Below are 72,089 nucleotides of genomic sequence, written 5' to 3'. Positions count from 1 at the left end.
TATTATTGGTAACAGTAAATGTTTTGTGCCCATATTAACGAGCAATTTAGAAGTTCGCCTTACTTCTAAAGCATGGAACTTCCTACAGTCAAGTCCTTTTGCCACATAAATGTTTCATCCAACATGCATGGGTTATTAAGTTAATGACATACTGTAATTATTCCCATTAGACCTTCTTGGCTGATGGTTATCTACTGCGGAACGGTTTGATGTTTTAATGGAGCACCAGTTCTTGTTAGCTGAAAATGATTCCAGAGCTGCATATTCTGTTTGATTAATTCAATAGGAGAACATGGCTTTCCAACCCAAAGTTAAACGCGACCTTATGCTCACAGGTGTGCGTACTGAATACAAAGTATAAAATGCTCTGTTAGGGTAAAGAATCCCAAATGAAGAATAAAATACAAGTGCAATGTATTTTCACTTTTAATCGAAGTACCAATTATGATTAGGTAAAAAGTGTACATGAAGTGCTTTGCATTGCAATGCCGAATGAAAACCATATTGATTTTTGATTACATTAATATCACAGTAATACTAAGGACAGTTAATTCAAGGTAGATGCAAAGTTGTGGAAAAGGATGCCAAACAAAGATAAGCAAGTACCTAAACATATTGCCATATTCTAATGAGACGGATGTATTTGTGTACAAATTGGGTAAATGCATTTAAACTGGAGTATTTATCCTTTATTAGTTGAATTGGTTTATTTGTGTATTTTATTCAAAATACATTGTATATTTCGAATCACAAAATACCATTCAAACAACTTCAAAACTTAATTCATAATTTCAAATACACATTTCTTTAAACAAACTGTATCTACCTTTAAGACAATTTTTTTCTGAGCATTCTATGCTATGCCACAATCTATATTTAAGAAACTTTCTAGAACAAATGTAATGCTTTTTCGATTTATCACGCTTTCTCTAAATAGGTGCTGTCTATTTCGTATATCTAACATGGTAGTATTTTACAATGATGGTACATTCTCTGGCCCTATAGAATACTATTGAATACAGTCGATTGAACCACTATTGCCTACGGCACAAACCAAAGCTCGTTCTATTTCTCTAATAAGAAGGCTCCACAGTCTGAATTACAATAACAGTTTTCAGCCAATTTGAAAATGTAATGCGTCCAAACAATGCTTTTAATTTTTGCTTCATATACCGTCATATAATCTTGCCATCTTTTCTTTTTTTTTTTTAAAACCTTTATTGTTTCATAAAGCAAATACCATTGCGGTCAGCAAGAACACAGCTGGCCAGTTACACAGAGACGGGCAATGCAATTCAATAAATCAAAACACATACTTCCTGTCTCCTCAATGCCACATCAACACCCAGGATACTGTAACACCGTAAAGGTACCAGGATAAAGGAGTTTTTTTTTTTTTTTTTAAAGTAAAGCACAGAGATAGAACAGGATCCGATGTCATACAGTCTAGCAACACCAGAGGTAGGGGATATCTCAAATCAGGATACGCACATTCGGGACCACAGTCGGAGGGGCGCAAGCACTAACGTGCACTAAGCAGGATAGACAACGAATATCACATTACGCCCCTCTATGCAGCACACGCCCGCAGTACCTAACAAAGGGAACTATTATAACATCCCCGCACTGGCTGGAGACCTAAGAACACCCGGTAAACCACCTACTACTCGGAATCCCAAAGATATGAAAAAAAGGAAAAGAAAGAAAAAGCCAAGCAGAACAAGAGAAAAAGAGGCCCTAGAAACTGAAAAGGAGAAAGAAAAACGGAGAATACCCCCCACCCTGCACCCCTGCCTCCGGCTACGGCCCCCCCCTCAGCAGAGTGCCTGTCGCCCATTTTATGAAACCCGAGATTTAGAAGAGAGAGAAAGGAAACTACCACCCACCTAGACTAAAAGAGGAACCCAAGCGAGGGAAGGAAAGGAAAGAAATGGAAAAGCGGAGGGGAGCTCTCCAGCAGTCCCCCGGCCTCTCCCTCTGTAAATAACGTATATGGAACAGGACATAAAACACCTCTGCTAAAAGTAGTACAAAAGAACAGCGCACGAGGCACAGGAGCAGCCCAGCATGGAAACAAATAAGACAATATGCCACACATCCCACATAAGCCCGCAAGCAGGAAGTTTTGAAACGAGGAAACACTATTTATACTTGTCCTGCCCTGCGCATATCACGATGGCCCACCAAATTGTATCAAACCCAGACAGCAACCATTCTGTAGTGCTGCGATGCGATCCGACCGCATCCGAGCCCGTTTCCCGCCCGCGTGATAAACCCAACCTGACACAATAACATGATTACCACATCGCAATCTGCAAAGCAGAGCAGGGAAAGATCGTCATTGTGAAGACATGGCCGGAGCAGAACCAGAGAGACCAACAGCATAGCGTGGAAAGAAAGTCCATCGCTCGGTACCAAGCAGGAGCCCACGGATAGTTCTAAACCACGAATGTCACAAACTGGAGATGGCTCGAAAGTCCGTGTCCCGGATTCCAGGATATCAGTGCCGGCGCCATATTGTCGCGTCTGGGTAAAAGGTGAAGCATACCATCGTGCGCCCACGACCACCCGGGCTCACCAGTTCCGGCACAAAGACAACATCATCCAGTTTAGCACCCAGGGAACGGGCATCCTGTTCCAAGGTATCGCACAGGTCAGTCAGGGCAGCAAGGAGATCGCCCAGATGTAGTTCTGTTCCGTGCCCCCTTTTTCAAGCTCCCTGCCTCCATAGGATACAAATCAGGTCGGGACTCAGTTGCTCGGATGCAGCACTATGCTCCCCTCACCACGTTCCGAGGAAGCACTACCATAAATCGGGGCCGGGGCACACGTAGCAGGGCTTCAGGCGTAATGGTATCACCAGCAGGGCACCCAGACAGTAGAGACATAATCAAAACACAGCCGCCAAGGGAGTCTGCGCTATTAAACGCGGCCGGGCTCAAATTCGGGATTCTCCCACACTTAGCGGGACAGATCTCACCACGGACCCCGGCGGCCAACAAGCAAAAGTCCCAAAAAGGCACCAACGATTCAGGGGAACCATGAAGGGTCGATCTCTGACTCATGCCCCCAATCCGCTGAGCCAGCGATCCGAAAATCGGCCGGTCCGATGCGATCCGGAGCCAACCGGCCCCCCATTGCAGCTGGCGGCCGCTGTTGTTCAATTGATGGCCGGCCCTGCCATCCAGATGAGTCCCCGGCCTGCAAGCTACCTCGGGCCGCAAAACGCCGCTGTCCGTTTCTCCCCGTGTGGAGGCGACACAGACCTCGGGGACGCACCATCGGGTACCGGAGCTGCTCCTGCGCCCGTGCGTGCACCATCAAACCAGGATATCAGGCAGAAGGCACTCTCGGGAGGAGACGGTACACGGAGCCGGGGGACTGGGCGGCCATCTTCAACGCCGTCTAGGCTCCTCCTCCCATCTTTTCTTTGTTGATAATGTTGCAAGGTATAAAACCACACCACTCAAAGGATTTTTCTTCTGATCTGATAGACTTGGTTAACCCAGCTCTTCCTCTCACAAGTACTCCTGAAACATTTTCAAATTCACTCTCATTGAGTCATCTTCTCCTTCCCCCTCATTTGCTTTAGTACAGGGCACCTGAGAGGAGGAGGAGGAGCCTGTTTGCAGTTCACGGTCTGCAGACCGAGCAGAGCCGGAACCGGAGGAGCGAAGCCAGAGTGAAGCTGTGTCCGGAGTTGTCCAGAGTTGTGACCAGACCGGAGTTGCGACCGCAACCGGGTGGAGTGAGAAAAGTAAGCATAAGCGAGTTGGTACGGCAGCAGCTCATTCACTCCCCCGCTCCCCCCTCTTCTCACACCACAGCCAAGGCAAGCAGCATCTGTACTGGTCGAAAAGAGTGGAGTAGAGTCGCGAGAGCAGTCGAAGTCAGTAGCCAGGTTGCCAGGTCGAGCTGCTAATGTGAGTTGGTAACAGCAAGACACTTCCGCTCCCCTGCCCCCCCTCTCTCACTCTTGCTAGAATTCAGGCACGCTGACACGAAGGGAATTGGCATTGCATTGCTGGAAACTGTTGTGAAGGGCAAAGGGTGCGCAGGAGCGCTGGAACGCCATCACTGGGCCCCATACAGCAAGTGCAGCAAAACCATAAGGATTTAGGGCATAAATAAGGATCTAGGGCATAAATACCCAGGATAAGGGCCTTACGCACAGTATCTACTCCTTCAACACTTTCCACTATATCTTTTTCTCAGTATCTTGCTCATATTCCTGCCAGGAACCACTCACCGTTTCTGGGTTGCCTGAGCAGATACCACCACCGCCGCCACTGCTGCCATCCGTGGCACGGTGCCACCATCCGAGACACGGTACCGGCTCCCGTGAGGATGGGGGCGTGTAACACTGGACTACAGTTCCCAGCATCCTGAGGGACACGCACACTGGACTCTGATGCCTGCAAGTGCCAAGGAGGCGCATAAAATTATGTTAGTGTGCGCAGACGTGCCAGGGCCAAAGGCGGGCCTGTACGTGCCCATCAGATACCGTAAGAGTCCGGGCAGGGCCTCCTTATTGCCACTCTGTGCTTTAAAAATATATGTTAACTGTTTATGTTGGGGGCTAGTGCATGCGGGCCAAGGGTTTTTTTTTTATCAGTTGGACAAATTTGTTTGGCTATTGGCTATCCATCTGGCTATTCATCTGGTATAGACTGTCACTTATCGCTTTACTTAGATATATCGTCAATATGAACAAAAGAAAATCCCTCACAGGACAGGGAGTGGTGGGGACTCTTGATGCAATCTTGCTATGTGCTGAGTCAGCTCTCATCCATGAAATTGCCCTAACAAAGCAAAGACTGTCCCTGGAACCAACCCCCACCCCCCAAGGACAGCTTGACCCGACAGAGGCCTCTAACAGCATCAATCGCCAAGAGTATATTTCCCCGACCAGGATAGCGAGTAATCACATCACTGAAGAAAAAGATAGTGTCACACTGAGGGTTGCAAATGCCAAATCTAAAATAAACACTAGGGGTCAGAAGAGTAACACCAATCAGGGGATTAGCTCCCCAACTCAGTCCAGGAAATGAAAGGGGCAGGGCTCTAGCAAACTTATTCATCCAGCACCAAAGAGAGGGCACAAAAGTAAAACAACGAGGGAGGAGATGGAGGTGGTGTTGAGGGGCACTCCTCCGTAAATAGTCCTGTTAATATAGCGCCACCCACTAGCCCAACAATTTCTATACAGGTCACCGAAAGTAGAGAGTTCTTGACAAAAATCGGAGGGCTGGTTACAACCCTATTAGAACCCCTACTTAAAAAACTAAACCAAATTGAATCAAGTATTGAAAAACTCGAATGGATGCAGCAGCCTCTGTCAAGCCAGACAGGGCCGCTCATTAGTCTGCCCTAATCAACCAATCCTTTCCATTATTATTGCACCACAAAGAATACGCAAATTATTGGGGATAACAGGCCCTTGCTCACACAAATAGGACTCCCAAATCCTGGCTCTGCCATAGCACCACAAATAGGTCAAATGGTTACCTCGTCCATGAGTCAGATTCATGCAGGCATGCCCACTTCGCACCACAAGCCGCAGGCCTTAAGTACTATTCAGGTATGTTTAATAAAAATCCCAAATGAACCCTTTTCTGCTAGATTAAGTCATGAAAACACAAGGGAATCACCAATGAAAATTGCACAATATAAAGCATCTCATACACTAATAGGTACATCCGATACAAACACCCTACACCTTCCACCGGAAGCAACCCCTTATACGATAGTGCTAGCCAACATTCCCATGTTGTCTGATGGAACTAGGGAACACTGGTCTTCCCTCAAAAATAAAGCACTGTCCCTGTTAAGTTCGAGGTCTGGAATATCCTCCCCACTCTTCACAGAATTCAAAATGGTTAAACGGGTTGGCTGGATATGCAGATCCAAGAAGTTACTAGGGGGTGATTGTGTTGTGTTATCTTTTGGGTCGCCCAACCTTGTTTAAACAATACTCAATAGGGTGGGGAATTGGACAGTTGAGCAAACAGGGATCCACATTTTACCATTGGAGTTCTTCTACAAGCCACCTAACCATAAGCAGTCGCTATTTGGGATGGATGGTGGTGGGGAATTGAATCAACCTAGATATAATATCCCAGTGAGCAACCACTATGTGGCCCTTAGTAATATGGAGGACAATGATTGACTGGAAACATCTAATGATGAGTTACTTGAAAGAAGGGTAACATCAAGATGCTCATGGCAACCTGAACCAATTAGGCTGTGCATGGCCGAAAAAGACCAAGGATCTTCAGAGGCCCCAATTCTGCCAATCCTGAGGTTGCCCCCTCTGAGTACTACCGAGCTCAGCCATAAGGCCAATCGATCTGGTTTAACCAAGCCGCTGTTCGTGGACCAGGTACCCCTCCACGTTGGCATTCTTATGATCCACACCCAAGGAACAGCAGAGGCTAGGGGAGACAGCAGCGTTCAAAGGAATGAGATAATGGGAGAACTTCCTCTCAATAATAATGTAGAGCTACCATTGGAGACCTACAATGCCCAACAGCTGGTGAACTCACCTCCAATAATTGCAGAAGCAAACCAGCCCAAAGCTAGGAGCGGCCACTGGCCATCGGACAAGGAATCTGGAAACATTATCAATCCTACAAATCCTCCATCGAAGCTCAAAATATTATCCTGGAACGTTGCAGATCTACGCTCCAAAATAGACAACCCGGAGTGGGGTGCTTTCATTCAAGACTTTGACTTATGCATGTTCCAGGAACCTTGGGCTAGGGAGACTATCCATAGAACTGGCTATGCAACCTACAATATACCTGTTATATCTGGGGGGAAGGGCAGACCATCTGGGGGACTTTCTACTTGGGTTGCCACACATTTGGGTTGTACAGTGAAGCAGGTAGAGACTCATCTAGAGACACCCTCTGTGTTATTCTGACCTCTCCCACCAGGACCAGGTTAGTGCTTATTAACGTATACTCACGGCAGTAGGGTATGGGCAAGAGTCTCCCCCCCCCTTGACAAACTATTATCATTTACATCCACATTGATAATGACATTGTGATCCTGACTGGTAATTTTAATTGTCAGTACGAACTACTAAAGGACCTGGAGGCTGGAGTCCCAAATGAGGAGGACCTGCACTGGACTATTCCAGTGGTAAATGCTTCGTCAGTTTGGGTATGGACACCACTAGTCGTTCAGTTGAATACCCTTGCCTTGAATTATACGCTCAGGGCGTGTAATGGGAGTTTTAATTCCGACAGTTCGGCAAACTCCACCTATAATAGGTCGGGTTCCCCCTCGATCATAGACTACATTATGGTCAATACCAAATCTTGGCATCGGGTGGTTAATTTTAAGATTGTCTCCAGCCATAACAGTGATCATAATGCCCTGATCCTAGAATTGGACTCTCCGTAAACTTGGGAAATCCCTAAGGACCAATCATTGAAAACATTAGGGCCCATTCCAACTAGTTGCAGGAGGAGAGTAAAATGGGGCAGCTTATGTGAATCCCAAGATAGATTATCTTCACTCTACCAAATAATCACGCCACATCTGGAGGTTGCACTCCAATTGAGTGAGTCTGGAGATCCTGCTCGTCCACTGAGCAAAATTGCAGAAAACCATCAAGGCCTCGTGGCAGCCCTGGCGGACAGTTTTTCCCATGCAGTACAGGGAATGGAAGGTAGTGTTCACAGACATTCCTGGTACAATGGCAAATGCCGAAAGGCAAAGACAAGCTTGCTTACAGCTATTAAATTAATGATAAGCTGGCAATAAAGGAAAATAGGTTACTACACAAACACTCCATTTAGCAAGCCAAAGAGGAGTGGGAAGTAGAAAAGTGGGACAGCCTGAGAGATGCTCTAAGTAGGAGGGACATGAGGACCTTCTGGAAACTAATAAGCACAGACACAAAGGAGGATAAAAGTGCATTCAAATCTAATTTGGGTGCAGAGGTCTGGAGGGCCCACTTTCAGTCACTTTATTCCAGGGTAGATGGCACTTCTGAGCAAGCTGAAATTCACATCTCCCTCCCACATCCAGCTAGCCCAGAAACCGTGGCAATTTTCTGAGGTGCTCATCCTAGGATCATCCCCCTCTGCCTGGGACGACTCATGGTGGCCTTCGACTCTGGGCACAGCACCCATACCCACAGATCACGCACGCAACCTGGGCTTCATCCTAGATTCCTCACTCTCGATGACCAGACAAGTCAACGCCGTCTCATCCTCCTGCTTCAACGTACTTTGTATGCTCAAAAAAATCTTCCGTTGGATCCCCTCCGAGACAAGAAAGACTGTCACCCACGCACTAGTCACGAGTTGACTGGACTACGGAAACACCCTCTACGCCGGAATTGCAGCCAAATTACAGAAAAAACTCCAACGCATCCAAAACGCATCAGCGAGACTCATTTTGGACATCCCTCTCCAAAATCACATTACCGGCCACCTGAAAGACCTCCACTGGCTCCCCGTCAACAAGAGAATAACATTCCGTCTCCTCACCCACGCACACAAGGCCCTCTACAAAATAGGGCCCGAATGCCTCAACACTCGACTATCCTTCTACACACCCACCCGCCAACTAAGATCCTCCAATCAAGGCCTCGCCGCAGTTCCGCGTATCCAAAGATCCACAATGGGAGGTAGATCCTTCTCCTACTTGGCGGCCAAGACCTGGAACTCACTCCCCTCCCACCTCCACCATACACAGAACCACATCTCCTTCAGAAAAGAACTCAAAACCTGGCTATTCGATAAATAATAAAACCCACCCCCAAGCACCTTGAGACCCTCTGGGTGAGTAGTGCGCTATACAAATTCTCGAACTTGAACTTGAACTTAAAAGAGGTAACGGCTGCAATTACCTGAGTAATCCCTGCAAAGGCACCGGGGCTAGATACGATCCTTGGAGATCTTTATCGCAGTCAACCCAGCGTTTGGGCTCCTTAACTTTGGAGCATTTTTAACTCTATTCTACAGGGAATGGGGATCCCCACAACATGGCTAGTGGCGGAAATCATCCATATTTTCAAGAAGGTTTCACCTCTCCATCCTGCGAACTATCGGCCCATTAGCCTTATCAATGTTGCACAAAAAAACTTTGCTCGAGTGCTTCTGGACCGATTGCAGAACTGGATGGATGAGTTTTCCATTCCCAGCCCTTGTCAGGCTGGCTTTCGAACAAAAATGTCCACAATAGATCAAGTTTTCAGGTTGCAATTATTGCACTGAAAAACAGTGATAATGGTGGGCGGCAGCCTCTACATGACCTTTGTGGACTTAAAATCGGCCTCTGATCTAGTCCCTAGCAAAAAACTATGGGCTATTTTATCTGATTTAGGGGCGCCTCCGTATTTATGCGAGATCTTGAAAAGATTACATGTGAACAATTACGCTCAAATCAGATTTGGGAAGATTGGAAACCTTAGTGACCGCATCCCTATGAGAGAGGTGTGAGACAGGGGTGTGTTTTGGCCCCAACCCTCTTTTGTATTTTTATTAACGGCCTAGTGGGAGTATTGACAGCAGGAGGGGACATAGGCGCTCCAAAATTAGCGGGCCACAAGGTACCTACCTTGATGTTCGCAGATGATACCCTCCTGCTGTCAAGATGACGGATGGGTATTCAAAAGGTTTTGGATATTTTTCCTTTATTTTGTAAGAATAGGGGCTTGGAAATCAGCACCCAGAAAACAAAATATATGGTGTTCAACGCAGGTCATTCAAAACGACCCAATCCACAACTAGCTGGGGAATTTTCAGAGAAAGTCCCTGTATGTGACTATTTGGGATTATACCTCCATGAGAAAATGGAGTGGGGTGATCAAATTAGGAAGGTTTGTCTTAAGTTGACGCAAACGTCAGGGGGCCTAGTGAAACAGCAGAGGAAGTGTGTACACAAGATGCTGGGGCCGGTGTAAGAAATGTACAAGGTACAAGCCCTGTATGGAGCAGAATTATGGGGTCATAGGCCATCCGAACAGCTTGTCAGGATCGAAAACTCATTCCTTAGATAGCTGGTGGGGCTTTCCAATAGCACCCCTCTAACTCCACTTCAAGTGGATCTGGGTGTTAGCCCAATGGCCCTGGAGGTTGCGCTTAGACCTTTACTGGCATCGCCTATGGACTACCCCAGAATTATCTATGTATAAGGAGGAATTGAGGGAGGTGGCAAACCTCAGGGGAGCAAGTAAAATACCCGGGCTCTCCTACATAAAGAATTCCTTCTTAGCCATTGGAATGGGAGATCTATGGGACAACCCGGAAGAGAGCTATTTGGCAACATCAAGAAAACCTCTGTTAAAACATTTTAAGGATCACCCTCTCAATTTCTTACTGAGGGGCCCCAGGATAGGCACACTTATATAATCTTTTTTAGATGTTAAACTGCAATACATTTTAGAATCTAGCACTGATGATATACAGCCTTCCCTTTCTAAAAAAACTCTACATGCAGTGCAGGTATGGTTTACTCCCTTTATGTGCTGTCACCTATAAGTGGGGGGGTAGGTCTGCGAAAGATTGTCTGTCATGTAAAAACTGTATGGAGTCTGACTTGCATGTGCTGTTTTTCTGCCCCACCTACAAGGCAATAAAGGCTTGTTGGTTACAACAGCTCTGCAGGAACCTTGGAGCCACCAATTGCTTACAGGCATACAGGGTCCTAAAATATGATACTGGCATGCCAATAGTATAGTCAGTCTCCCGCTACCTGTTTACAATGTGGCGTGCTCGTCGTGCAGTCCTAAAGAAAGATCAAGCCTAAACTGCCTACTCCTTGCACTTACTATGATTTGGGACTCTGTATTCTTATCTGTTTTTCTTTTCAACACATATGATTTTGCACTTTATAATCAAGATACTTAGCGTCAATCAGGCTATTTAATATTTTTTAATGTTCTAATGTCTTCATAAATTTAGGTGTACATATAAAAAACTGTATATTGATAAATTACATTGAAATTTAAAATGTTTTTTATCTGTGCTTTTAAAGTATCTTTTGTCTTGACTTGAGTTTTTCAATATGAACAAGATGTACAGATCACCCAGTATGCACACAAGGGTTGGGCCATAGACACATATATACCAACCAAGGCACCTCTATGTGTCTCACCATAACAATTTTTGAAAATTACCTTTAAACCATTTTGGCTACCAAAGTAATTGGTAGCAGGCAGAAATGAAAAGATTTATTTAGCTAAGTGTTAATCCAAAAAGTCACAATTGAATGGAGAAGTTGTAATAATAATTCAGTTTCTTATATATGAATTTATTATGTTTTGCACAGGTAATGAAACACAGATTGAACCACAACACAAAAACAAAAATATTCCACCTCACAGGTAAAGACTAGACAAAGTTGTTAAAACATATTTTTAGGTGTTCAGTCCATGAGGAAATGTTGGCTTCATCCGTTTCAAGAGACCAACATTAGGACAGCAGTGCTAGCCATACAATTTTCTCTAACAAATGAAACATAAATTTGCAAAATCAATTGTTAAATACACCTCTCAATATCAAACCAACAATAAGAGACATTGCTTAAGGAATTGCTCTTATAGATAGAGGTCAACTAGGACACTCGAAATGTGCCTATAAACTCATATATTTCCAAATTAACATCATAATGTAGTGACATCCGTAAATTAAACACAGAGATATATTTATAAACACTTTCTCAGAAAATCTGTTTCAAGAGTCTATTGCACGGAACATTTCAACAAATGTTGCATGTCACACTGTAACAATTGATATTATACCTCTTTATTCATACTGCCAAACGTATTTGATTGAAAACAGTATTTCAGTTATATGTCTTATGGCAACTTATCTTCAAATAATATGGGAACCCCCAAAATACTTACCTACTTCAGTTGAATATTTTTGCAAAATATCAATCTATTAATGGACAGCAATTTATCTACAAGAAAAGAAAAATATATTGCAGTTTTAGAAAAAGTCAAGTTAATCCCAACTGTCCTTGGTTTAAGGAGTGGAAGGAAGACACAATTAAAAATATATAACACAGACAAAATAGAAATATAACACTTAAATATGGGTGTATCATTTTCCATTGAGGAGTATTCAGTATACATTCATAACACACAGACTGTTTATATGACTCCTATGTCTGGAAAAAATCGTTTGTTGATTAATAATTTTTTATATAAGAACTGAAAATGCATTTAAAATTGCTCCCTATTCAAGTAGAGTTATGTATATGTTTACGAAACTTTGTTTGGTGGATTAGAAAGTTCTTTAAATTCTCTATATCGATCTATAAACTAATGGTATTTAGTGAAAGGGATACATTGTTTGCCATAAAGGAGTATTGGATTAATCTTTTCATCCCAAATGCCTCTTTCTTCAATCATTATGTACCCTTCATATAGCATATGATAAAGTGGGTTGTTTGTTGAGTGGGGTGTTAACCCTGCTCAAATACCAGCCACAATCCATGTCAGGGTGAAACACTGAAGTCACTAATTGAATCAGAGCTTAACCCTCTGGTAGCTTGGTACAAAGGAGCTGGGCGTAACTTAGAGGCAATGGGTAAAGTGTTTATCCAGCACAAAAACAGTAATAAAGTGAAAATATAACACAAGAAAAATCTCACACCAATTTTGAAAAGTAGAGTATATTTAAAATACGATTTTACACCAAACCAACATAAATCCAATTAGTAGGATTGAAATTATGAATTTTCAAAATGTAAGGTAAAAACGAACCCCTACAAGATCTAAGCGCCAACTGCGGACATCTAGTCATGTGAATCTGGGTCAAAATTTTAAAATATGGCCAACTGTGATGGAGCACAAGTCATATACAAAAAGTGATTTGGAACTGGTCGGAGTTACCTTCAGACTATCAACGAAATTTCAGGAAGAAAATTCTTGAGAAGGTAACAGTTCAGTGGTACAAGGCTCCAGGGCTGTGTCCAGGGAGGAGGCATTATCATTGGGGAACCGCTTGACAAAGCCGCTGTGAAGATTTCCACATTCAACCTTAGTATCTTTCTTGGAAGTCAAAAACCTCCAGCTATATGAAGCTGTAAGCTGTAACTGGAGAGTGTTCCACGGTTGCCTTTGCTATTTTGTCCAGATAAAAAGTCGTAGGTGCACAAGTCGGGTTGTTTCTAGTGTTTGGCAGATGCTGAGCATCTGCCAAAAGGTAACACATGTTCTTCCAGCCCTATTTCGAGTGCATAGATATCAAAACCTATCTCCAACCAGTCAAGGTGGGACATTGTAGCTCCCATGTACTCCACGTTGAACGAATATTCTTTTTAATGGTTTTATCTGAGACTTGAATTTAAAAAATCATAGCTGGATAGGTGAAATATTTCTTATGTTGTTTTGAAGCCATGTCTCACTCTGATCACAGGTCAAACAGTAACAAAGACAAAGAAAACTATTTCTTAAATAACACACCTAAAATCAAGTCTTTTGCCTTTGGGCTAAAAAAGGTTTTTTTTTAATGAGAGACATAGAATTTGACCATATATGGGCTTACAATAGCACGGAGTTGCTGTGGGTTCAATGGCCGTGCACACTGCAATCATCACCAAAGGCCATTACAAGCAGTGGTTTGTCACTTCCGCTGGGTTTGGCACACTGCCTGGATTTTTATGTTACGTCTTTATGGTATTTATACATTTATGTTTTAAAGAGAAGCACAACTCAAACTTTTAATAGGAGAAATTTGGAGGATAACCTTATTGTTGATGTCATTGTGTTGGAAGTGTAAGATGTTTTGCTTCTCACACACTGAAACGAGATATTTAAACTCCCTAAAAACAACACATTTGGCTTCTCATAGGCAAGCAAAATAGTAGGCAACATGTCTTCCACAAGAGGTTGTAAAACGAGACAGGTGGATCTTTCTCTTCACAGCACCCTTGAGCTTCCTGAAACAGAAAGAAGTTTTGCACTTGGCTTTGAGGTGCTCGATCAATATCGACATGACAAAGCTGACCTTTCCACATATGCCTCTAAAGAGGGATTGGTCACAATACAAGAAATTGGCAAGCATGGCATTCAGTTTTAATGCTTGCTCTAGACTTGAAATAAATACAATATGCATTGTTGGATTTTTCGTCTGTCTCTTGCACTCATTCTGTCAGAATGTCATCTCCTTTATCCTCTAAATAAACAGTGTGAGATCTGTTTTTTAAATTTGTGGTGCACACAACATGGGAAATCGACCATTCACTAATTGAGGTTTACTTTGTTCTGTCATTAATCTTGGATGCAACATCGTAGTATACCATTTGATTATCACTGTTGCTATTAATTTGCTGTGATAAATAATTCTAGGCTTGCTATGAAGGGACTAATACTTTCCCAGCTAAACCAAACCACATGTACTTTCGTGTACAGAGTCGGGGAACACCCAAGAAGTGCCATAGTGAGAAAATCACTGAATGGACTCTATAATATATGTTTCTTTTTGCTTCTTTCTTATTGGTTAAGAGCCTATGAACTATTTACTTATGTAGTGAAAGAATGAACTCCTTTTCTTTGAAGACCAATTTAAAGATGAGGTTCCTACATAAACTTCTACATAACTGATGGAGAGATGGATTCAGTTGGAAGCACCAAAGTCCGATAGGGACAACACCGCCCTGTTCAAACCGTTGGAGGGCACAGAGGGCAAATTAGATAGTTTGTGCGTTGACAACGTCATGTTCTTCGGTTTTAGAAGGAACTTAGCGAAGGTGGTAGAGGTGTCTTCTGATCACTTCACAACTCTGCATCGGAACCATCACTGTCCAAGACATCTCTGATGCAGTACGTCGCATCACAGGCTGCAGCTTCTCGGTACTACCAATGTACAGTGCATACTTGATGAGAGATGTCTCTAAACTCCACAACCAGGATTAACTTTGTTCATCAGGCCTAAATTGCAACGTATGTGGTGAGTACTCCCTCGTGGTCAGCCTGAACTTGTGACTTTGATCTGGTCCACAACCAGATAAAAGTGGTTGGTGCTTTGTGCTTTAATGCACTAATGCACTATTTTCACTTAAATCATTAAAATTGCATAACTCCTTTAATACCGATTGGATTTCTATTGTTTTAGTCTGAAATGTATAAAAGTTTACTCTATTTTTGTACATTGGGGTAGGGGTTTTCTTGTGTTATGTTTTCACTTTATTACTGTTTGAAGTGCTGCAAAAATGTTTTTCAATTGCCTCTATGTTAACCCTGACTGCTTTTGTGCAAAGCAACCAGAGGGTTATGCCTGGGTTTATTTTGAGTTGCTTGTGGCTTCACCCTGACGGGAATGTTGGTTGCTCCTTAAGTAGTGTTTCACGCCCATCAACCAGGACCCTACTTTCCTACAGGAAGCCTGCAAACTCTGAACACAAAATCCTCCCTGAAATTATATCAGCAGGACAGAACTTCCTATTTGATCTTGTGGGTTTCTAAGTCCAGGCCCACAAACATTACCCACACAAAGACACCAAATTTATTATTTTTAAAAAAAAACATATATTTCCTATTTGAAAAGGTGGTCTCTGGTTGGCAGGTTTCACCCTGTCCAAGTAGGGACCCTTCCTTATAATCAGGAAAGAGGGATTGCACTTCTAAAATAACCTCTGCTCTCCCCCGTGATAGCTTTGCATGAGCAGTCAGGCTTATCTCAGAGGCAATGCGTAAAGGATTTGAATATAACACATTGTACTACAGTAGAATCACTACAAAGGGACACCACAGCATTTTTAGAAAAATAGGCAATACTTATTTGTGTAAAACAAGACCAAAATGATAAAAATCCAACATACAGTAATGAAGATATTAATTTTTGCAAGAATAAACTTAAAATACAGTTCCTTGAAGTCGATAGCTCCACCCATTGCTATCACTGCTTAATGTCCAAACAAACCCAACAGTTCAGGCCAATTGTGAGGTCACGGGCCAGCTACAGGGTAGGGGAGATGCGCAAACAGTATCTTGGAAATGCAGGGAATTGTGGACCTTGCAATAATCTCCAAAGACACGGTGTCACCTGCATCGGCATGCATGAGTTCCAGATGTTGGTGAGGAGTTGTCGGGTCCTTGAAGTCACACGTCTTGCAGATCAAACTCTGTGAGGCTTAAGTCAAGAGCGCTGGTGTCGGCAGGCGCTGGGGTGTGGTGCGAAGTGGAGCGGCGTGGTGTGGCTTGCATTGCTCTCAGGTCGCTGGGCAGGCAGCAACTTGGTGACAGCATCCAGTGGCGTTGGTGAGACCAGGGCTGCGGTGCGAAGGGGAAGGTGCTTGTTGCAGTGCTGACAGGTCAGGGTGCAAGCAGCAGCGGCAGAGTTACTGAAGAGCTGTCATCAGTTGATGATCTGGACTCGATGGTTCTTGTGTCAGTGGACCAAGGCTGCGGTGTGGGATGGGGTGGTGCTTTATGTAACCTATGAGCGGGGTACCAGGCCACTGTGCAGGCAGCGGCATCAAGGTCAGCTTGGAGTGGTGTCATCAATGAGACCAGGGCCGTGGTGTGAAGTGCGGCATGCAGTGCCCATAGTTCACTGTGCAAGCAGAGGCTTGGTGACGGTGTTGGACAGCTCCTGTGAGACCAGGGTTGTGGTATGAAGTGCTTTTTCTTCTGTGGCAGCTGAGCACACAGTTCTAGGTGCACGTACCCAGTGGATGGTGAAGTCTTTTGTGTTCCTGAGTCTTCCAACAGGAGGCAGGCTCTGCTTCAAGTCCCTAAAGAAACTTTAACAGCAGGATTCAAAAAAATTCAGTCCAGTCCATTCACAGCCCCAGACAGAAGCAGCAAGTACAGGCCAACCCAACAAAGCAACAAACAGCAATGGCGCAGTACTCCTCTTGGCAGCTGTTCCAGCTCTTCTTCTTGGCAGGGCCCCAATATTTATACTACTTTTCTCTTTGAGGTCTTTGGCAGAAAGTCCCTTTTGCTCAGTAAAAAACAGTTTTGTCTTCCCTGGTCCAGTTTCACTACAGGGAGGTGAAGTCAGCTTTATGCAGAGCAGCCACAGCCTATTCAGGTGTCGGTGACAACTCCTCCCACCACTCTATCCCACAATAAATCATCAGCATAAGCAGGGAACACCTCAGCTCCCTTTGTGTGGATGTCTGGAATGAATGCACAAAACAGAACCTGTCCGTCTAAAACCAGACATGCAATCCCCAAGCAGGCAAAGACACACAGGATGTTTGAGCAAAAAAATGCCCACTCTCTAAAAGTGGCATTTTCAACCACACCATTTTAAAAACACCTTTACTAAAAGATTTGCGAATACCTTCTGAGCTCAGGGAACCTAAACTCCATTTCTCTATCCTTTCCCAAATGAAAGTTACACTTGTATAATGTTAGAATGCGGCGCCAATGATCTGCTGTGGAAAAGACAGCCTTTCAGGAAATTCATAGTATTTCACTATCAGGACATGTAAAACAGAACAGCACGTGTCTTACCTTTCACATACACGGCACCCTGCCTACGGGCTACCGTGGGCCTACGTGAGGGGTGTCTTAAATGTAAGGAAAGGAAGGTTAGGGCCCAGTAAGTAGATGCACTTGCAAGGTCGACATGGGACATGGTAGTTAAAACTGCATACAGACACTGCAGTGGCAGGTCTGAGAACCTTTGAAAGGCTGCTTGGGTGGGTGGCCCACGAGTAGCATTTGATTTAGAGGCCCTGGGCACACAGAGTGCACTGCACTAGGGACTTACTTGTAAATCAAATATGCCAATCATGGAAAACCAATCATAGCACAATTTACAGTCGGAACACTTGCACTTTAGCACTGAACAGCTGTGAAAAATTGGCCAGAGACTTTAAACCAGCATAAGAAAGTCCAGCATACCATCAAAAATAGGAGACCAGAAAGCAAAAAGGCTGGGGAAACAAGTCAAAATATTCCAGGTGTAAAATTGTTCATTGCTTTTTATGCTTAGGGTTTTCCTGGGGTCATAGTGATGGTTAACGTGCATTTACAGTAATCTCAGACTTTTTAGGAATGCATTGAGTGTGTTGGCCCAGACAAGGAATTCAAGGTGCTTTTTTTTATTTCAAATTTTTTTTATTGAATTGAATAAGTTTCACATGTACATTGTATACAGTTGTCTTTCTTGGGCTTCTTTTACATGTATACTCGGCCCAGTGGTATCAACGAGAGAGAGAGAAAGAGGGAAGAAAAGAAAGGGGAAGAGAGGGGGGGGGATTATTGCGTCAGATACTCGTCTAGGGCTGCCCACATGTCCTCTTTAGCTGTGTGATTCGCCGCCTTGTGTTTGGCGGTGATGTTGTCTGCCCCTCGAAGGAATGTTACCCAGTTGAACCAACGCTTGAAGGTGGCTTTGCTGGAGTTCTTCCAGTACCCCAGAATGGTTTTTACTGCTGCCGCCAGGAGCATGTCGACTAAATCACGTATTTCTTTGGATTGGAGTTGTGGCTCTAGGAATCCGGTGACTATCCCTGCTAGCCCTCGTTGTATCTGGCACCCCGTGATTGAGTCTATAAGGTTGTATACTTTACTCCAGAACGCTTTGACTTTGGGGCATTCATATATCATGTGGGCTAGGTCCCCCCTTGCTTTGTGGCAGTTCCAGCACATGCTGCTGTCGCTTGCCCCAACTCTTTCTAGTTTCGCCGGTGTCCAGTGTAGTCTGTGTAGTATCCAGTATTTTGTTTGTGCTAACTGTGGTGTGATCTTGTTTTTGGACGCTGATGTCCATAGTCTGGCCTTCTCTTCTTCATTTAGCGGTCTATGGATGGTCTCTTCCCAGAAGGCCATTGTTTTGTATTCAAGGTGCTTTGAACGGATGTATGACGTTATAACGCATACTTTTACTCCGCAGACCATTACAACGCGACTTTTACACCGCATACCGTTACAACGCATAGCGCCTTGGGGCGCTGGATAGTGGTAAGTATAATTTACTATTCTAACTCCAGTCCCCGTGGACCCTAGGGAAGGTGTTGGATAGTAAATTATACTTATCCCCTATCCTAGAGCGCCCCCCAGCGCAATGCGTTGTAATGGTATGCGGAGTAATGGTCGCGTTGTAATGGGTCTGCGGAGTAAAAGATCCGTTGTAACGGGTGTATACCGTTTCGAACAGGAAGTCTCACCTTCAAACTTGAATGAAAAGCTTCCTGTTTTGAGCTTGCAGACATTCTAGTCCCAAGCTTGCAAATCCAATCCGTAAAAAACACATGTTTAAGGGGTTGTCTCCAGTGGCATTGAGAGTTAGGGGTGTATTTATACTGAACTTAGGCGTTTTTCCAATGCAAAGCGTCTACTTGGAGGGAAAAGGAAATTCACAAACCTTGTATTGCACTGAATACAATACCCCTATCTGCTATCATGAACAAAACTGATAAAGTAGAAGAGACTTAAATTCATGAAACAGATTGTGAAATTGCAATTTAGGGCCCCTGCTGTTAGGAGTAGCTTAAGTATATGTAGCCTGTTTATTACAATGCAGTGAAATGTTTTTTTCTATAGGCAAAGTTCCAAACCACTGTGGGAGTCGCATAAATTCATTGACTTCACTTGTGTGAATTAAAATACTACTTTTCCTTAAACTGCACAATGTTGGATTGAAGTTTCTCCTCACGCTTCATTGCCTCTACAAAACAGTGGTAGAAAATGGTTCTTGAGGAAAGGACTCTTGGATCGAGACAAATGCGTTCATGGCAGTGAAATTGTTCACGGAAATATGCATTTCGCTGCTGGACTTGCTTTTAGTGACTGCGAGTAGGGCCGCTCCATCTTAAGCGGCTCCGACTCCCACAGAGCGTGTTTCATCTGCCTAGTGCAGCATTAAATAAATATCTCTCTGCAGGGGATGGCTCGACCCGCAGGGATCTGAGCACGTTTGTCTACACAGTTTTAGTGGTATTATTAGGCTGCCGGAGAAGGCCGCTGTCTAGGCGGGAAGATGTCCATTTTGAAAGACAGCACTGTTCATTTGTAATGCTGCCTACTTACGTCTTGAATAATTTCTTTCTCAAAAAGCTGTCACAAGTATAATTGGCAAAGTGTCTGGCGTCTGAGGCTTCGGTGCAAGGTGACATGCGGAACGCCGGTGGGGTACGTCAGCATTTTATCGTTTGCCAAATTACGATACCACTCCTGCTGCTTAAAAAATAATGTTCTCATTATGAAGCAATCTTCTACTTTGATTTGTCTGGAAAAATTGCGGTAGTTGACAAGAATTCTGTTATTAGAGTGCTTTTGACCGAGCTTTAAAGAAAAATGGAGCACTTTACTTTGAAAGATCAGGTCGACATGTCATGCTGTGGTCAGATGCCGAGACTGCTCCTGCGCCTACTGGAGCCAAAGGGCCTCTGGTGCAATATTAATTGATGCCTATGCTCTGCTAGCAATTGTGTGCATCTTAAAAAGCAGCAGTATTGAAGCAACAGGAAGGCCATTACATTAATAGTACTATTACAAGATATATTATCAATTTGTAATATGAATTATAATAACATCAACAATATTAATAATAATAATGATAATAATAATACTTAATAATAATAATAAAAATGATGTCACCATCTATGGTCAATAACGGTAGTTACCCCTTAAGTGTATTAGTCGGACATTGGCCAACACCGGGGAGTGCTAAAAAGGATTCTCTGGTCCCTGAGGGGCATGTGGAATCGCTTCTGTGTCTCTCCCCGCACCACCCATTTCCATCTGTGACCTTAGCACGCGGCAAGGTGCACCGATGTCACAGTTTACCCAACAGCGATGGAGAAGACTAAAGGTAAGAGGTTTCTCTATCGTCAGTGGGGTTTTGGGGGACGCCATTCCTCCCCAGATGTCAGGGAGGCATCATTGTAAAGGGGAGAGTCTCCCCTTTCCAAGGATGCTTTCCTGGCACAGTTTCCTGACTGTGGTTCGCGGTCCAGCCATGATCCACAGACAGTTAAGGCCACTAGACACCAGGGATCACATTTGGGGGCAGGGTTTGGACCGCGAGGTTTACATAAAAAACGTATTTATCCCTTGAGGGTTCAATTGTGCACCCCAGGGGAATATAAAAAAATAGAAAAAAATCGTACCTAAAATTGTCAGGGTGTTAATCCTCTAGAGCATAAGCCGACCCCTGTGGGCAACAATTTATGTGTTTATAAATGCGAGGCTCCCCTGGGGAGAACGATTGGCCCCCAGGGAATCCACACATATATAGAAAAAATTAAATGGGTGAAATCTCTATATATATCATTTAGAGAGAGATTTTATATATATATATATATATATATATATATATATATATATATATATATATATATATATATATATATATATATATATATATATATATATATATATATATATATATATATATATATATATATATTACCTACTGGCGGTCGCCAGTAGGTATATATAGTTAGGATTTTTTCCCTATGGGATTTTAGAAAATTCTATGTCTAATAACTTTGGCGTTTGTGGACGGAATTGGCTGAAATTTTCTGGAAAATGGAACATTTTGTTTCTGAGCAGCCCCTGGAAATTCGGGGGGGGGGGGTTCGTCAAGGGGGGGCCGAGAAAAAAGGGGGGTCCCAAAACGTGTTTTTAACATTGAGTTTTCCATAGGGCGGTTGGCCTCACTTTTAGCCCGAACGGCTGAATGGATTTCCACGAAACTTGGCAAAATTGTAGGGACTGGTAGCCCGATGTGCCTTTGCTAGGTCTCAATATATGTGCTTCAGTGGATTTTGAGAAATTAACGTTCCAAAAAAGATATATATCTGTAACAGCGGACCGGGCAGCGCTCCGGTTCGCGGACTTTACGCGTAACGGAACTTCGCGTAGCGAAGCTGATTGGCTCTCCGGTGTCTGTCAACATTCTAAACAGTCCGGAGCGGCCGCCATCTTGTCTCTCGGTAGGATTGAGAGACAAGAGGAGGCCAAAACAAAGGGGGAAATGACCATAAGGGGGCATAGTAGATCCTCCCTGACCACCTAGGTTTAATGTGGAGGCTTTAAAAGGGCCCCGCGGGGCAAAAAAAAGTATTATTTTTTTTTAGTTTTTTTGCGTGGGTAGTGCCCGGTTCGCGAACCGGGAAGTGTTCTGGGCAGCGTACTATAAGGAAAAAAGAATGATAGACTTTTCAAATACTGTATGTTAATTGATTGTTGGTTTTGTTGATTATTTTTTAATTTTTTAATTTTTTAAGCAATTATTTATTATTGTGATTGTGTTTGAAAATTTAATAACATTTCTAACATTTAACTAGTTTATGAATTACATATAAAAATGATTAAAGACTCAAACAATTTTTTAATATTACATACAATTTTATTTTTCGGATTGTTTTTCAAAATTTAATAGAACGTCTAGCATTTGACTGTCCGATATGTCCTCTTGTTGAGTGAACATAAGTTCCCACATTTGACCGTCATCATAATGAAGTAAATGATCCACAGATTCTACACATTGAACTAATTCATGGTCCCGTGATTCATCCATGAAATCTGAGTCATCATTGTCCTCAATATCTTTTTCTGTGTTGTTCTCCAGAACAATTTCGAAGGAAACATTCTGCTCACCTTCCATTTTATTGCTGTAATTTGCATAAAAAATAAATATATCAGTAGAGATAGGGCACTGTTGGGTTTAAGTTCAGACAGGTACTTGTGAGTTTATAACAGAGAAGTAATCTATGGGCACTGTATGGTTTCAGGCGTGAAGTAGTACTATTAAAAAGTGCCTGTGAAGAAGCCTAAGTAAATTCATAATTATACCACAGAAACCTAAATCAATCCATAATTATAATAAAGAAGCCTTTCTCAATGTCTAACTCTTACAGAGGGATAGTATATAACTATCTGAAAATGTTTTCAAATTTATAAAATAATATCTCACCTTCTAAAAACAAGTTTAAGTTGTGAGTGAAAATGATCTTGCAATGTAGTTCAGGAAGTAGTAGTCAAAATGGCTGTGTTTCTCTCTCTTCCTTTATATATATTCAGGTACATAGCCAATCAAATGTCAGGTAAAAAAAGTAGAAAATGAAAGTAACATTTTAATTGGTTGTCAATTCCAACACTTCAGATGTGTTTTGTGAAGTAATTTACCTCAGGGTATTTAGAGAGGTCTACAGGCTAAATGGTTAAATGGAATTTCAATCAAATTTGTGAAAATGGTAGGCATTGGTATGTAGTATGAGCTAATCTATATTTGGTGAAATTGTCTCCAGTCGCTTTTCTGTAAACTACTTTCCCACCTTTTTTTATGGTGCGCTTCCCAGGGAGCGACCCGGTACGCGAACTGGCGAGCGCCCCGGTTCGCGAACCTTAAGCGTTACGGGAGTCCACCATTTTGTGTTTCGGTCGAATTAAGATACAAGATGGAGGGCAAATAATGTTCAGAATGGGTAGAAGGGGGCACGGTAGACTTATCTTGACCCCCTAGGTTTTCTGAGGGTGGCTGAGGAGGCCCATATGTGCGAATAAAAAACATTTTTTTTTAAATTTAGCGAGGTTAGCTCCCGGTTCGCGTACCGGGTAGCGCCCCAGGGAGCGTACTTTGTTGAAAATTAGTGAAAAATGTTAGAGTAAAATAATAATTGTGAGTGATCAGATGTAGGGTAGCTCTGAGAAGAGCTTTTGGGTTTATGGTACATTTAGGTACTTATAAGTAGGTACCAATGCACAGTCTTAAATTCAGAATGAAAATTCTGTTGCCCTCATCTGAGAAGTGAACTCCATCTCCTCTGTAGATATCTTGCATGTAGTAACGCAAGTTATTGTTGTACAGGGAGCCCATTCCATGGTCTCTCATGTAAGCTGAAACAGATTTGTTTACATGCTTCCTCGACTTCTCAATTTGTGGACAAAATTGGTTTGACCACCTCCATTTCTGTCTTTGGCATATATTTGAATATACCAAGGCAGTCTGAGGAAAAAGTGCCATCAATTGCTCAAAGGTGTCCTTTAAAAGCATTTCCAGACCTACCCCAGTCAAAGTGCCCAAATCATTACCTCCACAGTGCACAATTAACAGGTCAGGTTTTGGCAAATGCATAAAGGTTTTCACCAATGGTATCAATTGGTGACATTTTAATCCTCTGTGGCCAAACCACTTAATTTCCACATCTTGTAAATTGAGGTTAGGAAAATTCCTGTTCTCAGCATACCTCTGAGCCCAATAGATGTAACTATGTCCAACAATCCAGACAGAAAACATGGTGAGAGAAGGTTCTCCTGCAGTCAGATGAAGTGTGGCAATGAAATGGCAGTTGAAAAAATAAGAGTTTAAAATGAAAAAAACTGTGGAGTTTCTGTGTTAATGAAGCAGTAACAGTGATTGGTGGATTTTGATTGCTGAAAACAGAAAGTTAGGGTGCATGGATGAGTTGTTTGAAAGATGTATTTTGAGTGGTCAAGAAAAAATCATTAAATGAAAGAATGCACTGGATATGAGGTGCACTGAGAGTTCAGAGTTCAATTGCAACATTGTTGTGTGAACTTGCAAACACCAGAGGTCTTCCAAGACGTGGTTGCCATGCAAAAAAGGCAGAAAGGGCAGAGGGGGGAAGGGTTTTCATTTGAAAAAAAGTGAGGGAAGAGTTTTGATTGGGTGACATGAGAGATATGTGTGAAGAATTACAGCATTTCTGTGCTTTTGATAGCTGCAGACTCTGGAGTGCATACCTTTTGCTCTGCTGAAGACAAATTGGTGTGTTTCTGAGAATGTTTTGAAACTCAAAGTATTTGCTAAGGTGAGAAAAGATTTCTTTAATTTAGATAGAGAATAGTGTGCTTTAAGGAGAAAATTATGAAGAAAGTTGTGTTCTTCAAATGTTGCTTTGTCTCAAGTGTTTTACAAATAGATTTTGTTTCTTTGAGAAAATGTAATTGGAGAAAATGTGAAGTATTAGTACTGACAGGGTGTTATTGTGCATAGGAGCTGTGGAGTCTTTTCAAATTATGACTTGAAAATAAATCGTTTTTGAGGAAAATGAATGGTTATAATATTTATGACAAGGACATAATGGTGTATGCTTCATTATAAGGCAATTGAGTGTCTCTGATGTTATTTTTCCCATTTTAATGTAAGACCTTTCTCTGTGGAGCAAATTGCTTGTAAATATGCTCCCACCTGTGCATGGCAAATTTAGATTTTGAATGTTTGCGTTACATAGCCATTTGAAATTATGATTTGAAAATCGTTTTTGGGGAAAAGGAATGGTTTTTAAATTTATGACAAGGACATAATGGTGTATGCTTCTTTATAAGGCATTTCAGTGTCTCTGATGTCATTTTTCCCATATTACATTAAAAGACCTTTCTCCGTGGGGCACATTCCTTGTAAATATGCTCCCACCTGTGCATGGCAAATTTAGATAAAGAATGTTTGTGTTACATAGCCATGTTAAAAGTGACCCAACCATGCTGGAAAGGCAATCAAAAAACGCTTTCATGTGTCTTAAGGACATTTTAAGTCATTTCCCCATGTGCAGTGTTTTCAAATTATGATTCGAAAATCGTTTTTGGGGAAAAGGAATGGTTTGTAAATTTATGACAAGGATATAATGGTGTATGCTTCTTTATAAGGCATTTCAGTGTCTCTGATGTCATTTTTCCCATATTACATTAAAAGACCTTTCCCCGTGGGGCACAATCCTTGTAAATATGGTCCCACCTGTGCATGGTAAATTTAGATTTTGACTGTTTGAGTTACATAGCCATGTTAAAAGTGACCCAAAAACTTGCAAAGGCTTTAAAAAAACACTTTCATGTGTCTTAAGGACATTTTAAGTCATTTCCCCGTGGGCAGTGTTTTCAAATTATGACTTGAAAATCGTTTTTGAGGTAAAGGAATGTTGTTAAAATTTATGTGTGCCATATGCCCCCAAATTTCTTTTTCAGGGGTGCAGCAGGGTGTTCTTGAGACACCCATGCACCCTTGGAAAAATTCCTAATTTGCGATGAGCTAATTGCTAATCGCAAATTGCACCTTCATTCCTATGGGCCTCCTGGCCCATGGAAATGAATGAGTAATTTGCAATTAGCAATTTGTTCATTGCAAATTAGGAATGGTAAAGAATCGCTATTTATTCCTTAAAATTCGCTATTTAGGAAATGCAAAATAGTTTGATGATACATATGGCAGTTCATCTCTAACAAGATAAGAAGCATAGGGATAGATTTATGATGACTGGCACAATGAAGTGGACATAACTTACTTCATTGGTAGGCCTTTACATGTATTATCTCCTCTGTATTGTTCATCAAGTGTAACTTTGATCTGCAATCCTGAGTAGGCCTCACCTTAAACAAACCTCTGGATAGGCCACACCTTATCGTCATCCTGAATTAATCATTTAAAATGCTAGGGACAGATTTATGATAGGTGTATGCCTCTTTTGCGCCACTGTGCGTCACTTTTCTGATGCAGCGGCGGTGCAAAAGATTTGCTATGATGCGACAAAATTACAAATTGATGCATTTAGGCAGATGTGTCATGGTGTAAAAAAACCGTGCCACATGAAACCGATGCAGCAGTGATGCAAAAGATGCACCATGTTGCAAGACAGGCCTCACTTGGGGCCATATGTATCAAGCTAATTAGCATTCGCAAAGGCCAAAATTCTGTGAATTTCAGCCTTTGCGAATGCCAATTAGACAAATGGTATGTATCAAACAAGTTTGATGCAAAATAAGGAATAGCAAAATTTGCTATTCCTTATTTTGCGATTGCACTGAAGGATTTGCAAATTTTGCGATTCCTTAAATGCAATGTATCAAACAAAAAATATGCAAAAAATGCCATTAAGGATTTGCAAATTACCACCAACTTCTAGTTGGTGGTACTTTGCGAATTCTTTTCAAAAAGCTTTTTTTCCAAAAAACAAAAGGTGCCATATGACGCCCATACATGCCCTTAGGGCATGTATGTGCACCATATGCCCCCAAATTTCTTTTTCAGGGGCTGCAGCAGGGTGTTCTTGAGACACCCCTGCACCCTTGGAAAAATTCCTAATTTGCGATGAGCTAATTGCTAATCGCAAATTGCACCTTCATTCCTATGGGCCTCCTGGCCCATGGAAATGAATGGGTAATTTGCAATTAGCAATTTGTTCATTGCAAATTAGGAATGGTAAAGAATCGCTATTTATTCCTTAAAATTCGCTATTTAGGAAATGCAAAATAGTTTGATGATACATATGGCGGTTCATCTGTAACAAGATAAGAAGCGTAGGGATACATTTATGATGACTGGCGCAATAAAGTGGACATTACTTACTTCATTGGTAGGCCTTTACATGTATTATCTCCTCTGTATTCTTCATCAAGCGTAACTTTAATCTGCAGTCCTGAGTAGGCCTCACCTTAAACAAACCTCTGGATAGGCCACACCTTATCGTCATCCTGAATTAATCATTTAAAATGCTAGGGACAGATTTATGATAGGTGTATGCCTCTTTTGCGCCACTGTGCGTCACTTTTCTGATGCAGCGGCGGTGCAAAAGATTTGCTATGAGGCGACAAAATTACAAATTGATGCATTTAGGCAGATGTGTCATGGTGTAAAAAAAACGTGCCACATGAAACCGATGCAGCAGTGATGCAAAAGATGCACCATGTTGCAAGACAGGCCTCACTTGGGGCTATATGTATCAAGCTAATTAGCATTCGCAAAGGTCAAAATTCTGCGAATTTCGGCCTTTGCGAATGCTAATTAGACAAATGGTATGTATCAAACAAGTTTGATGCAAAATAAGGAATAGCAAAAATTGCTATTCCTTATTTTGCGATTGTACTGAAGGATTTGCAAATTTTGCGATTCCTTAAATGCAATGTATCAAACAAAAAATATGCAAAAAATGCCATTAAGGATTTGCAAACTACCAACAACTTCTAGTTGGTGGTAATTTGCGAATTCTTTTCAAAAAGCTTTTTTTCCAAAAAACAAAAGGTGCCATATGACGCCCATACGTGCGCCATATGCCCCCAAATTTCTTTTTCAGGGGTGCAGCAGGGTGTTCTTGAGACACCCCTGCACCTTTGGAAAAATTCCTAATTTGCGATGAGCTAATTGCTAATCGCAAATTGCACCTTCATTCCTATGGGCCTCCTGGCCCATGGAAATGAATGGGTAATTTACAATTAGCAATTTGCTCATCGCAAATTAGGAATGGTAAAGAATTGCTATTTATCCCTTAAAATTCGCTATTTAGGAAATGCAAAATAGTTTGATGATACATATGGCGGTTCATCTCTAACAAGATAAGAAGCTTAGGGACAGATTTATGATGACTGGCGCATCACCACGGATGTGCCAGTCATCCTGCGCTGCTGTTCCGCCACCCATGGTGTGCTGCATTTACAATGCGGCGCAGCATGGGGCAAAAATGGCACAGATGCGTGACGCATCTGTGCCGTAAAGGTGGCGCATTGCTGGAGTTGTATCGCAAGCGTGATGCAGCTCCAGCAAGGCTCAGGGGTGCCCCATCTCCACAATGTTGCGTCAAGACCTATGCCTGCTTCAAGCAGGCACAGGGTTTTGACGTAGCTTTCTCCTATCTGATTGTAAATGCGGCACACCATGAGTGGCAAAGCAGCGGTGCACGTTAACTGGTGCATGCCTGGGGATGTGCCATTTAACATAAATCTGCCCCTTTACATTTAAGTATGTGCAGGGGACACAGAGTCGGTGAGGCTTATCCAAGGTTAAGAAGAGATGAGTCCTGTTCACTGAAAAATTAGACATAGGCTTCACCTGCTCAGCATCGTTGGACATGGCTATATAATAGCTGCAAAATGTTACTCTTGTTAAACAATTTTACTATTATAATCTCTGAGATTTGTCTCTTACTCTGCAACATCTCATTGTTGTTATCTTTCTTTAAAGATAAAGACAACATCAACATGAGCGACAATCAGCAATCAGTTGATTTTGACCTCATCATTGAACTCGTAATTGAAACATCAGTGGATGTTGATCCCTTGGATGATTTAAATCCTGAGGATGAAGAAGAGCGTGATGAGGATGCAGATTTGTCCGAATTATATGACATAGGATGGGAAGCTGACGTGCTTGAGCCTATGGAACTATAAACATTTATTTTAAAAATTTATAATAAATTAAAAGTAAAAATGTAAACCGTTTAATTTAAAAATAAAGACACCTTCAAAAACAGGTTATGTGTAGTGTCTTCAATAAAATATTAAAATATGCTCATAAAATTAGATCAGATTCACATATAAAATAGCACAGGTAACATGAATATAAATTCCATTTCTTTTCTGCTATTTCTGTATTCTAAATTTGCCAAGCACTAAAAAATCTTCTATGTAAAAATGCCAAGTAGTGTTTTAAGTTTTTGATTACTGTTATTGATTTACTGTTGGGTAATAGTGGTTAATAACATTTTTTATTATATTTTACCACAGATTCAACTGCAGATCATTTCAAGATTTCAGCATGCCAACCAAAGAAAGAGTGAGAAAGGCTGCAAAACGTCAAAGACAGCAGGTTAATGAAAAAAAGCAGCAGTCCTCTAACAAAAAGATTTGTCAAGTCACCAAGAAAGCACCGGGTAAGAGTACAAAAACATTCATAAGAAATATCTGTAGTAAAAAAAATATTACTACAGAAAATGTTTCAGTCCAGAAAAAGAGAAGCAATTCAAACGGAAAGGAAAGGCCAATGAAAAATGTTACTGCTAGAGCAAGAGATAACTCTGTGCATGATAGTAGAAGGAAACAACAGTTTAGGGACATTCGTAAACGAATTTTCCGCAACAGGATAATTGGCAATTTGTTAAAAAATATTAAGAAAGGTCAACAGAAAGTGGTTTTTTATAAGAGAAAAAAAAAAGTTGAGAAAGTTATTGATCAGGCATTTGAAATTAAACGTAAGTTATTTATTTTGATAATCAATAGAATTAGGAAGCTAAACAAGGCAATTTATGATTTCAAAAGAAATAGTAGATTGAAGAGAATAGTTAATCGTAGTAATTTTTGTGAAGTTTTTTTTGGAGAATGGATGCATAGTTCAAGCTGTGAGGCATTTTTTAATGAGGGGAGTTATTTCCAGGATAATGATTTGGTGCATGCAGTTGACACCAGTGGTCGTGCTTATGAAGTGAAAGATGGTTGTCCAGTTGAAAAAGAAAAACTTGTGACAACAGAGGCAGAAGAGGTGTTAGGTAATGAGGTTTTAGGAAGACGTGCTAAGGGTCCTGTGTACACCTGGAAGTGTAGTAGTATTTGCAGTGTGCGACAGGATTCCATCAATTTGCTTTGTGATTTTGTACGGTCATTTAATAAGAAAAGTTTGAAGCAGAAAATGAGGTTGTTGCAAGAATTAGATCCTTGCAGAGTGAGAGAAGTGACAGGTTTGCATGGTCATTCACTGGCTTGTCTTTCCAGGAGAGTATGCCAGAGTGTTTTTCATCATTTCAGGATGCTAGCAGTGCATCATAATAAAGTGAGGAAATTAGTTAGAATGTTGTATTATGCTAAGAGTCCAGCAATTATGCTTAAACAATTATGCGCTGCTCTTTTGCATGGTTCTGAAATAGATGTGAAGAATATATGTGAAGAAATTGAGTTTTGTTACTTTGGAAGTAAAGAGGAGAATGTTGAAATTGACCAAGAAGAAGCGGGTAATGTGGAAGATAGTGTACAGGTTTCCAGTACAGATAATTTCCAGAGGGAAATTGCGACGTTTCAGGTCAAATCAAGTGGGAGGCCAAATTTCACTTGTGTGTGTTGTCGACGCACTTATTATAAGAATCAGACTAAGTTAGTGGATTTATATGCAAAAAGTGAAAGGGAAAATAATAGTGAATGGAAGGATTTCGCAACATACTTGATGGCAGAAAATTGTTTTGATTTGGGATTGGATCAATGTGTGTGTACTTATTGTTGTTGCAAATTAAATCAAAACCAGATGCCTGCTAGAGCAGTTCATAATAATCTGGAATTGGTTGAGATTCCTTCTGAATTGAAGGATTTAAATACTTATGAATCTATTTTGATTCAAAGTATCCATCCCTTTCAGGCTATTGTAAGAATGGAGCCAAAGACAGGGAAATTGCCTCCATCAGATTTACAGAGAGGATTAAAGGGAAGAGTTGTTTATTTGCCTCTAGATTTGAAGAAAAACATTAACACCATTGGAGTAGAAAAAGTGGAAGAGGAACCTCTGGTTATCTTAGTTAATGGGGTTCCGACAAAGAATAAGAAAATATGGCAAGATTTAGTGGATGTTAGGAAAGTTAAAAAGGCAACATTGTATTTGAAAAAAAATAATAAATACTATAAGAATGTATATGTTGCAGAAGAGGAAGTAAGTGAGGAAGAGGATAGCGATTTGTGTGCTGGTCAAATTGAGAAAGTAGAACCCTCTACTAGTGAAGAAATATATGAACATTATAGTGTTCATCCTTTGCATTCCAAGGAAGTCATGGGGAATGCTATTGAGTTGTTTCAAATGAAACAAGCCAAAGGGAGTCCCATTAGTGTTTGGGAGGAAAGTTTGGAAGCTCGGTGTTTCCCACAGCTTTTTCCAACAGGTCAGGGAGGAAGATATGATGAGCGACCTCATCAAATTCCTGCTTCTGAATACCGGACTTTGCGATTGTATGCAGGAGATGCTAGGTTTCGACAATGCATTCCTTATTTGTTTCATCTCCTGTTTGAAAGCGATCTGTCTGGACTGTCATATGCAGTGAACCACATCTTGAAAAGTGGTATACACATGCAAAACATCTCGGCAAGTGACTTTATGGATAAAGTCAATGTCCAAGACAGTATTTTGGATTCTCACCTGATTAATCTCATGGCGTGTCAGCGTGGTACTAATGAGTACTGGTACCGTCGTCATGGTGATTTAAAATGTATGCTGAGGAACTTAGGAACTCCCACATGGTTCCTCACTCTGAGCTGTGCCGAGTATGGCTGGGAAGACTTACTTGAATTTCTACGAGAGGCAAATGCTAACGTAGAAAACATCGAATTCAAGACACCCGGAGAACTGTGCTCTTTGGATCCAGTCAATGTATGTAGGTACTTCAATCATAGATTTGAAGCTATGATGTCTTTCATCATGAATAAGAAGAATCCACCTCTTGGAGAGGTGTTGGATTTCTTCTGGAGAAAGGAGTACCAAGCAAGAGGTGCTCCTCATATACATATGTTGCTGTGGATCAAGGATGCACCTAAATTTGGAACGGATCCAGAAGACTCAGTGATGAGTTTTATACAACAGTATTCTACGTGTGCTGTTCCAAACGCAAAGGAGAAGAAAAGCCCAAGAGAAAAAGTTCTGCGTTTCCAAAGCCATCGATGTGGAAAGTACTGTCGTCGTAAATTCCCAAACAAGGACAAGTTCTACACCAAATGTCGTTTCGGCTTTCCACGACCGGTGATTTCTAAAGGAAGAGTAAACAGTTTGATGTCTTCGCTGCGACATAATATGATGAAGAAATCACCTAAAAACACATACAATTTGAAGAGGAACGAAGAGTCCAAGTACATCAACGACTACAACCCAGTGATTTTGTCCATGTGGAATGCTAACATGGATATACAGTTTGTGGCTGATAACTGTATGGCTGTGGCTCGGTATGTGACGTCTTACATCACCAAAAAAGAGAAGACAGATTTGAAGGATATGTGGGAGGACATTTCCCATGAAAAGAGCCTCAGCAAGAAGTTGTACAGTTTCAGTCTGAAGATGTTGTCGCATCGAGAAATTGGAGCGTACGAATGTTCTGACCGGTTGTCTTCAGCAAGTCTCTATGCCAAGTCCAGGAGTATCGTTTGGGCGAGTCTTGGTCTTGCTGCAACGCGTAATCGAGTTCTCAAACCTGTGCGGGAAATTGAGTATTTGGCGGAAAAGGAGCCAAACAGTACCGACATTTTGAAGACCAACATGTTGGATACATATTATCCAAATCGAAGCATTCACCTCGAGAATGTTTGTCTGTATGAGGTTCTTCAAAATTACATATTCAAGAGGAACATCAAAGAAGATACTGAGAAAGGAGTGTATGCTGTGATAGGAAGTGAGGGATGTCTGGTCAAGCAAAGAAAATGCCACTTGGTAAACCATCGAAAATTGAGTGGCGAATCTCCTGAAAAAAAGGAGTTTTTCTATTTAGCACTTTTGCAACTTTTCAAGCCTTGGCGTGCAGAAGAGGAACTGCTTGGAGATTTTCTCTGTTACAAAGACTCTTTCAATGCCGCCAAGGAGACCATAGAATGTCCTGCTTTTCCCAAATATGTAGAAATGTTGAATGCGGAAATTGAGCAGGAAGCAATGATTGCAGCCGAGATTGCCAGAGACAGTTCTCAGGACAGTCAGAGTTCTGCTTCATTGAGTCAGGATCCACTAGGAGGACCTGTTATCGAAAATGAAGCTGCCACTGCTATGAATGAAGTGGAAAGAGCCATGGCACATGCTCAGGAGGATGCGGTTAACTTAGAAGAGTTGGAAAGACAACTCAACGTTGAGCAGAGGAAAATATATGACGAAGTTACCATGCAAATTGATCATGGATTAAGTCATGACAAGAAAGAGTGCTCATGTACGTCGTTGAAGCCTGTCCGACTGTACGTGAGTGGAGAAGCGGGAACTGGAAAAAGTTTCCTTATTAAAGCAATTTCATGTTATTTGCAGGAAAGGACAGAGTCATCGCTGTCTTGTGTTGTCACCGCTCCAACTGGACTGGCAGCACATAACATTAAAGGGATTACTTTACATCTTTTACTGATGCTGCCAGTGGAGCATGACAACAAATTACAATATCACAAGCTATCTGGAGATGCTTGTTTTGAAGTTTCAAGAATCTTGAGGAAAATGAAACTTCTTATCATTGACGAAGTAAGCATGGTTTCCAATGTCATGCTTGCCTTTGTGCATTTGAGAATGCAAGAAGTTCTCAAAACAGAGTATGATGTGTTATTTGGTGGCAAACACATCATTGTTTTCGGAGATCTTCTGCAGCTGACACCAGTGAAAGGGCAACCTGTGTTCAAAATGCTCACGCATGAAGATACCAGGAAGTGCCTAGGCAGCATTGGCAACGTCAATATATGGTTAAACTTCAATTATGCTGAACTGCATGAAAATATGCGTCAGGCGAAGCATGAAGTTTACAAGACTATTCTACAAGATGTTAGAATTGGAAAAGTGACCGAGCATGGGAAAGAAGCTTTACATGCACGATTACTGTCAAATTTATATCCAGAACAAGATGTTGTGCCTGAGAATATTTTTCAGAAAATTACTGAGAAGAAATCTGGAATATGTTTGATGCCAACTCTTGTAGAATGTGCCAAATTCAACAACAAAATGTTGCATTTAGAAAAGCAAGAGATTGTGAAACTGGAAGCTATTGACAGAGTAGAGCATATGGGATCAACAATTATTTTGTCTGAGAATCTGAAAACAAAATTGGATTCATTAGAGAAGAGTATATCTAAAACTGCAGGTTTTGAAAAGACTCTGAATGTGTGCTTGAACTGCCGTATAATTTTAAGAAGGAATTTACATGTTGAAAGAGGTCTGGTAAATGGATCAATGGGTAATGTTGTTGATTTTGTAAAATACAGAAATAGAGATGGAATTGAATTTTTAAAAATTAAATTTGATGGCATTGAGGAAGTACAGCTAATTGGTCGTTGTTCTGCTAGATTTTTGCTTGTAAAAGACTTATATGTTCGCCGTAAGCAGTTTCCTGTTTGCTTGGCATATGCGGTGACAATCCATAAATCGCAAGGTTTAAGTGTAGACAGTGCATTGGTGAATATTGGCAGTTCTGTGTTCAAGGAGGGTATGGCATATGTGGCATTGTCACGAGTTAGAACTTTATCGGGATTGTACTTGATTGAGTGTGATGTCACAAGCATTTGTGCGGATCTAGATTGTGTTAAGGAATACAATAGGTTAAGAAGAGAGTATGCGCCACATTTGCCTCAATATCCTTTGTTTGAGAAACGTGTGGTAGGCCGGAAACGAAGAAATGTGACCAATACTGGGGAGGTTGTAGCAAAAAGACGAAAAGTCGATGAACCTGAAATTATAAGCAGAAACAAAAAGGATTCTGTTGAAGATGTTGTTGGTTTTCAATTTAAAGACAGTTCTGGTGTTAACTGCTATGCTAATGTAGTGGTTAATGTTTTGTTTTCTCTAGAAAATGTAAAAGAAGAGATTGTGGTCAATTCTGATCAAAGATTTTGCAGTTTGTTAAATTCTGTCTTAGAAAAATGTAGCACTGATAGAACAAACATAGAAAGTGTGTCTGAAATTCGAAATCTGTTAGACAGATGTTCAGGCCAAACACAATTCTCTCAAAATATTCAGCAAGATTGTCAGGAGTTTTTAATGTATATGCTCGATGTATTGCATGCTGAAGGTGTAGATGTAGATCAGCTGTTTGGGCTTTCTTATCAATGGCAGCATGACTGCGAGAACTGTAGGGTATCAAGTACTACTAGTGTAGACTCAGAAAGATTTATATATTTAACTTTGCCAGACAGTAAATCAGTCTCCTTTAATAAGCTAGTAAAAGCAGCTGATCACAACATGGAGTGTAGCCAATGTAAATCTGAAATGATGTCCACATTATTTATACGAACATATTGCCAGTATGTCATTTTAATGTTCCAACGATGTAGGCCTGATGGAACAAAATTGACAACTTTAATTAAAAATGTTGTGGCTTCGCAGTTGTCAATATCAGGAAGGACTTTTGTAACTGCAGCAATTATATATCATGACGGTCCTTCAACAACATCAGGACATTACACAGCTTATTTAAAGTCTAGAAATGGCTGGTCATTCTGCAATGATTCTGTTTTAATTTTCCAAATAAAATTGCCGTATGACCTTAAAAACTCTTACCTGGTGTTTTTAAAACCAAAATTTTAGGGAAAGAATCTCGGGATGTGCTCTGAGGAATTTCAAGAAGTTCTAATGGCGCCTACACGATTTGGCCTTGAGGATAAGTGTAGTTCAGAGACATAACTTCTAACCATAAGACTGGACGTCATGGAGAAATAAGTGCACTTTGAATGAGTTCAGAAAAACGATTTCTTTTTATAAGCTAATTGAAGCAGCCAATCAAAACATAGAGTAGAGGGAATGTAAGTCTGCAATGCTGTCTACTGTTTTACATTGCTTTGTGATTAAAAGTGATGTAGAGAATTAAATAATTGTAGTAGTCATAGAGGTAGTGTAAGTCTGCTTCATAGTAAGCAGTATCAGTGTCATAGGAAATGTAGAACATGACTGAGGAAGAAGGGGAAGATATTACTAGTCCAGGATTGTGAAAATGATCTTCAACATTTTAATTCTGAAAGTTGCGGAAATGCCAAATGACGGGATTGGCTTACAAGAAATCCAAGAGTTATAAATGGCTCTGACAAGATTTGGCCTTGTGGAAACTTGTGGTAGAGAGCAAGAAGTCATTTATTGTATGTAACATGTTTTTCAAAACGACGGAGGTTTTCTTTCAGAAAGTGGCGGGCTGAAAGTAATAACAGCACAACAGAGTGTAAGCTGTTCATAGGACATCCTTTGACGTCATGGAAAGTAAGTTAACTTTAAGGAGTTCTGAATTCTGATTTGTTATGTTGTATGGGTTTTTAAAACACAATCATTTTGATTGTGTTTTTTTTTCCCCGCTGTTATATGATGAATACCTTCAAGTCACTGTTTTTAGTGAAATTTGATACATTCTGAGAACAGCAAAAATAAACCATTTAACATGTATAATTAATTCTGTACTGTTTCCATTTATGATGTACATTTAGAACTGTGTAGGAGTAGGAGGCATGGAGAAGGAGAGGCTTCTGTAAGTGTCAAAGTTCTTGCATACAGTGCTCATATTCTACGTAGTCTTTCATATGATAGACTACATTTCCACAATGAGATACCTAAGCAAAGGAAACACAGGTCATATGATTGTGGAATGAGTAAAAAAATGTGCATTTTTTTCAATTATATTACCTGTGTTTCCTAACATTACACACCACATTGTGTAGATGAGGTTTAGGCCTGTTCCTGGAGACAGAGGAGGTCTGACATTTGTTCAAGAGTGCAGTGGACATTACTCACTTCGTTGGTAGGCCTCCACATGTAATATCTTCTCTGTATTCTTCAACAAACCTAAATTCCATCTGCAACCCTGAGTAGGACTTACCTGAAACCAATCTGTGGATAGGTTACACCTTATTGGCATCTTGAAACAATCATTTAAAATGTTAGGGTCAGATTTATGGTGGCCGTGCGCCTCTTTTGCTCCATTGTGGGTCACTTTTGTGTAAAAGATGCACCATGTTGCAAGATAGGTTTCAGTTCATCTCCAGCAAGATACCATCAGTTTAAAATGTATATAATTAGCATTGTGTAGGGGGCATGCAGAAGCAAAAGCTTTTATAAGTGTCAAAGTTGTTGCATGCAGTGCTGCACTTCTAGGTACTGTTTAATATGCTGGACTACATCTGCACTATGAGATACCTAAGCAAAGGCAACACAGGTGATGTGATTGTGAAATGAGGAAAAGAAACTCCACATTTTTCAATTACATCACCTGTGTTTCCTAAGTTTATGAATGACATTGTGCAGATGAAGTTTAGGTCTGTCCACGGACACAGAAGAGGTCTGGCCTTTGTTCAAGAGTGAAGTGGACATGACTTACTTGGTAGGCCTTCACATGTATTATGTCCTCTGTTCTCTTCAAACAACTCGAAATTTCATTTGGAACCCTGAGTAGGTCTCACCTCAAACAAACCTCTGGATAGGACACATCTTATTGGCATCCTGAAGCAATCATTTAAAATGTTAGTGTCTTGCGACACTTTTCTGAGACAACAGCAGTGCAAAAGATGCACCATGTTTTAAGATAGGCCTCACTTCATCTGCATCAAGATATTGTTAGTTTAAAATGTATATATTTAGGACTGTGTAGGGGGCCTGGAGAAGCAGAAGCTTCTGTCAGTGTCAAAGTTGTTGAAAAACTGTTTGTCCTTCAATCTTTTCCCTTGTCTTTTGTAATTTTTAAATACATGTTTTAATATTTTTCAAATGTTTGTTCTCTCTTTCACAGATTGAAAGTATAAAAACAAAAAGTGAGTAATTTAACGACAATTATAAGGTAAATGTTTTGTATTCTTTTCGTTACATTTCTATCACATTCACCTACTATTAGTTCCACAGCTTCATTTCTATAACCCTCAGTTTCCTGCCTTTGCTACTTTCCTAATTCCTTTCTCTATTACCTACTTACTCAACTCCTTCCACTCTTTTTCTCAGTCCCTCTCTTCTCATAGTTCCTCACTCTTGTTCACTCACTCCGTCTCTATTACTCTTAGTGTCTTTGACTGATCACTTTTTCACTACTTGTTCATAATGCTTTCTCTGTGTAGTTGAAGCACACTAAGGGGCATATTATGAACACAGCCAATAAAATTATTGCTGTTTTTATTGGCAGAAAACTGGTGCAAAAGTGGTTTTAGCGGCAGTTTTCTGCCGCAAAAGCGGCTTTGGTGACATATTTCTGCCGATAAAAGCTGCAAAACTTTTATTGCCTATGTTGATGATATGGCTCTATGTTATTTACATTTCTTTGCTGTTTCAATTAATCTTTTTCTGTTATTTTTTGTTTTCTGTTTTCTATTTTTTCTCTCTGTTATTCCCCATGTTTTAATCTTATTTTGAACATTCACTCACATTCTCCAAGAAACTCTTCTTTGTTATTGTTCTACTCTCTTTTTTTTCTTTCACTTCCTTATCTATTTTGTTTTCCACAATTATAGCCTCTTCTGTCTTTTCTTCGGTAAATAGATCTATTAAACAGTATCTCTGGTTTACTCCCTATAGCTGTCTTTCTTTTAACATCACTCTCTGTTTACTTTCCTTATACTTAGTCTTCTTTTTTTTAAAAAAAAATATTTTTTTGGTTCGCTCCCGGTTCGCGAACCGGGAAGCGAACTGGGAAGCGAAGTAAAAGAAATAGAGCTTGCCAGAGTGCTAAACATTCTAGCAATTTTTTTTGAAAGGGGAGGTAGTTCTGAAAATAACTTTTTTTTTAATGTTTTTGTTGTTTTATATTTTTTTTTTATTTTTTGTTTTTTTTGTATTTTTTGAACAATTTTATATTTTTTTTGTTTTTTTGGGGGGGGGAAACAACAAAAAACAGGCATTGAAAAGGGCTCAACAGGAGCAAAAAAAAAATTACTGTCTGGGGCGGTTAGGGCAATTATGATTGTTATAAGCTAGGTTGATGGAATTAATACTCATGTTACCACATGATATCAATGCACCGCAGTGCAGACAAGTATATTTCATATGCCCAAAATTCTCCTGGATGTTTGGCACGGTTTCCCGTGCCTCTGCTGCTGTCAATGATATTAACGATGTTGACCTGGCCACAGGAGTTGCTGTTGGGTTTTGTTCCATATCACGTATTTCCGCCCGGCTGTAATTCAGTGGATGCCACCTGTTCATGTGCCTATGCATGGTATAGTTCCCATAGCTATACTTTTTATCAGTCCCTCTTGATAATTTCTCTTTGCAAATGAGGCAGGTGACATACCTCGCATTTACTTTCTTCTGCCCTGGAGGGATTGAAAAAAACTGCCAAATGAAACTGGCTTTCCTATGGGAAACCCGGGGCACCTCTTCCAAGAACTGTGGTCCTTCTCTCTCCTCTTCCTCTAGTTCTTCCTCTTCCTCCTCTGTGTTGGTGATGACCTGGGGAGGTGGTCCTCTCTTCCCATGAGGAGGTGGAGGTGGTGGTGGGGGTGCACCAGCTGAAGCAAGTACTGAAGCCATTGCTCTACTATGAATAAAGGTCTTCCTCTCACAATGATGAAAGTCAGAGTGAGGAAAGAAGGAGGGGTTTTCATCATTTGGGAAAAACAATAGTTCTAAACCAATGAAAAGTGTTATTTTTAGGTCACCTGACCTAGCCTTACATGATTATGAAACCAAAAGTTAAATGAACCAATGAAAAGTTTTATTAACAAGTCACATGACCTCTCACGCTTATGTTACGCGCTGCGGAACGCGCCCTGGATCGCTTCCGGGTTGCTGCGCTTCGCGCCTCGGTTCGCACTCCGGAGCACTTCCGGGTGCGCTAACGCGGCGCGTCATAAGACGCATTACGCGGCAACGCGATACGTCGCGCTTTCGCGAAGCGCCGCGGATCGCTTCCGGGGAGCTGCGCTTCGCGTCTCAGTTCGCGTACCGGAGCACTTCCGGGTGCGCTAACGCAGTGCGTCATAAGACGCATTACGCGACAACGTGATACGTCGCGCTTCCGCGATGCGTCACGATGTTGATTTCTAACGCGGCAGTTGCGCTAACGGAACGTTTACCGGTTCGCGGACCGGGTCGCGGCATCAAATTGAGCTAACGGAAAGCTTCCCGGGAGCGAAACAAAAAAATATTTAAAATTTTTTTTATTAATAAACATATAAAATATATTTTTGGATTTAAAGAAGAATACATTTTACAGCTATAGATATTAGCTTTTAAAAAAACAATGAAATTCACTGAAAAAACCATAGGTTATAGACCATATATAGTTAGGAATTAGCATTTACAAAACCTTGAAAATTCACTGAAAAAACCATAGGTTATAGACCATATATAGTTAGGAATTAGCATTTCAAAAACCTTATTTTACTCACACAAAACCATTGAAATTCCATATATAGTTAGTTGTACTAACTATATATCGCGCACCCGCAATCCACTGCTGATCATGTCACATATTACATCATTCATGACATGGTCAGTGACATCACTGATGACATCACTGATGACATCTCAAATGACATCACTGATGACATCACTGATGACATCTCAAATGACATCACTGATGACATCACTGATGACATCTCAAATGACATCACTGATGACATCACTGATGACATCTCATTTGACATTACTGATCACATCACTGATGACATCATTCATGTGATAATACAATGAACCTCTTCAGACTCTAATATAACCTTAGATACACTCAGTGTAAACATACACTCACAGACTGTCACTCATCCATGGAGTTACTCAGACACCTAGTCAGTCATGCAAAGAATCAATCACACCTCCATTTTCTCAACTATACAGTTATACACACCTTACTTATTCAAACATATACTAAAACATATTTACTCTCTTATACAATCCTGGATACAAGTTCACAATGATGCATACAGCCACTCACACATTCACTGGCTCCTATGCACAGTTATTTATATATGTCAACTCTCACATGTACTGTATTTTACATATGTACTTACTTTGACATGTAGCACTGAGATATCCATTCACTCACCAATACACTCATGCACACAGTCAACCGCCCATACAGCTGTTTCCACATGCACTTTTGAACCCATACATCTAGTGAATCAACTGCTCACACATATATGCACAGAGTCATACACCTCCCAGCCACCCACACACACACTCAGTCTCCCATACAAATGTCATCAGTGATGTCATCAGTGATGTCACTGACCATGTCATGAATGATGTAATATGTGACATCATCAGCAGTGGATTGCGGGTGCGCGATATATAGTTAGTGCAACTAACTATATATGGAATTTCAATGGTTTTGTGTGAGTAAAATAAGGTTTTCTAAATGCTAATTCCTAACTATATATGGTCTATAACCTATGGTTTTTTCAGTGAATTTTCAAGGTTTTGTAAATGCTAATTCCTAACTATATATGGTCTATAACCTATGGTTTTTTCTGTGAATTTCATTGGTTTTTTAACAGCTAATATCTGTAGCTGTAAAATGTATTCTTCTTTAAATCCAAAAATATATTTTATATGTTTATGAATAATTTTTTTTTTAAATATTTTTTTTTCTTCGTTCCCGCTTCGCGAATCGGGAAGCTTCCCGTTAGCTGACCTTGATGCCGCGAAATAGACCGCGAGCCGGTAAACGTTTCTTTACCGCAAGTGCCGCGTTAGAAAACAACACCGTGACGCCTCCCGTCCGCATGACGTTTCACGTTGTCGCGTGATACGTCATATGACGTGCTACGTTAGCGAACTGGTACGCGAAGCGAGTCGCAAAGCGCAGGTTTCTGGAAGCAAACCGGGAGGCCCTGCAAAGCGCTTAACGTAAACACAGCAAGTCATGTGACTTGGTAATAACACTTTTCATTGGTTCATTTCACTTCTGGTTTCCTAATGATGTAAGACTAGGTCATATAATCTAAAATGAACACTTTTGATTGGTTGAGAACTCTTGTTTTTCCCAAATGATGAAAATCCCTCCTTCTTTCCTCACTCTGACTTTCATCATTGTGAGAGAAAGACCCTTTGTGATCACTGAGCAATGGCTTCTTTAGTAGCTTCAGCTGGTGCTTCCCCACCACCTCCACCACATCCAAGGAAGAGTGGACCACCTGCTCAAGTTATAATTCAACAAGAAGAGGAAGAAGAGGGACAGGACGACGAGCACGAAGAGAGGCAGTTTTTGCCTGAGCAGCCCAGGACGTCTCACCGGAAAGAAAACTTCATTTGGCAATTTTTTAAAATTCCCAAAGGTCAGAAAAAAGTAAATGCAAGATACGTAACTTGCCTTATATGTCAAGATAGACTGTCCAGAGGAACCGAGAAAAAATACAGTTTCGGAAACTACACAATGCATCGCCATATGACTAGGTGGCATCCTAACAACTACAGTGCTGCACAGTTTCGGAACGACCTAGATAATCTCCCTATTATGGCCAGAAGATCTGTTGTACCGGAAGTAACGGGACCAGAGGGCAGGGAGATGGTGCCAAATATACAAATGAAATTTGGTGAAGTAAAACACATCTGCGTATTTTGCGATGGATTCATTTCCTACGGAGAAAGAAGCATCACTCTGATCAACAGAGCTATTGACTATCATATGCAAGTTTGTACGAAACGCCCAAAATAATAAATACTTCTTTTTTTGTTTTGTTGCTCCTGTTGAGCCCTTTACAATGAATCGTTTTCATTGCCCCCTCCAAGAAAAACCCAAAAAAATATAAAACTGTTCAGAAAAATTCAAAAAAAGTAAAAAAATGTTCCGAAAAATAATAAAAAAAATATAAAACAACAAAAACAATAAAAAAAAAGTTCTTTTCAGAACTACCTCCCCGTTATTAAAAAATTGGTACAATATTTGGAACTGTGCCAACCTCTATTTCTCTTAGTTCGCTTCCCAGTTCGCTCGCCGGTACGCGAACCGGAAGCGAACCAAAAACAGTAAGTATAAGGGAAGGAAACAGACACTTATGTTAAAAGAAAGACAGCTATAGGGGAGTAAACTAGAGATACTATTACCCGTAATCCACTGCTGATGATGTCACATATTACATCATTCATGACATGCTCAGTGACATCATCAGCAGAGGATTGCGGGTTTTTTGGCAACGTGCCTTATCCACGGTTTAATAACGCTGCCTTTTGCTTTATATAAGTTTTCAAATTGTATGAAATATATACCAATAGGTCGTTATGAACCTTTAGGTAGTGCTTTTCTTCATGAGGTCTGGTCGCTTCCATACACATACAGATGTTTCAAAGATGATCAAGAAGTTTATCTGAATGGAGAGGAATGCACTGAGACGCCAGATCATTCACTAATGTGTAGGCACATACAGTTACACGGTTCATGCAACAAACACCGACCAAATATGGCTTGCGTGTTGCAAGGCACGCCAGTTCCTGCTATCATCCCCACGTTCAAGTTGTTGGAAAATGGTAGTTATTTGATGCTCAATAATGAAGATTGTTCTGAGTTAATTAAAAGTATTCCTTTTATCGTAACAGTAAGTGAACGGGTTATTTGCTGCAGAAATGTTCTATTTCCTCCCACACATGAACATAGGGAGTTTTCAATCTGGCCACAAATACCAACCTTGGGACAGATTTCAACGGCATGGCAAGAATAAGAGCTCTTTTGTCTCAGAGAGAGGTGGCCTTGAGTTCGGCCCGTGAAACTTTCGTGCTTCACATAGCGAACACCCGTACAGAGGTGCAGACCCTTTTCAATTCAGATTTGCCTTCCAATTTCAGCAAGATGGTTCCGACTATCTTTAACGCATCCTCCACAAAGGCCCTGGCGCACTTTTTTAAAGTTGTTACCAGTGGTCTCGTGACTTCATTTGAGAAAATCTTTGGAGTCATCCCTGCTTCCTTTCATTCTATTTTCTCCACTCTGGTTCGTGGATTGGCATTTTTACTTGCATTACCAGCGGACGCTCTTGTGCTTTTTTACATTTTTAAATATGGATGTCCCTCCTATGCAACCTCCCACCCTGCAGCTGCTGACACTGTTCCGCAATCGCATGCTAGAATATTATGGCACAATGCCGTTGGCGATATTAAGCACGGCATATGGATTATCTTTTCGATTCTCCTACTTCACCTGTGTCCAGCCTGTATTTCACTGCCTGACCTGTGATTTCGATTGGGCCATTGATTTGTGTCTCTGCGGACCGGTTTCTCCTGACGTCGACTTTAATCAGCTGATGACTCCTATCATTACTCACGAGTTGGTTTGTCCTGGCGAAAGGATTATGGCTGTGGCATTGATGCATGGACTACTTGGTCCCTGGAATTTACTGGCCGCAGCACAGTCTTTCTTGGAACAGAGCTTTCTTGAAAACCCACCGAGCTGTCCTCTGATGGTGATAGAGGATCCGGTGCTGGGAGAGCACGTATGTTCTTTTCCGCTTTTAAATTGGATGGCTGAACTGTTTTCGGATGAAGACGGTGACTTCCTATTGGAGGCTGTTGCAGCTTATTTTGCATACACAGTTATGTCATAGACCTTTTTCATGTTTGATATGCTGAGTACTAGCATTTCATTGACAATTCATTGACTTATTTGTCAAGTTTTTATTATTTACCTTGCCTATTGGCTTAAGACTCGATAAAGTACTTGGCTGTTTTATTTTTCTTTAGCATTAAATTTTCCTAGTTTTTAATGCTTTACCTTGCGGACCGTCCACATATAAACTTGCAATCTGCTCTCATGAGATGGCACTTCTATTATCTTATTCAGTTCGTTTCCGGATCATGGGGAGGTGTCATCTAGGTCCTGGATATCTTTACACCGTGTTAAGTTAGCATGGGCTCATTACCGGTTTAAACGCCATTTTTCCTTTTTTGCAACTTCTGCACACGACACTTAGTTGTTGCTTTAGCTTTCCACCTAGTAGTTCATCGTGGTTTACATGAGAATAATATGTTATTGCTCTACTATCTGCTTTGCTTGTTAAACTATATCTGTACAGCGAGTGCTAAAGTTTCAAGAACAACACGATACAGAATTGTTATGAGGTCTGATCTCCACGACTTCATACTCATAACATAAGTGCAACTTCTGCCAATTCTGGGCATGAGGCGGGTTTTATATTGCTTTGCCGAACACACATACACAACAGTTGATGCGGTTCACATGAAGAGAGAGCTGGTGTATGCTGATGTGATTCCTTCAAATCTAAGACACTAAAGTATGGGCACGCCCTAAACCAACACAAAGAGACCTTCTTAGCAAATAATATAATATGTGTATTAGGGAGGGTGAGATATAAGCAGCCGCGGGCCGTGGAGGGAGTTACGGTGAGGCAGGGAGGCGGGGAGGGGGAGAAGCAGGGTGGAGCCCTCTCTACCTTGCCCCTCCCCCTCCCCGCCTCCCTGCCCCACCGTAACTCCCTCCACGGCCCGCGGCTGCTTATAAGTGTTGCTAACTCTTATTCATTTACAGCATGTTAACATACTGTCACCATTCGCTTTTTATGTACTAGTAACTATGCTGGTAATTTTGCTACTGATAATATGTGTACTTGTATTCTCCACCCTGCTTCTCCCCCTCCCCGCCTCCCTGCCTCACCGTAACTCCCTCCACGGCCCGCGGCTGCTTATAAGTGTTGCTAACTCTTATTCATTTACAGCATGTTAACATACTATCACCATTCGCTTTTTATGTACTAGTAACTATGCTGGTAATTTTGCTACTGATAATATGTGTACTTGTATTATCTAAGATACTACGCCTGAGAAGACGGCATTAGTAAATAAACATTTCAAATACACATGTGTTCTTCTTAACTCCATGTTCTGGTTTCTAAGAAATATATAACGACCGACTGTTCATGAGTTCCACGTATCCTGAGGTACTATAAGTTCATATTCTGGATTGTCTAAACATTGAGAGTTTGTTATATCCAATGTGACACTGTACCTAGCTTGCTAAGGAGTTTTTGATTACTAACGTGAGTTTTGGGACACCCTAATTCGCCGAGGTTCCAATCCTCTGTCCACAGTTCTGTGTGAGAACAGAAACCCTGCGACAGGGGCACCCCCGACCCTTGCTGGAGCTTCATCACACTTGCGATACAACTCCAGCAATGCGCCACCTTTACGGCACAGATACATCACGCATCTGTGCTGTTTTTGCCCCATGATGCGCCGCATTGTAAATGCAGCACACCATAGGTGACGGAACAGCGGCACAGAATGACTAACACATCCCTGGTGATGCGCCAGTCATCATAAATGTATCCCTATGCTTCTTATCTTGTTAGAGATGAACCGCCATATGTATCATCAAAGTTTTTTGCATTTCCTAAATAGCGAACTTTAAGGAATAAATAGCGATTCTTTACCATTCCTAGTTTGCGATTAGCTATTTGCTAATTACAAATTACCCATTCATTTCCATAGGGCGGTTGGACTCACTTTTAGCTCGAACGGCTGAATGGATTTCCACGAAACTTGGCAAAATTGTAGGGACTGGTAGCCCGATGTGCCTTTGCTATGTCTCAAGATATATGCTCCAGTGGTTTTTACGAAAATTAACTTTGAAAAATATATATTGGGCTACATTGGCCTATATATATGTTGGGGCCCAAATGTAGCCCAATGTAGCCCAATGAAGCCCAATGTAGCCCAATGTAGCCCAAAGATGGCCGCCAGACACACAAAAAAACAAATGTAGCCCAAATATCAGCCAGATGTAGCCCAACTATAGCCCAGTGACAGAATGACCAATCAGCTTCGCAAACCTCCGTTACGCGAAGCGGAGCGCTGTTACAGATATATATCTTTTTTTGAACGTTAATTTCTCAAAATCCACTGGAGCACATATATTGAGACCTAGCAAAGGCACATCGGGCTACCAGTCCCTAATATTTTGCCAAGTTTCGTGCAAATCCATTCAGCCGTTCGATTATTATTATTATTATTTTTTTTTGCCCCGCGGGGCCCTTTTAAAACCTCCACATCAAACCTAGGGGGTCAGCGAGGATCTACTATGCCCCCTTATAGTTATTTCCCCCTTTGTTTTGACCTCCTCTTGTCTCTCGATCCTACCGAGAGACAAGATGGCGGCTGCTACGGACTTTTTGGAATGTTGACAGACGCCGGAGAACCAATCAGCTTCGCTTCACAAAGCTCCGTTGCGCGAAAAGTACGCGTCCTGGGACGCTGCCAGGTCCGCTGTTACAGATATATATCTTTTTTTAAACGTTAATTTCTCAAAATCCACTGGAGCACATATATTGAGACCTACAAAAGGCACATCGGGCTACCAGTCCCTACAATTTTGCCAAGTTTCGTGCAAATCCATTCAGCCGTTCGGGCTAAAAGTGAGGCCAACCGCCCTATGGAAAACTCAATGTTAAAAACACGTTTTGGGACCCCCCTTTTTTCTCGGCCCCCCCTTGACGAACCCCCCCCAAATTTTCAAGGGCTGCTCAGAAACAAAATGTGCCATTTTCCTGAAAATTTCAGCCATTTCCGTCCACAAACGCCAAAGTTATTAGACATAGAATTTTCAAAAATCCCATAGAGAAAAAATCCTAACTATATATACCTACTGGCGACCGCCAGTAGGTAATATTACCTACTGGTCGTCGTTGGTGCCATTTGACGCATCTTCATGACATTTTCTCAAAAAAAGTGTGCTGGAGGGTCTTGGTGTGAATGGAAAGTTTCAGGGCGAGCCTTCAAACGGGGGCCGAGAAAAAGGGGGGGGGTGGGTCAAAAAAGTGTATTTCCAATGTTAATTCCAATAGGGGTTTTGAACACAACTAGAGCCTGAACTGCTGGACAGAATTACACCAAATGTGGCAAAAATATTGATTTTGTTACCTAGATCATGTCTTTTGTTATTTGGTGTAAATCGGTTCAGAAGTTGTAGAGAAATTAAAGGAAATCCAAATTTGTATATTGGGACATAGATCCTCCGAGGATCCGACAGCCCCCATTCTGAAATCTAATTGGCTGCCAATACTTCAACCCCAAGAAGTATTGGCAGCCATCTTGGGACTTGACTTCAGCCGAGTCCCAGAAAAAAAGTTTAAAAAAAGAAAAGGGGGCAGGGTAAAAACACCTTGACCCTGTAGCCCTGGTTCTTAGTTCTGGGACCACACAAGGACAAAACAAAAACCAAAAAATACTTTTGCTGAAAATCACAACAAGTGTCTCTTAGTCAAACACGCATGTTATTAAGATTAATAAATTAACCTCTTCTGGGGGGCTATTTCCTGATGAAAGGAGCCATCAATTGTAGGCAACTGGGATGCAGAAAGCAAATAAAACAGTTTTATCTGAAGGCATGTGTACACATGGGCTTAGTGGCTGCTATGTGAAACACTGCACATGGTTTTCAAATATTGTTTTTCTTTTGAGGGGATGACAAAGGGTGATGCTAATAAAATTATGTTCCTATGGTACTAGGTAAGACAATACCACATATTGTTAGCAAATAACATATTTTTGTGAAGGATCTGCTTCAAGTGTTGTTTTAATTCTTAAAGAACGTGTGTATTCTGTATAGCACTCTGCTCTCTCCTGTATGAGGATATTTATTGTAAGTGTACCTACATAATACAACCAATGCTTATTTCATCAGATAATATGCCTCATGCTTTGTGATTTCATGCAGCATAAATTATTCAAACGTTCCTAGTAATCTCAGAAGCACTTCAGATAGCAGCTTGTTTCACTTGCAGCGCACTCCATAACTAGTTATCACCCCTCCTACAAAACACTATTGATCATACTCCTAGAATAGCTAAACAGAAGAAAGAGTGACTGGAATAAAATGCAGTGTTAGAATAGTCCAAACAAGGAATACACATGCTGTGCAGTAGTAACTAAAGACAAAAACCCTAGGGACCACATCATGATTGTATACTCATTTATGGTGCAGCATTGTGCCATATTTGTTGTGTGATTGTACCTTCCAAAGCAGCACATGGATTTAACTCAGAACTTCTACTAGATGACCTCGATGATCTGTGATCTGCTTGTAGACAGTGCTCAACAGTTGCTTCTATTTCCAACCTGCGCTGCCTTCTGAAATTCTGAGTTAAATATGTGTTTGGAAAGTGCAGTAGTGTGGAGAGAGGTGAAAACGTGTAATCCAAAACTCTACAAGTTAACCACTGGCATCTACAGTAAGGGGGAAGATAGCATTTTGAATTTTACACACCCACTGACAGACCCACTCAGACACTCATGCATCTACTCACAGAGGCACTCAGACACTCACACCCACTCACAGATGCACTCAAACACTCTCACGCCAACTCACAAAGTCGCTCGGGCACTCAAGCACCCATTCAAAGAACGACTACGACACTCTCACAGCCACTCACACACCCATTCAGACACTCATACACCCACCTACAGAACTACTCATACTCTCTCACACCCACTCACAGACCTACTCAGAGACTCACACACCCATTCACAAACCCACTCAGAGCCTCACACGCCCACTCAAACACTCATGTACTCACTCACAGACTGAGTCACACACTGTTGGAGGCACTCACAAATCCACTCAGATACTATCAGGACCACTCACCGTCCCATTGTAACACTCACTCAGACATTCCTGCACCTACTCAGACACTCACTCAGACACTTATGCAACCACTCACAGATGCAGTGAGACACCTATGTAGCCACTCCAAGACCCACACAGACACCCACACATCCACTCACACATCCATTGATACACCCACAAATTCACTCACATACCCACTGAGACACTCATGTACTCACTTGCACACTCACTCTCAAAGGTTACAGGATACAGTTAGGAAATAAAACAAAAAAAACTTAGAAATTCACTTACAAAAATGCTACAGGGATGTTATAGTTAAGAAATAAAATTAACAAAGTAGATTCATCGACTAAAGAAAACAAAAGTTACAGGGACGTTATCGTTATAAAATAAAAATAAAAAACACTTGGACATTTTCTGAGTAAATCAAAGGTTACAGGGACGATATAGTTAGGCTCAGATTTCACTCATACAAAACCAGTGAAATTTACCGGTTAAAGTTACCTGAGCAAATTATAACCTATGCACTGCAAAGCCCTGCTTATGACCTCACATATTACATTGCTCATGACATGGTCAGTGACATCACTGATCACATCACTGATGACGTCATCCACAGAACCACTCACACCCCTATGCAACCTCGCATACACCCACTCACACCCCCCACAATCACTCACCTACCCATTCAAAAACCCATACAAGTCATCACACAACCACCCCACTCATCACTATGGCCACTCTCACACACATTCACCCACTTTACAACTACTCACACAACTACTCACCCATATATCTGCTCATACAACCAGTCACACACCCACATGAGCACTTACATACCCATGCACATATCCATTCAAGAATTTCCACATTTGCTCACTCACCCATACACCCCTCATGCAGACACTCACTCTCCAATGCAGCTGCTCACACACCAACTCACTTAACAAAACACCCACTCAAACAGATACTCTCAGCCATACAGCCGCTTACACACCCTGTCACTCACTCATATAGCCATTAAGACACCACTCACTCACCCATACAGTCACTCAAACACACACTCACCCACCCAGAGAGCCACTATCTCACCCATACAGACATTGACCCACCCACTCACTCACCAATACAGACACTCACACACCCACATAACTACCTGCACACCCACTTATATACCCATACAGCCACTCACACACCCATACAGTCACTCAGAAAATCCACTCAGACATAGAAACACACAGGAACCCAGCCACTCACATGATATATATTAGAAGTAATATCACTTAGTAGTGCACCTAGAATGCTAATTTACCTTTCAAAGTAGCTTAGTATATATGTTTAACAATCATAAACTCTTACAAAATACTTACACTGACTAGATGATCTCATCAGTGATGTCATTTGAGATGGCATCAGTGATGTCACTTACCATATCTTGAGTGATGCAATATGTGATGTCATAAGCAATGCATCGCGAGGGCGTAAGTGATAGTTAGGTCAGGTAACTATATCTGCTAAATTCACTGTTTTTTATGGGTGAAATTTGAGTTAAACTGTATCATCCCTGTAACCTTTGGTTTCTTTCAGTGAAGTTCTAAGGTTTTTTTTCATTCTTTTTCCTAACTATGATGACCCTGTAACATTTTTATTCAGCGAATTTCTAAGATTTTCTAAATGATGTGTGCTAACTACAATGTCCGTGTAAAAATGTTTGTTTCAGTGTATTTCTTTTTTTTTTTCTTTCTAACTAGAACGTCCTGGGTAACCTTTGGTTTTTTAAATGAATCTCTCTCTCTCTCTCTCTCTCTCTCTCTCTCTCTCTCTCTCTCTCTCTCTCTCTCTCTCTCTCTCTATCTATATCTATATATATATATATTCACTGAAAAAACCATAGGTTATAGACCATATATAGTTAGGAATTAGCATTTAAAAAACCTTATTTTACTCACACAAAACCATTGAAATTCCATATATAGTTAGTTGCACTAACTATATATCGCGCACCCGCAATCCACTGCTGATCATGTCACATATTACATCATTCATGACATGGTCAGTGACATCACTGATGACATCACTGATGACATCTCAAATGACATCACTGATGACATCACTGATGACTACATACAGTGACTGTATAATTCTGTAAAGTTAAAATATGTCTTACATATTGAAGAATGAGTGGATGTATAAGTGTCTTGATGAAGGATTTAGTAGGGGCATGGCTGACTGTATGAGTGACTGATTAAATGTGTCTCACTGAGTGCATGGGTTAGTGACTAAACTGTCTTAATTTGTGCATCATTATGTCTGTTGTTCTGTAAACTGCTGCATGTGTTGATCATTAGCTATATGATTAACTGTATGGGTTATTGATTGGTTGCCCAAGCATTTGTATGGGAGACTGAGTGTGTGTCTGGGTGGCTGGGAGGTGTATGACTCTCTGCATAGATGTGTGAGCAGTTCATTGACTAGATGTATGGGTTCAAAAGTGCATGTGGAAACAGCTGTATGGGCGGTTGACTGTGTGCATGAGTGTATTGGTGAGTGAATGGATATCTCAGTGCTACATGTCAAAGTAAGTACATATGTAAAACACAGTACATGTGAGAGTTGACATATATAAATAACTGTGCATAAGAGCCAGTGAATGTGTGAGTGGCTGTATGGATCATTGTGAACTTGTATCCAGGATTGTATAAGTGAGTAAATATGTTTTAGTATATGTTTGAATAAGTAAGGTGTGTATAACTGTATAGTTGAGGAAATGGAGGTGTGATTGATTCTTTGCATGACTGACTAAGTGTCTGAGTAACTCCATGGATGAGTGACAGTCTATGAGTGTCTGTTTACACTGAGTGTATCTAAGGTTATATTAGAGTCTGAAGAGGTTCATCGTATTATCACATGAATGATGTCATCAGTGATGTGATCAGTAATGTCAAATGAGATGTCATCAGTGATGTCATTTGAGATGTCATCAGTGATGTCATCAGTGATGTCATTTGAGATGTCATCAGTGATGTCATTTGAGATGTCATCAGTGATGTCATCAGTGATGTCACTGACCATGTCATGAATGATGTAATATGTGACATGATCAGCAGTGGATTGCGGGTGCGCGATATATAGTTAGTGCAACTAACTATATATGGAATTTCAATGGTTTTGTGTGAGTAAAATAAGGTTTTTTAAATGCTAATTCCTAACTATATATGGTCTATAACCTATGGTTTTTTCAGTGAATTTTCAAGGTATTGTAAATGCTAATTCCTAACTATATATGGTCTATAACCTATGGTTTTTTCAGTGAATTTCAATGGTTTTTTAATAGCAAATATCATAAGCTGTCGAATGTCAAGTACGTGGTAAGTGAAAACATTTTCGTGTTTATGCACACTGATCTGCTTTGAATGGTGCCCCCCCCTCATTTCTATTAGGAGTACTCTCTCTTTGCAGATAGTGAAAGGTAGTTAACGCAGGCCTTTGCCCCCGTTGTAATCCGTCGTGCCTGCTTCTCTCTCCATTTGATTGATTGTTATCCAAGTATTTACTGTTTTAGAATTAGTTCTCTTTGGTTCATTCTCTATTTACAAACAAACACAGAGTCGCAATACTCTGTTTAGTCTTTGCAGATAACGAAAAATCGTGTAAAAAAAAAGAAAAGGAATCGAGCAAAATCAGTAGGCCACTAATGGGATCTCTTTTTGACCTCGCTAAAATAGAAACATTAGGAACAACCCCTCATGACAAATACAAAACTAGTGAGATGAACTGAACTCCACACAATGATGGCTGCAAAACAGCTCGGCTCCGCCACCCACCCCGGCACAAAATAACGATAAAGAGCGGCTGCCATGATTGGTTGCGGAATGGCCACGACGGAGCTACGAAATGGTGCTGCTCTCATGCTAACCCCAGCTTCAGTCTGAAACATCCAGAAACACTGTAGACTACCAATTCGATCAGTTCCGGTAGCGCCCCAATGTAACCCGGTAGAGAAGAACTAGCCCTCCCCTCTTTGACTGATGGTTCTTGTTGCCTGTCCCTTCTGTTGTCATTTAACAGAACTATTTAGCCTGCTGAAAGGGGTTGTGTTCCGACCGCTGGTTGGTGGAGACATTTTGACTATATTCTGGACCTGCGTTGTCGCGTAATGCGTCATATGACGCGCCGCGTTAGCGCATCCGGAAGTCATCCGGGGCGCGCAGCGCGTAACGTAAGCATAACAAGTCATGTGACTTGTTAATAAAACTTTTCATTGGTTCATTTTACTTTTCTTATTGTAATGATGAAAGGCTTGGTCATATGACCTAAAAATTACGCTTTTCATTACTTCCGAACATTATTTTTTCTTAAATATATGTTATAATGTTCCAGGCTAATGTACTTTCCCGGAAATTTTACAACTGTCCTGCAAGTAAAATATATTCTTTTTTCGAGAAAAAGAGCGTTTCTTCGTCCCATGACGGAGCCGTTGAGCAAAAGAGGGTCGACCTGCTGTCTTAGTCGCCGATACGCCTGAATATGAGATTCTTATCGATCACTTTATGTTGCAGGAATAGAAAACACAACAGCCCTTGACCATTTATCTTTACTGCGTTCCTTCGTATTATACCTTTTACCCTTCATGTAATTGGTCTGCTTTATTTCACTTGCCTTTTAATGATTCTAAAACAGTCACTAATATTAAAAACTTTACCAATGTATATACTACTACCATGTTTTCTTTTAAAAACCTTTATTGTGAAAATGTCATTATACAAATACGAGCCTATAACCACGTGGGCCTGCCACGGAGCAAACTGTAATCGTATATGATGAATAGACATTTACACTGTAGAGGAACGTAACGGGCGGGCCATTAGGTTGCAAGAACTAAGGTGTCTAACAGTTACGGAATCGGTGGACGTACATTTTATAATTAAAATACGACAGGGCCAGTTACAATAAAATTATCTAGATATACATTTGCGGGCAAGTACCATGGGTGACGTTAATTCGAACTTTCAACAGTACAGTAATCAATAACACATCAGAACTTAATATCAATAGGGATGTCGAAATATTCAATCAATTCTCGTCCCCGCCCGCCATGTGCTTCAAAACTGCATACGTATCTCGTGATTTCAAGGTTCTGCAACCAGTACACAACAAGGAGTTACGAGTCCCATTTTTTCCGGCGCCATTTTGGGCGAGGACGGGCAGGTCCAGGATATAGTCAAAATGTCTCTACCAACCATCGACTATGATCATGTTCATATGCTGTATTTATTAGAGTAACACTCATCTGTCCACATGAAATTAATTTGCCACAATCTAAACATGTCATTTTAATCTTTCCAAAGTTCTTCTAAATATTTGGGACCGTTTCCCTTGCCTCTGAAGCTCTCAGTGCCACTTCTTTGATGAATGTACTAGCAGGTCAGGGGTTCTCCTCCAAATCTCTCTTTTATGCAGCACTATAATTAATTGGTGCCACCTCTCCATATGACGATGCATGGTATAGTTACCACAACTATATTTTTTTTCGGTTCCTCTGGAGAGTTCATCGTGGCAGATGAAGCGTGTAACGTACCGGGCATTTACCTTTTTTTGCATGTACAGGAAAGGAAAAAAAAATCGAGCGTCCGAGTTCTAAGGTGTCCCAGGGCCATTTTAGTGGACCAGGCCCAAATCCAAAGAACAGGCCGCCATTTTGAGAGTCCTCTTGCAGCCGCCTGTCGCTGTAGCATCAAGAGCAGCCGAAACTCAGCTGAATGGCAACTGAAACGGTAAAGGGGCGCCCCACTACAGCAGACGAGCCTCCACCTAGGAAGGCCCATTCACGCCGGCTCCCCCCCCCTTCGGGCACCCCACGCCGTTATTCGGAGCAGTATTGTAGGATGGCCACACCAGTGCGGCAACTTGCTAGACATCACCTCGGTGGTAACCGAATCTCAACGCCTTGTGGTGTCTTCTATTCAGAAAACATTGTTATGCTGCCTTCGACCTATTCGCCGCAAGTGCGCACACAACTCAACTGCATAGCTTGCTAGACACCACCTCGGTGCCATCCGGATCTTGGAATGTCAGCGCCTTTTGGTGTCTTCTCTTCAGAAAATATTGTTGCGCTGCCTTTGGCCCCATTCGCACATCAGTCCGCTACTGACGCCATCTCACAGGCTAATGGGGCACCCCACGCCGACTTTCAGCATTGTAGAATGACCACACCAGTACAGCAACTTGCTAGACATCACTTCGGTGCCATCCGGATCTCGACGCCCCACTGCAGATGAAGTGCCTCTCAACTATGAAACCACCACGGTGACATCCGGATCTTGGCGCGTTGTGCTGCCTTCGGCCTATTCGCACATCGGTCCGCTACTGACGCCATCTCACAGGCTAATGGGGCGACCCACGCCGAGTTTCAGCATTGTAGGATGACCACACCAGTACAGCAACTTGCTAGACATCACCTCGGTGGCATCCGAATCTTGGCATCTCAACACCTAGTGGTATCTTCCATACAAAAAATATTGTTACGCTGCCTTTGGCCCCATTCGCACATCAGTCCGCAACTTAGACATCACCTCGGTGCCATCCGGATCTTGGCATCTCAGCGCCTTGTGGTGTCAGTCAGAAAATATTGTTGCGCTGCCTTTGGCCCCATTCGCACATCAGTCCGCTACTGACACCATCTCACAGGCCAACAGGGCGCCCCACGCCGACTTTTACCATTGTACGATGGCCACACCAGTGCCACAACTTGCTAGACACCACCTCGGTGCCATCCGGATCTTGGCATCTCAGCGCCTTGTGGTGTCTTCAAATCAGAAAATATTGTTGCGCTGCCTTTGGCCCCATTCGCACATCGGTCCGCTACTGACGCCATCTCACAGGCCAACGGGGCGCCCCACGCCGACTTTCAACATTGTAGGATGGCCACAGAAGTGCGACAACTTACTAGACACCACCTCGGTGCCATCCGGATCTTGGCGCGTTGTGCTGCCTTCGGCCTATTCGCACATCGGTCCGCTACTGACGCAAACTCACAGGCCAACGGGGCGCCCCACGCCGACTTTCAGCATTGTAGGATGGCCACACCAGTGCACCTTACTAGACACCACCTCGGTGCCATCCGGATCTTGACGCGTAGTGAAGCTGCAGCAGCTGCAAATAAGCTTCAGACAGTGTTACAACCGCTGCTCAGAACTCTCAACTATGACACCACCTCGGTGCCATCCGGATCTTGGCATCTCAGCGCCTTGTGGTGTCAGTCAGAAACTATTGTTGCGCTGCCTTTGGCCCCATTCGCACATCGGTCCGCTACTGACGCAAACTCACAGGCCAACGGGGCGCCCCACGCCGACTTTCAGCATTGTAGGATGGCCACACCAGTGCGGCAACTTGCTACACACCACCTCGGTGCCATCCGGATCTTGGCATCTCAGCGCCTAGTGGTGTCTTCTATTCCGAAAATATTGTTGCACTGCCTTCGGCCCCATTCACACATCGGTCCGCTACTGACGCCATCTCACAGGCCAACGGGGCGCCCCATGCCGACTTTCAGCATTGTAGGATGGCCACACCAGTGCGGCAACTTACTAGACACCACCTCGGTGCCATCCGGATCTTGGCGCGTTGTGCTGCCTTCGGCCTATTCGCACATCGGTCCGCTACTGACGCAAACTCACAGGCCAACGGGGCGCCCCACGCCGACTTTCAGCATTGTTGGATGGCCACACCAGTGCGGCAACTTACTAGACACCACCTCGGTGCCATCCGGATCTTGGCGCGTTGTGCTGCCTTCGGCCTATTCGCACATCGGTCCGCTACTGACGCGAACTCACAGGCCAACGGGGCGCCCCACGCCGACTTTCAGCATTGTAGGATGGCCACACCAGTGCTGCAACTTGCTGGACACCACCTCGGTGCCATCCGGATCTTGGCGCGTTGTATTGCCTTCGGCCTATTCGCACATCGGTCCGCTACTGACGCCGCCTCACGTGCCAACGTATTTTCTCCGCATTTTATACCCTATGCCGCATAACAGGTCATGTGACTTGTTTATAAAACTTTTCATTGGTTCATTTTACTTTTGGTTTCCTAATGATGGAAGGCTTGATCATATGACCTAAAAACAACACTTTTCATTGGATGAAAACTTTTTTTTTTTTCCAAACGATGAAAGCCCCACCTTGTTTCTGGATGTTTCAGACTGAAGCTGGCGTCAGCATGAGAGCACCACCATCTCGTAGCTCCGTCGTGGTCATTCCGCGAGCAATCATGGCAGCCGCTCCCCACCAGAAGCCTGCAGGAGTCGGGGCCCCCAAAACTTTTGATGAATTCTCAAGGCGGAGGGGACGCTTTCGAGAATGGGGTCCAAGACCTAGCAGACAAGCGTCCGATTTCCAAGGTGTCCCAGGGCCATTTCAGTGGACCAGGCCCAAAAAGGAAAGAGCCTGCCGCCATTTTGAGAGTCCTGTGACAGCCGCCTATCGCTGCACCGCAAGAGTGGGCGCAACTCAGCTGAATTGCGGCTTTTGACACAGTGGACCAAAAACGGACGGAATGGCAACTGAAACGGTAAAGGGGCGCCCCACTACAACAGATGACACTCCACCTGGAGAGGCCCGTTCACGCCGCCTCCCCCGGGGCGCCCCACGCCGTTATTTGGAGCAGCATTGTAGGATACCAAAACCAGTGCGGCAACTTACTGGACATCACCTTGGTGCCATCGTTCTGCTGCCTTGGAACTATTCGCACAACAGTTTGCTACTGATGACCCACCCCCCGCGACGCCCCACGCCGTTATTTGCTGGGTGGCAACTTACTAGACATCACTTTCGTGTCATCTAGATTTCGGCGCGTTCTGCTGCCTTGGAACTATTCGCACAACAGTTTGCTACTGATGACCCACCCCCCGCGACGCCCCACGCCGGAAATCTGGACGTTGTGCTGCGTTGGGACTATTCGCACAGCCGACCGCTACTTCGTTGTTTTTCCCTAAAAATGTTTATATGTTATTACTATTTTTGTTTTCTTGTATATATTTATAAATTATTAAAGTTTTATAATCTTACTACTTTGTCGGAGTGCTATATATTTTTAATGTGACACATAATTGTAAAAACTTTGATGTACAAAGAGTCATCCCTAGAATCTTCCGCTTCACGCTCGGTCCCCTCCCCAATCACAATACAGGATGGTTTTCAGATAATAGCAACGCTTCTGCTGTGACGGATCTCATCGAGTGTGGGCCTTGATCTACTATAACTCCTTTGAAGAGGGGTGATTCTTTACAGCTGTGGCCATAAACTACATCTGCAGGGCTAGCTGATACCCTAGGACCAGCCTGGACAATCGGACACAGAGGAAAAGGAGTGTCAGAGGGTGCGGTAGTGAATAGGGCGAAAGGGAGGTGTCGGGCGGGCACAGGGTGTGATTCTCAGGGAAGAGCAGCGCAGATGGGGGGAGGTTTATTACCCATGCATAAGACAGAGAGCGGGGGTGACCACTGCCTGGGTGAGATGCTTGCGAGGGTGGGGAGCCATGCTAAGGATCGACAGCGTGCACAGAGTGAGTCTGGTCAAGGCATCTAAAATGGCTGCCGTGCACGACAAAAGTGTGGCATTTGAAAAAAGACAAGATGGCGCAGACAATGTTTTTCAACACTTCCTGATTTCCTTCGAATCGAACGTTAACAGACGTTGGGGCATATTACCAAAGTTAAGCGATATTTATCCCTAACGATGCATTGCAAAGATTTTTTTACCGTCAGAAATTATCGCAGATAAACCTTGCTATTATCAAGGTTTATCGCAAATACGATAAAAAACGACCGCAATGCATTAATATCGCTGAAAACTCAGCGATATTCATGCATTACCGAGCTAATGCTCTTAGCCATGTTATCCACCTCCCATTGGATAACATGGCTAAGAACTGCTCAGGGCAGCTGTTACTTTTTGGAGATATTCGCGCTTATCTCGAATATTTCCAAAAGTTGATAATAGGAGATAGCGATGTTAGCGACTGTTTCCAGTCGCTAACATCTTGGCATGCCCACTTTGCATGTCATTAGTGATAAATATCACTGACATGCCAAGTGGGGCCCAAGATGGTCGCTATCTCCTACTAGCCGTCGCTAACTGGTGTTAGCAACAGCTAGGTAATACAGATATAATTTTATCTCCGCGAAGCGGAGCGCTGTTACAGATATATATCTTGTTTTTGAACGTTAATTTCTCAAAATGCACTGAAGCACATATATTGAGACCTAGCAAAGGCACATCGGGCTACCAGTCCCTAATATTTTACCAAGTTTCGTGCAAATCCATTCAGCCGTTCGATTATTATTATTATTATGTTTTTTTTGCCCCGCGGGGCCCTTTTAAAACCTCCACATCAAACCTAGGGGGTCAGCGAGGATCTACTATGCCCCTTATGGTCATTTGCCCCTTCGCTTTGGCCTCCTCTTGTCTCTCGATCCTACCGAGAGACAAGATGGCGGCCGCTACGGACTGTTTGGAATGTTTACAGACACCGGAGAGCCAATCAGCTTCGCTTCGCAAAGCTCCGTAACGCGAAAAGTACGCGAAGCGGTGCGCTGTTACAGATATATATCTTTTTTTGAACGTTAATTTCTCAAAATCCACTGAAGCACATATATTGAGACCTAGCAAAGGCACATCGGGCTACCAGTCCCTACAATTTTGCCAAGTTTCGTGCAAATCCATTCAGCCGTTCGATTATTATTATTATTTTTTTTTTTTGCCCCGCGGGGCCCTTTTAAAACCTCCACATCAAACCTAGGGGGTCAGCGAGGATCTACTATTCCCCCTTATGGTCATTTGCCCCTTCGCTTTGGCCTCCTCTTGTCTCTCGATCCTACCGAGAGACAAGATGGCGGCCGCTACGGACTGTTTGGAATGTTGACAGACGCCGGAGAACCAATCAGCTTCGCTTCACAAAGCTCCGTTGCGCGAAAAGTACGCGTCCTGGAGCGCTGCCCGGTCCGCTGTTACAGATATATATCTTTTTTTAAACGTTAATTTCTCAAAATCCACTGTAGCACATATATTGAGACCTACAAAAGGCACATCGGGCTACCAGTCCCTACAATTTTGCCAAGTTTCGTGCAAATCCATTCAGCCGTTCGGGCTAAAAGTGAGGCCAACCGCCCTATGGAAAACTCAATGTTAAAAACATGTTTTGGGACCCCCCTTTTTTCTCAGCCCCCCCTTGACGAACCCCCCCCAAATTTTCAAGGGCTGCTCAGAAACAAAATGTGCCATTTTCCTGAAAATTTCAGCCAATTCCGTCCACAAACGCCAAAGTTATTAGACATAGAATTTTCAAAAATCCCATAGAGAAAAAATCCTAACTATATATACCTACTGGCGACCGCCAGTAGGTAATATACATATATATATATATATATATATATATATATATATATATATATATATATATATATATATATATATATATATATATATATTAATCCATATGGCTCTCTTTCTTTTCCGATAGGCGCTGCTAGTCGTGGCCGCGTTGCTCCTGCGGTTGAGCCCAACCGCTATTAATCCAAACAATGATTCCTTCCGCGGAATGGAATCCTGGAGTCGCAGTTACCCAACACAATTCTCAAGGAGGTTAATTCAAAGTTGTTTATTCAAATCCATAGGGTGCCAAAACCAAGACAAAACCAACGCGTTTCGACAGCCTCCGCTGTCTTGTTCACGGTCAGTTTGAAAAGTGCAATATCACAGATATATAAACAAACCCCATTTCCTGAAACACAAAGGTTACCTCCCACGGGGGCGTGGTTTGAGTCAATGTCACAACCCAAGGGATTCTGGATTGTGTAGTTCAAACAGTCTGCTACGGTTTGCAATTATTTGTTTAAAGTTCATGTCTTTCACCTCCCATAGTCCGTGTTATATGGTTATTGTCTCTGATTTTATCAAGCAGTATTCTGGGTGATGTCGTCCAGCCAGTTTGTTCATATTTTCACTTTGTATTGGGACGTTCACGACTCCACCCATCATTGTCACATGTCCTTTGCATTGGTTCTCACCTCTCAGACTTCTGGGTATTGTAGTTATTTGACATGTTAGTCGACATTTTCCATCTCTGGACTTCACAAGAGGAACCTTGTTTTGCCGAGTTTTGTGTGTAGGGAGCAATTTTTCAATATCAATTTAAATTACTTTCTGAGGAAGCCCTCCAGTGGGCATTTAGCAGACCCTTTTGTTTTGACGCAGCGTTTTTGAATTTCCACTTGTTGGTTGTGGTGTGGAATTTTTTGTTTGTGTTATTGCTGCCCTCTAGTGGGCTTATGTCATTTGATTTCGGTTTGCTTTACTCTGTGAGAAAGTTTGTGAAGTGTCAAAGTGAAGATTAAAATTATTTTCGATTGCAACACGGGATGCTTTGTCAGGATTAGGATTGTTGTTGCTGGAGTTTCTAGGCCCTTTGATCTTTCACAGATGTATGTAGAGTTCCTCCGATTGGTTGAGGCCAAACGGGGTCGTTGTCCTGAAATTAAGTATGTGCCTTGACTCCTTCTGCCGCAGAATTTTCTCATTGTGTCCTCCTCTTTCCGAGGGAATCATTGATTCGATGCCCCAAAAGCGTAATTGTTTCCAGTCCCCCTGATGATGGCTTTCCATATGCTTTGCGACTGCATTATTTCTATCTTTGTGTGTTGTCGCACGTGCATGTTCAAGAATGCGTTTTTTCAATTCGCATATTGTACTTCCGATGTATCGGAGTTTGCAGGGACACTCGATCATGTATACAGTATAGTTACTGTTGCACGTGATGCACTCCTTGATTTGCCACATTTTTTTGTTTGGCATAGATATCTGGGTTGTCGGCTTGGCAATCTCACATGCTTTGCAGTTATAACACTTGATAAAGCCTTTTGTTTTTAGCCACGCTTTTTTAGGGTTTGGTGTTTTATAGTGGCTGTGTATTAGTTGGTCTTGCAGATTTCTCGCTCTTCTGTAAGTGATTACAGGATGATTGCCCATTCTTTTGCCGATTACCGGGTCCAACTGAAGAATTTTCCAGTTCTTTTTTATGATCTGGTTGATTCTTTTTGACTCCTGGCTGTAGTTCAAGATTAATCTGATTGGTTCTTCTTCCTGATTATGTGTCTTAGTTTTTTGTTGTAGGCATTCCTTCCTAGTTTTTTGATTTGCTCTGTTCCCACAATTCTGCACCACTTTCTGATTGTATTTTCTTTTGGTGAACCTTTGGATGGTATTTTTACTTTGTTTTTCCCATTCATCTTCCTCACTACAAATTCTTCTCAAACGAAAAAATTCCCCATAGGGGATGCTTTCAATTAGAGATTGTTGATGAAAGCTGGTCGCTTCCAGAGTGGCGTTTGTTGCGGTGCTTTTCCGGTGGAGGGTTGTCTCAATGTGGTTATTCTTTATATACACTTCAGTGTCTAGAAAGGTAGCTTTGGTCTTGCTTATGTTGTGGGTGAATTTCAGACAAGGTATTTCAGTATTCAGGATTTCAAAATATTCAAGAAATTTTTCTTCACTGTCATCCCATACGATGAACAGGTCATCGATGAATCTTTTCCATGACACTATATGTTGTGTGTATTCCATATGTTTTTTGTTCCATGCGACTGTCTCCTCCCACCATCCCATGGTGATGCAAGCATAGCTTGGACTGTGGGAAAAGCCCATTGCGGCCCCATTTTTTTGTCTGAAAGTCTGATCCCCGAATAGGAAAATATTGTTGGTGAGTGATTTGGTGATCATTTCCAAGAGCATGGTGTTGTGATCTCTGAAGTGAATATTGCGATCTTGGAGGAAGAATTTGCACGCATTTATGCCCAGGTCATTGTCAATGTTTGTGTATAAGGATATCACATCCATGGTGATCAATAGGAATTCAGGTTGCCAGGTTAATTCGTTTAACGTGCATAAAAAGTCAGTTGTATCCCTTAGGTAGGACTTCAAGTTTTGTACATAAGGGTTTAGAAAATAATCAATGTAGTTGGCTAGGGGCTCGAACAAGGATCCCTTGGCTGACACAATTGGTCTCCCTAGTGGTTTACTGGGGTTTTTGTGAATCTTTGGCAAGAAGTATATGGTTGCCATTTTGGGGAAATCAACAGTAAGGTATTTCTTCTCATCATAATCCAGTAGGCCATTGTTTTCCCAATCATTCAAGTTCTTATCAAATTCTTTTTTGATTTTTTCCATAGGATTTGAGTTAAATTTTTCATAGTATTGTGGATTATTTAGTTGTTCCATGGCCTCTGCGGTATACAGATCCCTGTCCCACAGGACCACGTTACCTCCTTTGTCCGCGATTTTTATTTCGAAACTGGTGTCATTAGTTAGGGATTGAATGGCTTCTCTCTCCTGGATTGTTAGGTTGTCTTTGCAATTAGTTTTTGTGATTTTGTAGAGATCATGGATAATTGCTTCCTGGAACATATCAATCTTGTTCCCTGGCGTTAATTGCGGATAAAACTTTGACTTGGCTCTCATTTTACTTGAGCCTGCTCCCAATTGTGGTATGGCCTCATTTAGGGTAATGTTATTGTCTACTTCCTCATTCAAATTTAAGAGTGTCAGGTATGCCTCCGCTTCCTTAACTAGGAGAGTAGACGTGATTTCCGCTTGGGGTTTTGTAGGTTGGGTTTATTCGGTTTTTCCATAAAAAACTTTGCCAGTTTGATCTTTCTGATATATAAATAGATATCAATACGTGTTTGGGCCATGTTCATTCTTTGAGTGGGGCAGAAGTTAATTCCTTTTTTTAGGACCAGGGTCTCTGCTGGTGTTATTTTTCTTTTAGTAAGATTGATAATTTGAAGTTCTTCATTCATTTGCCCCTCTTTTGTTTCATCCCCCGTGTTTCTGTACCCACTCTTGCGTTTGTAGTGCTTTCTTCTTCTGCTCCGCCTTGTTGGGGTTTTGGGTTTCTGGATTGCCAGGATCTTCCTCTGCCTCTGCCTTTGCCTCGTGTAAATCTCTGCGCCCCCCGATGTTGTTCCCATTGGCGTTGGATGAGAACGAGGCGCATATCCCCTAAAAAAGCCTTCTGTGTTGGGTCTGTGATAGAATCTTCATCACTCAATTCAATTGACGTGAAGGAGGATAGGCTCGATGAGGATACAATTGAGGTATCTGTTTGTTGTTTGAATGAATCGTACTTTCGGGCAAATGTAAAGATGCGTCCATGTGCATAGTCATTTGCATCTCTTATGAATTTAGTTTGTTTTCTTTCCCTTACTGTGTCCTCATGTTTTCCAATTTGTTTATTAAGATCCTCTTTGAATTTGGTCATTTCCGGATTTAGTTTGCGGACATCTATTTCTTTTTCTAGGATTCTTAGTTGTTCCTTGATTTTATTTAACGCAATTTCTATGTGTTTTACCAGAATTTTAATGAATCCCAAGGATGAATTAAGGGAGTGTTCTCCCCACTCTTGTAACAAATCATTTGTGACCTCTTGTTGGCTAGGCATAGTTAAGTTGCGTAAACCGCGCGGTACTCTTTCTACTTCTAAATATTTTTGTAGTGTTATCAATTCCCATGATTTGTTAATTTCTTTTTTGTTGAATTTTTCCCATGATCTCAATTTGTCCTTTATGTCATTTTTCCCTTTGTCTTTGTCTTTGTCTTTATTTGTTGCTGCGGATATATTGATTTTATCTTTTTCAAACATTGTCGTTATATGTTCCTTCCATTTTGCATCCCGTTTATCCATCTTATGCTTGGTTTTGGCTCTTCCCTTTTGTTTAGGATAATTATTCTCTTTCAAGTTTTGTTCCTTGAAAGTTCTTAACACCTTGTCTTATGGTTGGGTTTATTTTGTATTTTCGATGAAAGCAGAGAGTGTACGTTTTATTCTGATTTGGCTATATCCACAGTGTGATATTTCTTATTGCCAGTTCGTTGAATTATTGTCACAATTCTGATTCAATTCGAAATATACAATGCCACAAAACCGGCTTTCTCACTCTATTGTGATTTTAGACGTTCTTCATTCAACAATCTTTTTTCACACGGATACAAGGGGTTATCAGCGGGCGTACTCGGGGTCCACACACTCTTACCTCGGGTTACCGTGATAGGTGTGGATCCGCTCTCTTCCGTCCGCTTTAGTCCTCGATCCTCAGTACGAGAAAGTGATACAATGTTGTTTTGCGGCGAGCACCTCGGAAAAATTGACAAATTAATCCATATGGCTCTCTTTCTTTTCCGATAGGCGCTGCTAGTCGTGGCCGCGTTGCTCCTGCGGTTGAGCCCAACCGCTATTAATCCAAACAATGATTCCACCTATCACGGTAACCCGAGGTAAGAGTGTGTGGACCCCGAGTACGCCCGCTGATAACCCCTTGTATCCGTGTGAAAAAAGATTGTTGAATGAAGAACGTCTAAAATCACAATAGAGTGAGAAAGCCGGTTTTGTGGCATTGTATATTTCGAATTGAATCAGAATTGTGACAATAATTCAACGAACTGGCAATAAGAAATATCACACTGTGGATATAGCCAAATCAGAATAAAACGTACACTCTCTGCTTTCATCGAAAATACAAAATAAACCCAACCATAAGACAAGGTGTTAAGAACTTTCAAGGAACAAAATTTGAAAGAGAATAATTATCCTAAACAAAAGGGAAGAGCCAAAACCAAGCATAAGATGGATAAACGGGATGCAAAAAGGAAGGAACATATAACGACAATGTTTGAAAAAGATAGAATCAATATATCCGCAGCAACAAATAAAGACAAAGACAAAGGGAAAAATGACATAAAGGACAAATTGAGATCATGGGAAAAATTAAACAAAAAAGAAATTAACAAATCATGGGAATTGATAACACTACAAAAATATTTAGAAGTAGAAAGAGTACCGCGCGGTTTACGCAACTTAACTATGCCTAGCCAACAAGAGGTCACAAATGATTTGTTACAAGAGTGGGGAGAACACTCCCTTAATTCATCCTTGGGATTCATTAAAATTCTGGTAAAACACATAGAAATTGCGTTAAATAAAATCAAGGAACAACTAAGAATCCTAGAAAAAGAAATAGATGTCCTCAAACTAAATCCGGAAATGACCAAATTCAAAGAGGATCTTAATAAACAAATTGAAAAACATGAGGACACAGTAAGGGAAAGAAAACAAACTAAATTCATAAGAGATGCAAATGACTATGCACATGGACGCATCTTTACATTTGCCCGAAAGTACGATTCATTCAAACAACAAACAGATACCTCAATTGTATCCTCATCGAGCCTATCCTCCTTCACGTCAATTGAATTGAGTGATGAAGATTCTATCACAGACCCAACACAGAAGGCTTTTTTAGGGGATATGCGCCTCGTTCTCATCCAACGCCAATGGGAACAACATCGGGGGGCGCAGAGATTTACACGAGGCAAAGGCAGAGGCAGAGGAAGATCCTGGCAATCCAGAAACCCAAAACCCCAACAAGGCGGAGCAGAAGAAGAAAGCACTACAAACGCAAGAGTGGGTACAGAAACACGGGGGATGAAACAAAAGAGGGGCAAATGAATGAAGAACTTCAAATTATCAATCTTACTAAAAGAAAAATAACACCAGCAGAAACCCTGGTCCTAAAGAAAGGAATTAACTTCTGCCCCACTCAAAGAATGAACATGGCCCAAACACGTATTGATATCTATTTATATATCAGAAAGATCAAACTGGCAAAGTTTTTTATGGAAAAACCGAATAAACCCAAACCTACAAAACCCCAAGCGGAAATCACGTCTACTCTCCTAGTTAAGGAAGCGGAGGCATACCTGACACTCTTAAATTTGAATGAGGAAGAAGACAATAACATTACCCTAAATGAGGCCATACCACAATTGGGAGCAGGCTCAAGTAAAATGAGAGCCAAGTCAAAGTTTTATCCGCAATTAACGCCAGGGAACAAGATTGATATGTTCCAGGAAGCAATTATCCATGATCTCTACAAAATCACAAAAACTAATTGCAAAGACAACCTAACAATCCAGGAGAGAGAAGCCATTCAATCCCTAACTAATGACACCAGTTTCGAAATAAAAATCGCGGACAAAGGAGGTAACGTGGTCCTGTGGGACAGGGATCTGTATACCGCAGAGGCCATGGAACAACTAAATAATCCACAATACTATGAAAAATTAAACTCAAATCCTATGGAAAAAATCAAAAAAGAATTTGATAAGAACTTGAATGATTGGGAAAACAATGGCCTACTGGATTATGATGAGAAGAAATACCTTACTGTTGATTTCCCCAAAATGGCAACCATATACTTCTTGCCAAAGATTCACAAAAAACCCACTAAACCACCAGGGAGACCAATTGTGTCAGCCAAGGGATCCTTGTTCGAGCCCCTAGCCAACTACATTGATTATTTTTTAAACCCTTATGTACAAAACTTGAAGTCCTACCTAAGGGATACAACTGACTTTTTATGCACGTTAAACGAATTAACCTGGCAACCTGAATTCCTATTGATCACCATGGATGTGATATCCTTATACACAAACATTGACAATGACCTGGGCATAAATGCGTGCAAATTCTTCCTCCAAGATCGCAATATTCACTTCAGAGATCACAACACCATGCTCTTGGAAATGATCACCAAATCACTCACCAACAATATTTTCCTATTCGGGGATCAGACTTTCAGACAAAAAAATGGGGCCGCAATGGGCTTTTCCCACAGTCCAAGCTATGCTTGCATCACCATGGGATGGTGGGAGGAGACAGTCGCATGGAACAAAAAACATATGGAATACACACAACATATAGTGTCATGGAAAAGATTCATCGACGACCTGTTCATCGTATGGGATGACAGTGAAGAAAAATTTCTTGAATATTTTGAAATCCTGAATACTGAAATACCTTGTCTGAAATTCACCCACAACATAAGCAAGACCAAAGCTACCTTTCTAGACACTGAAGTGTATATAGATAATAACCACATTGAGACAACCCTCCACCGGAAAAGCACCGCAACAAACGCCACTCTGGAAGCGACCAGCTTTCATCAACAATCTCTAATTGAAAGCATCCCCTATGGGGAATTTCTTCGTTTGAGAAGAATTTGTAGTGAGGAAGATGAATGGGAAAAACAAAGTAAAAATACCATCCAAAGGTTCACCAAAAGAAAATACAATCAGAAAGTGGTGCAGAATTGTTGGAACAGAGCAAATCAAAAAACTAGGAAGGAATGCCTACAACAAAAAACTAAGACACATAATCAGGAAGAAGAACCAATCAGATTAATCTTGAACTACAGCCAGGAGTCAAAAAGAATCAACCAGATCATAAAAAAGAACTGGAAAATTCTTCAGTTGGACCCGGAAATCGGCAAAAGAATGGGCAATCATCCTGTAATCACTTACAGAAGAGCGAGAAATCTGCAAGACCAACTAATACACAGCCACTATAAAACACCAAACCCTAAAAAAGCGTGGCTAAAAACAAAAGGCTTTATCAAGTGTTATAACTGCAAAGCATGTGAGATTGCCAAGCCGACAACCCAGATATCTATGCCAAACAAAAAAATGTGGCAAATCAAGGAGTGCATCACGTGCAACAGTAACTATACTGTATACATGATCGAGTGTCCCTGCAAACTCCGATACATCGGAAGTACAATATGCGAATTGAAAAAACGCATTCTTGAACATGCACGTGCGACAACACACAAAGATAGAAATAATGCAGTCGCAAAGCATATGGAAAGCCATCATCAGGGGGACTGGAAACAATTACGCTTTTGGGGCATCGAATCAATGATTCCCTCGGAAAGAGGAGGACACAATGAGAAAATTCTGCGGCAGAAGGAGTCAAGGCACATACTTAATTTCAGGACAATGACCCCGTTTGGCCTCAATCAATCGGAGGAACTCTACATACATCTGTGAAAGATCAAAGGGCCTAGAAACTCCAGCAACAACAATCCTAATCCTGACAAAGCATCCCGTGTTGCAATCGAAAATAATTTTAATCTTCACTTTGACACTTCACAAACTTTCTCACAGAGTAAAGCAAACCGAAATCAAATGACATAAGCCCACTAGAGGGCAGCAATAACACAAACAAAAAATTCCACACCACAACCAACAAGTGGAAATTCAAAAACGCTGCGTCAAAACAAAAGGGTCTGCTAAATGCCCACTGGAGGGCTTCCTCAGAAAGTAATTTAAATTGATATTGAAAAATTGCTCCCTACACACAAAACTCGGCAAAACAAGGTTCCTCTTGTGAAGTCCAGAGATGGAAAATGTCGACTAACATGTCAAATAACTACAATACCCAGAAGTCTGAGAGGTGAGAACCAATGCAAAGGACATGTGACAATGATGGGTGGAGTCGTGAACGTCCCAATACAAAGTGAAAATATGAACAAACTGGCTGGACGACATCACCCAGAATACTGCTTGATAAAATCAGAGACAATAACCATATAACACGGACTATGGGAGGTGAAAGACATGAACTTTAAACAAATAATTGCAAACCGTAGCAGACTGTTTGAACTACACAATCCAGAATCCCTTGGGTTGTGACATTGACTCAAACCACGCCCCCGTGGGAGGTAACCTTTGTGTTTCAGGAAATGGGGTTTGTTTATATATCTGTGATATTGCACTTTTCAAACTGACCGTGAACAAGACAGCGGAGGCTGTCGAAACGCGTTGGTTTTGTCTTGGTTTTGGCACCCTATGGATTTGAATAAACAACTTTGAATTAACCTCCTTGAGAATTGTGTTGGGTAACTGCGACTCCAGGATTCCATTCCGCGGAAGGAATCATTGTTTGGATATATTTATATATATGGAGGCGAAACGTGTCATGGCGGCAGCGCTGGCAATCATGAAATAAAATTTCACTTATTTGCACCAGAAACTTTTGGGTTCACGCTTCGTCAGTTTGGATGGGAGCAGTTGAGTCTGCGGTGTGTATATATATATATATATTGTGAACAAGCTCCCTTGCGGAGCGAAACGCGTCATCTCTTATTGAATAAACCGTCTTCCTGCAAATTCATTTGAGGAGTGATTGTTTTCTGGCTATATTCCACTGTGTTGTGTGAGACTTTTGAGGTCCAGACCTATCAAATTCCGCCGTCATCTGACGGAACTAGGACTGCTTTTTTTATATATAATGCTGAGGTGCGCCTTCCCCACGATTTAATAAAACTGCTCACCTGCACTTGGGTCTCCTCTTCATTGCTGCGCCAAAGGTATCCGTGACTGGGCTATATATATATATATATATATATATATATATATATATATATATATATATATTTATATATATATATTACCTACTGGCGGTCGCCAGTAGGTATATATATTTAGGATTTTTTCCTATGGGATTTTTGAAAATTCTATGTCAAATAACTTTGGCGTTTGAGGACGGAATTGGTTGAAATTTTCAGGAAAATGGAACATTTTGTTTCTGAGCAGCCCCTGAAACTTTGGGGGAGTTTCGTCAAGGGGGGGCCGAGAAAAAAGGGGGGTCCCAAAACACGTTTTTCCCATGCAATTTTCCATAGGGCGGTTGGACTCACTTTTAGCCCGAACGGCTGAATGGATTTCCACAAAACTTGGCAAAATTGTAGGGACTGTTAGCCCGATGTGCCTTTGCTAGGTCTCAATATATGTGCTCCAGTGGATTTTGATAAATTAACGTTCAAAAAATATATATATCTGTAACAGCGCTCCGAGTAGGGCCCCGGTTCGCGTACCTGACGCGTAACGAAACTTCGCGAAGTGAAGCTGATTGGCTCTCCGGTGTCTGTCAACATTCTAAACAGTACGGATCGGCCGCCATCTTGTCTCTCGGTAGGATCGAGAGACAAGAGGAGGCCAAACAAAGGGGGAAATTACCATAAGGGGGCATAGTAGATCCTCCCTGACCCCCTAGGTTTGATGTCGAGGCTTTAAAAGGGCCCCACGGGGCAAAAAAAAAAAAATCATGTTTTTTTGCGTGGGGAGCGCCCGGTACGCGCAACGGTAAGCGGTCCGGGGAGCGTACTATGAGGAAAAAAGAATGATCGACTTTTCAAATATTGTATGTTTATTGATTGTTCGTTTTGATGTTTTTTTAGTTTTTTTTTTAATTTAAGTAGCACTATGTATGATTATTAACTATAAATTTATTTTTGTGATTGTTTTTCAAAATTTAATAGAACGTCTAACATTTGACTGTCCGAAATGTCGTCATTTTCAGTGAACATAACTTCCAACATTTGA

The sequence above is a fragment of the Lissotriton helveticus genome, chromosome 8 (assembly GCF_964261635.1).
Source record: "Lissotriton helveticus chromosome 8, aLisHel1.1, whole genome shotgun sequence".
In the NCBI taxonomy this organism is placed as follows: domain Eukaryota; kingdom Metazoa; phylum Chordata; class Amphibia; order Caudata; family Salamandridae; genus Lissotriton; species Lissotriton helveticus.
This window is presented reverse-complemented; position numbering follows the sequence as displayed.